At 45.9% G+C, this 62,610-nt stretch overlaps 1 long non-coding RNA gene across 1 annotated transcript; it reads left to right on the top strand.

Annotated features, from left to right (window-relative positions):
• Positions 1-2,889: 2,889 nt before the first annotated feature.
• LOC137532006 (uncharacterized) lies at positions 2,890-37,400 on the top strand. The gene is made up of 4 exons (XR_011023840.1): positions 2,890-3,023; positions 16,977-17,077; positions 27,372-27,483; positions 36,379-37,400. It is a non-coding gene; the product is annotated as an uncharacterized lncRNA (long non-coding RNA).
• Positions 37,401-62,610: the final 25,210 nt, after the last annotated feature.

Raw genomic sequence — 62,610 nt, 5'->3', positions numbered from 1 at the left:
CCCATGATCTCCCTTTCCCAGGTGACTCTCTATGATTAGAGTGCCCTCTCTCATGTAACCTGACGGCACTGTAGTCAAGGAGACAGGGAAGGTGGAGATGGTGGATCACCGCGGTACCCTGGAGAGCTAAGTAACTTATCTCCTATGCTACTCTGAAGGGGGTAAAGGAAGGTTCCACCTGGCAACCTATACACCCATGGGCGTAGCAATCACCCCTGTGACCCCTGCCGTTGCAGGGGGGGGGGCAGAGGCTTTGGGGGACCCTCCTCCTCCCTCTGCTCAACTGCAAGTGCAGCCAATTAGCAAAGAGACCTCCCCATTTACTCACAAAAACTATGTGCAGAAGCATGTGTAATTTGTTCCAAGCTTCCAGAGGCTGCTTTACAATAGAACACTCTATTCTGCCATTGGCTGGCTCCCGATCACGTGTGGTTCAGGGAAGGGACAAAGGGGGCCCCATGCTATCAATTTTGCCTCTAGGTAAGCCCCTCCCTGCTCCTCAGTGGACCCGCCATGGATCCCCTTTATCGCCGCCAGCCACTCACACTGGGCTTTCCTTGGCTACAGGCGCCATAGCAGCCGTTATGGCTGTGATCCGATTCCTTATGCCACTGGCTTAAAGAGAAACTCCGATCAAGAATTGAACTTTATCCCAATCAGTAGCTGATACCCTTTTTACATGAGAAATCTATTCTTTTTAACAAACAGACCATCAGGGGGCGCTGTATGGCTGATGTTGTGGTGAAACCCCTCCCACAAGAAACTCTGAGGACCGTGGTACTCCTGGCAGTTTTCCTGTCTGGAAACCTTGCTGCATTGTGGGAAATAGCTGTTTACAGCTGTTTCCAACTGCCAAAGAACCATGCAGCAGCTATATCACCTGCCAACCGTAAAAATGTCACCATGTAATAAATGTCAGAATGTAAATCAGGGATTTAAAAGTTTTTACAATGGGCAAACACTAAATCATTTATACATACTGTAATTATTGTAAAAATGAAGCACTTTTTTTTATTAAATTATTTTCACTGGAGTTCCTCTTTAAAACAGCCTACACACCATGGGTGTAGCAACAGCCCCTGCAACCCCTGTGATTGCAGGGGGGCACAGGAGCTTTGGGGGCCCCTCCTCCTCCATACTGCATGCAGAGTAGCACAGAAAATAGAAAATCTCCGTGCATTACAGCAGCTGCCCTTCAAGGAGCTCCCGATCACATGACTTGCATCGGTCATGTGATAGGGAACTGTTAATGGCAGCAGAGAGAGTGTGCTGTGATGCATGGAGGAGACCAATGCACTGGAAGCAGGTAATGTTTTTTAATGTCCTGCACTACTCTGCATGGCGGGAGGGGGTGGCAGGGATGTTTGTCTACCCTCTGCCTGCCTGGTCCCTGGTGGGGGGGGGGGGCATGGGCCATGGCCTTAAGGGGCCCCATGCAGTCTTTTTTTTGCAGGGAGCCCCCATATATGGTAGTTACGCCCCTGCTACACACTTGACAGCTCAGCTGACTCACTACTAGCTCCTATGAATTGGGACTTATGGTAGTAAGCGGCGACATGCTGCAAGATTTCGAGCCAACGTGGGTGATCGGGTGTGCAGCAGTAAAGGCGTGAGATATTGGGATAAGTCAGTGATGGCTAACCTTGGCACTCCAGCTGTGGTGGAAATACATGTCCCATGAGGCATTGCAATACTCTGACAGCTCTAAGCATATCTTGGGGAGGCAGAGGCATGATGGGATTTGTAGTTTTGTCACAGCTGGAGTGCCAAGGTTAGCCATCACTGCAATACACCCTCTGCGCTGTTTCATCTAATATGAATGTGCCCCCCACTCATTCATTTAATACTTTACCCATCAGCCATGGTCCCCATGCATTGTCCACATTGCCGCTGGGCTTCCCGTAAAGCATGCGGTCAGTGCTTGATGTCACACACGCGCCCCATGCTTAACGTCGGAAGCCCATCCACAATGTGGAAGATGCATGGGGACCACAGCAGGAGACAGCAGACGAGTAAAGTATTAAAGCAACTATCCGGGTATCTCCCAGTTCCGTATTTGAGCAGTCCTAAGTGGGAGGACTCGGCTCCTGAAGACTTCTGAAGTCCCCCATGGCGGGGGAACCAGTGCTGCGCCAAGGGCACCAGGAGAGGAGAGGAAAGGCTCATTAAGACCCAGAGCCTTTCCTCTCCTTAGGTAAGTATCTTTTTTTTTTTTTTTTTAAATGAATCCCATTAGCTTTAAAAAATGTCATTCATTTTACCTCTCAGTGGTTTTAATGTTGTGGTTGATTGATCAATGTCTATATTAAACTTTATGTATTTATATAAAAATATGTCTCACAGTCTTTTTGACAAATGCCATTGGGGCAATAAAACCAGTCAATCGCGTCTCCTGTCTGTGGTTTTATTGTTGCGGCTGATCGGTACAAATGATTAATAATAACAATAATTGATAATCCGCTTCTCTGGTGTTGATTGGGAATAAGCCTTCCATGCTGCTCTAACAATGTTTATAAATAAATGATAACGCGAGCGGCAGCATGACTCACACAGAGTCAGTATCTGGAGCAGCTGGGAAGGCAGCACCCAGTTATACTTGGCAAACCTGGGAATATTCTTGTGAGAAAAAAATCACTTTCAGCCATTGGGGAAAAACACCTCCTACGCTCCCTTTTTAATGCCTACGTGTTATTTTCGCTCGCACAGCCTCTGACAGCGCTTCACATGATGTCTCCTGCCTGGCTTTAGCAGCCACCAGCGATCCTCCTTGCTGAAGATGCTCTGGGGATGCTTGTCAGCGTCACCGTTGCCGGGTAACGCTCCCTAACGACGGTGCTTAGCAACAGGGTAGCCGCGGCTCCACCCTCAGGACCAATCGGCTGTCTGGGAAGCGGAGGCAGCGTGCGGCAGCTGCCAGAGTCCGGAGCTGGGGGACGCACGTGCGGGAGCTGCCTTTCTGCTGCGCTGAGAGCAATGAGAGGAGGGCTGCCCGAGGAGGTGACTGCAGGGTGACCGCATTACAGGTACACTTTATGGGGGAAAGGGGACTCTTTTACTTCTGATGGCTCCTTACTTCTCACGTTAGTGATGGGGGTGGTGTGATCTGTGGCTGCTGCTGCAGTGCCCCTTTGCAAAGTCTACATAACTCGGAGTCTGGACAAGCAGAAGTGGGTTAAAGGACCTGCAAAAGTTCTAGACCTGTAGATGGGAAAATCTGAGAAGAAAATGAGTGGGCGACTGCCTGAGGAGGTGATTTCACACAGAGGAAGAGCACTAACTTCTGCCACTTCTACCCTTGTCACCTTCAGATCAGATGCTCTGTCCTGTCCTATGCTCCTGATAGCAGCTAACGTCACCTATGTAGTAATGGCTATGGGGTCTGTTGCCCGTCGAAACGAATGCCTGACTCCCAGGGCTGTTAGTAGCCTTATTGGGGTGGTTGCACTACACTGCATTAGGGTCAGTTTACACTGGCACTCTGCCAGGGTTAAATGATGGCCATGGTGCTTATCCCTTAAAGGAACCCTAAACAGACCTCAAAAATGGAATACTAAACTTACCTCAGGCTTCCTCCAGACCCTTGAGGTCCCTCTGCGTCTTCTGGGTTTCCTCCATTCTCCCGCTGGCGGCTCAATTAGCGGGAGTCCTGCACAACTGTGCACCCGTCTCGATCACATGCCCGTTGCCTTTCCACACATGCTCGGTTCACTCTTACGAGATGCACAATTGCACACAACTCCTGGCTGGGTCGCATAGTAAGTGGAGCCTCCAGTGACAGAACAGAGGGGCCCCAGAACACGCCGAGGAATCTCACGGGCTACGTAAGTGCAGCATTTCATTTTTGATGTCTGTTCAGGGTCCCTTTAAGCGTCATTTACCGCCATTTGCGCAAACGCCACGCTCAATCCTGATTTTTCCCACCATCTCTTTTAATCCTGGAAACTAAATGTAGCCATCAGGATCGCCTGTGCAATGTGCTTCTGTGTCACCCTGAAGGGGCCAAAAACAGGAAACTCTGCAGATGGGAATTTGAGCGAGACACCACTGGATACCAGTGTGAACCATCCCTAAAGAAAAATAATGAGCAGAGCGGAATGCAATACATTGCACTCTACTCAATGTGTGTAAGACGCTACACACATAATTCTGTTAAAGTGTACCAGAGATAAATAAAGATAAAAGTTTTATACATACCTGGGGCTTCCTCCAGCCCCCTCCGCACCGATCGCTCCCAAGAGAAGTGCGCCCTCTACGTATCTCTCCGGCGGCTGCTGGAGAGATAAGTAAAGAGCACACTTCTCTTGCGTCAGACTGGCCGCGACTGAGGACGGCGGCGTGGGAGCGATCCGTGCTTATGGAGCTGGATGTATAAAACTTTTATTTTTATTTATCACTGGTTTCCTTTAACATGTTTCAGTGCATACGCCCCATAGTGTCTTTTGTGCACAAACTTTTGTAACCCAGTATTTACTCCCGATCAATGAAGGAGCCAATCAAAATGTACCGTCCAGGGCTGGATTTGTACTTTTTTATCGCCCAAGGCCCACTATCACTAGCTGCCCCCAGACAGACAGCATCCTAACCCCCCCCCCCCCCCCCCAACATGGCAGGGATCAGATTGTAGGCTCCTCTGAGGACAGTTAGTGATTAGTGATGGCAAGCGGCACATTCTGTGAGTGACAGGTAGCTCAGAGGTCACTGTCTGTAAGGCCTGGTGCACACCAAAAACCGCTAGCAGATCCGCAAAATGCTAGCAGATTTTGAAACGCTTTTTCTTCTTTTTCTACAGCGTTTCAGCTAGCATTTTGCGGTTTTGTAAAGCGTTTTTGGTGTAGTAGATTTCATGTATTGTTACAGTAAAGCTGTTACTGAACAGCTACTGTAACAAAACCGCCTGGCAAACCGCTCTGAAGGGCCGTTTTTCAGAGCGGTTTGCGTTTTTCCTATACTTAACATTGAGGCAAAAACGCATCCGCAATCCAAAATCTGCAGCAGCCCGGGAGTATGCGTTTATGCAAAACGCCTCCCGCTCTGGTGTGCACCAGCCCATTGAAATACATTACCCTAGCAGATCCGCACCCGCAAGCGGATCGCAAACTGCAGCCGAACCGCTCTGGTGTGCACTAGGCCTAAGAGCCCCTTCATCCCCTGAATGACAGATTCGGCTGTTTGTAGCCGCCCACTGCTATGTGCAAACTCTGTGTAGCAGGACAAATGTTCAGCAGGCTAATGGATCCTGCCCCCAGCCCGCCCCTTGCTTTCCTGGTGCCCTAGGCCATGGCCTTTGTGGCCTTGCTTGAAATCCGGCAGGGATTTGATTGTAGACTCCTCTGAGGATAGTTAGTGATTAGTGATGGCAAGCGGCACATTCTGTGAGTGACAGGTAGCTCAGAGGTCACTGTAAGAGCCCCTTCATCTCCCGAATGACAGATTCGGCTGTTTGTAGCCGCCCACTGCTATGTGCAAACTCTGTGTAGCAGGACGAATGTTCAGCAGGCTAATGGCTCCTGCCCCCAGCCCGCCCCTAGCAATTATATAGATGTGTACAGTAGAGATGGTCAGTGAGATGCAAATAATTATAAATTGCACAAAATTTGATTGGCCGATTTATAGACTGCAATGCAATCACCATTGATTTTGCTTGCAAATAAAAACTGATTTACTAATTTACTGATTTTTTTTTTTGCTTTTCTGACCAATATATCACTAGTTCGGAATTTCCTTTGTAGTGATTAGTAGGGATGGTCAATGAAATGCAATGATTATGCAGTTGATGCAATGATTATGCAGATTTTGTATGCAAATGTATGCAGCTTGAAAATGAACCAATCAAAGTTTACCTCTGCAGGATTTGATTGGTTCATGTTCAAGCTGCATATATTTGCATGCAAAATTTGCATAATGCTGCATCAATTTGAATTTGTTTGCATGTTGTTGACCATCCCTACCTCGCCCTACCCCCGTTTTGGCTATATAAATTATTACCTACTGTACATAAATTGAATTTCCAGGTATCAAGACCCAATATCTAGGCTATCTACAAACATGTAAATATAATTCATGATGCAATAAGTTATAAGTTATCAAATCATGAATACAACATTTATAACCAGGGAATATGCACTGTACAGACCCCAAACACACAGAAACCTTATTGAGTACAGATCTCAAGGAAAATCTTATACCATTTATCTATCACCTGGGTTACTGCCTTTTATTCTCTTAGTGATCTGGAAATGTTGTCAGAATCAAGACAGAACAATTCTGAAACAATTACAATTAGCAGTACAGTAAGCAAAACAATATAGCCTGTCACACCACTGTTATGCTAAACAGAGATTGCCATTTAAGTATTTCAATTACACCCCAATTCTTTCTTCATGAAGCAAACATTGGTGTATGAGAAATTCATAGTGTGTGCTTAGTGTGGTTTTCGAGGCACCCTTACAGCAGGCGGTGCCCTGGGCAGCTGCTTAGCATGCCTATGCCCAAAGAAAGGTCCTGGTGACACTTTTCCTACTCTGTCAGTAGCTTTACCCCCTACAATCTTGATAGTACAACATTGCCACATTTCTTTAATATAAGGGCCAACAGGCTTAGGTCAAATACTTTGACCTAATGGGGACGATGTAGTACCAATCTACGTCCAGCAGGTGGTGCTGCTGCTCTGACTGGGCATAGATTCAGCGTCTCAGTAAACGAAGTGTCCCGCCGCAATCGTGCGCACCCAACAGCTGACATCTCCCCTCAGTGATCAGGAGCCGATGGCGCGTGGCGATTTTGCAGGGATTTGGGGGGCCAGTGATTGAAAATTTAAATAAAGATATTTATACTTACCGGGCGTCCGTATATCCGGCTTTTGCCCATAGCCCTGCCCCTTAGCAGAAGAGGTCACAGGCACTCGTCTTCCTTTAGGGGGCGTGACTATGGACAGAAGCCAGACAACTGGTAAGTATATTAAAGTTTATTGAAAAAAAATGCGAATCACTAATTGGAATCGCTGTACACTTTACTGTACACCACTTCCAAGCATCGCGTGTGTAATCGCACTAGGAATCGCTGCACACAGTCCTGCGGTGATTTTACAGCACTGCAGCAATTCCTAGTGGTTTGACCTCAGGTCAAACCACTAGGAATCACTGCAACGGCTTCCAAGGGGGTGCCTATAGCTGGTTACCTATACTGAGGGCACCTACATCTGATTTCCTATACTGGAGGCACCTATGTCTGGCTACCTATGGGTCCGATGGTCGATGGAGACCTTCTACTGACTTCCTATACCAGGGGCACCTATGCTTGGCAACCTATATTGAGGGCACCTAAACATGAGACCCTATACTGGGGCACCTATACCTGGCTACCTATCTATACTGAGTCTGAGGGCATTTTTTTTTGGGGGGGGGGGGGGAGAGCGCACTGCGGCTATAACGCGTGGTGCAAATTGTCGGTGCTGTACTATCATTCTAAATGGGAGGGGCGGGGGGCGGTTAACTGTCCCACTGGTTGTTTTTATTTAATATTCTAGAAAGGTTCTAGCCTTCATTTAAAGGCTAGAAGTATAATTAATTAAGTATATTCAGGATAATGCACTCTTTCCATCCATTCAAAGGATTGGTAGTCACCACTATTTCACTTTCCTTTCCTCGTTTTTGTATATGCAAAACTTTCAGCAATACCATGGAGTCGTCATATTAGAAATGGGATGGATTGCAGTGCGAAATTTTACTGCTAATGAATTAGTATTGAAAATGAATTTGTGCCCTTTCACACTGAGGCGGTGCGGTAACTTTACTGCAGCGCACCGCAGCGTTATGTTACTCTATGGGGGAGTTCACACTCCCCACGTTGCGGTACACTGTGCCAGAAGTGCCCTATATAACGCACCTACGCTACCGCGCGACTCCTGCGGTGATCTGCGTTGGACCGGAAGTCATGTAAATCTATAGTAACATGCATACTTCTAAAAAAAAAAACCACTGCAGTTATCTGCGTCGCGCATGCACAGAAGCGTATTTTAGAAATCAACTTCCACGCACGTCATCGATTGCTGAATAGGAAGTGAGCGTCACTTCCTGTTTGGCCCGGACGCCAGACGGGGATTATCGCGTACTAACGCAATAATCCCGGAATGCCTGTTTTTGCCAGTCCAGTGTGGTCGCTGCACTGTAATGCACCGCACCGCCAAACTACAGCGTGAAGCCGGCCTAACACCAGATCTTCCTTAGGGCAGCTAAGTGCTCATGGAGCACAGTTAGAGACTCTGCGACCTGGGACCAGGGCCGGCCTTAGGTTTCACAGCGCCCTGAGCGAAACCTGATTTTTGTGCCCCCTTCATCCACTTTGCACGTGTGCACGCACACACACACACACAGACACATATGCATGCACACACATACAGGCCCATATGCAATTCACCTTTTCTCTGGAGATATCTCCTAGGACAGTGGTTCCCAACCTTTTTGACGTAGTGACACATCACACCAAATGCTCAGATCTCCATGACACATCACATATGTATAATAGAAAAATACTAATAATAACCACGAATATATAGATTAGCTGAATGGATATATGCAATTTTTGTTTAACACACTTCTGCACGTTTTCTCACAAGCTGTTTCACAGACAGGATGCGCGTTCATCTGCGTTACAACACACACGCCACAGTAGCCAAATGATAACGCACACACAATTTGCAAAATTAGGCTCCAGATTAAGTTTTTTTTCCTGCATGTAAAAAAACGCATTAAATGAGCCCATTGACGGTTGAAAGTTCAGTGAATTGTGAAGGCCTTAGGCCACATACACACATCAGACCATAGTCTTTTGAAAATGAAAGATCACAGACCAATTTTACCCCCTTCCATGTAGTATGAGAGCCATACCTACACACTCTATTCTATGGAGCTGAACTCCCCATCAGACAGAAATCTTTGCAAGATGCTGCACACACAGATGCTGTACGCATTCAAAAGATCAGTATCTGCAAAAGATCTGTTCCTGCAAAAGATCCGCTCCTGCAAAATGCATTCATAGTCTATGATATCTGCAGATCATCATACACACCTTGTTTAACAGACATTCATCTGCAGATCAGATCCACCAGGATGGATTTTCAGATCTGCAGATGATTGTCTGATCTGCAGATGAATGTCAGTTAAACAAGGTGTGTATGATGATCTGCAGATCTCATAGACTATGAAGGCAATTTGCAGGAACGGATCTTTGGCAGGAACTGATCTTTTGCAGATACTGATCTTTTGTGTCTGTACAGCATCTGTGTGTGCAGCATCTTGCAAAGATTTTTTTCTGATGGGGAGTTCAGCTCCATAGAATAGACTGTGTAGAGTATGGCTCTCATACTACATGAAGGGTGGTAAGATTGGTCTGTGATCTTTCATTTTCCAAAGACTATAGTCTGATGTGTGTATGAACCTTTAGGGTCCTGGTACGATGGCACGACTAGTGGGGTTAGTTTGCTGGGTGGGAGATACTGTAAGGGCCTGGGCACACTCTAGCCAGGAGATGGGGATAAGTAGACAATGCCATTTGTGCCCTGGCTGAGATGACATTAGGTATATGGAGTTCTCTTAAAGGACATCCAAGGTGAAAATAATCTGAAGGGAAAAACAATTGTATTTGTCCTCCTTCTCCTAAACATGACTTTTTTTCTAAAAGATATCCCAGTTTTATTTTATATTTAAATCTAGTTTTTAAGTTTTTACTGTTTCATTGTCTCCGCTCAATGACACATCCATTGAAGTATGCCAGAGCTCACATTTATGAACTATTGACCTTTTTTTATTTCTTTCCTGCTCTCAGAAGCCATTTACTGACAGGAAAGTTGGCAAACAATCTCTTGGTTGACAATTCGGGGAATGATGCTGTACAGATGCATCCCGAGCCTTGAGGCTAGCGATGTGTTCTGTTGCTATGGAGGCAGGGAACGATAGGCAAACAACAGAGCGGCATTGATCGGTTGGCGGGGGTGGAAATAGCATTGAGATCAGTAATGCTCTGGCATTGGGGGGTTGTTAAAGACCCAACTGAACGTATCCTAACACCTCCCGATACCGAAGAAGTATCGATCATCTGCCGCTGTACACTCAGAACGATCATCTGCTGAAATGGTTATTACTGCCTGTTTCAGCCAACAGTTATCACATGTGTGTACGTAGCTTGAATGTGCATGTGAGACTCATTTCTCTTACCCTACGCACAGTCCTTGCCTTTAAAGGACCACTGTCGCGAAAATCATAACATTTTAAATATAAATAAACACATACATATAAGAAGTAAGTTTCTTCCAGAGTAAAATGAACCATCCATTTATTTTCTCCTATGTTGCTGTCACTTACAATAAGTAGTAGAAATGTGACAGAAACAACATATTTTGGACTAGCCCATCTCCTGATGGGAGTTCTCATGTGTTTTTTTTTTTTTTTTCAAATGCACTTAGTGGTTGGCAGTTGCTCCATCCAACTGCCCAAAAAGTGTACTGTGAGCACAGAGGGTGACCAGCATCTTTGTATAAATCTTTTTCAGGGAGTGACTTGATAAAAAATAAAGGCCATGCTGAGAATCCCCCATGAGGAGATGAGCTAGTCCAAAATCTGTTGGTAACGTCAGATTTCTACTACCTATTGTAAGTGACAGCAACATAGGAGAAAATAAATGTGTGGTTCATTTTAGACTGCATTTCCACTTGTGCGGTGCGAATCGGCGCGGTAAAAATTTGCATGCGGATGTGAATTTCGCATGCGGGTGTAAGCGAATTCGCATGAATGACGCTGTATGCGAATTTAACCATGGCAGTGCCTGTGTGCTCTTCTATTGATTCCAATGCGAATTCGCATGAAAATTCGCATACACCCGCATAGCGGTATGCGAATTCTGATGGCTCTGCCATGCGAATTTTTACCACGGACGAAAACGCCCAGAAATCCAGACAAGTGGAAACAGTCCCGTCCACTTGTATTGGCTATGCGAATTCGCATGCACGCAAACGCATGCGAATTCGCGATAGTGGAAACGGGCCCTAACTGTGGAAGAAACGTACTTCTTATACGTATATGTTTATTTATATTTAAAATTTTATGATTACACTTTGGGGCAGTTGGATGGAGCAACTGCCATTCACTAAGTGCTTTTGAAAATAAAGCAAACCATGAGAACCCCTCATGAGGAGACGGGCTAGTCCAAAATATGTTGGTTCTGTAAGATTTCTACTACTTACTGTAAGTGACAGCAACATAGGAGAAAAGTAATTTATGCCTCATTTTACTCTGGAAGAAATGTACTTCTTATTTGTATTTGTTTACATATATTTTACATTTTAAGGTTTTCGCAACAGTGGTCCTTTAAAGTAGTAAAAAAAAAAAAAAAAGAAAGCAGTATTTTGATTGGCTGCCTTGGACTACAGAGTTCTGCAGGTATCTTGCTCTACATAAATAGTGCTGTGTGATTGGTTGCGGTCATGTATCGTGATAGTGGGCATGGCAGTATACAAAAAATGTAAACAAAAATGTGTTACATGACTATACAGTCATTATCACGATGCTGACAGATTATGAGCAACGATTGGGAATGGGTACACACATATGCAAACAGCCAAATAATCGTAGATTTTGCAAGATATCGTTAGATTGCTGGCCGCTCTGCACGGAAGAGACACTTGTCTTTGTGAAAAACCCATGCGTTTTTGTACATGCAATTTTTCACACACTCTGCACGTTGCACTTGCTTTATCCCACAGTAATTGGGCAGTACGGTTGGCTTCCCTCAATATTGGCCCTAGACTACGATACATACACTACATGATAAATACAGTGCATAAACGTATGACTATGGTAGGGATTAGATTGTGAGCTCTTCTGAAGGACAGTTAGTGACAATATATTCTGTACAGCACTGTGGAAGATGTTGGTGCTATATAAATACTAAATAATAATAATAATAGTTGATACTTCTTAAGGGAAAAAGCAAGCGATGTGTGATATTATGATACGAAAAGTACCTACGTTTATTCCTCCATGTGAACATTGCATTCAGCTGAACCACCCCATTGACCAACATTGTTTTTTTTCTGTTGTAGTGTGAGTTTGCATGCAAAAAAAGTGTGTGTTTCTAGCCTGTACACTCCTCAGACGGAAATTGTTCTAAACGACTGTTGACCAATGAACGATCAGTGAAGGTTAACAATGTCAAACGACCGAACTGTATACACCCATGAACAATTCAAAAAAGATCGAATTGGCTGATAATGCGGAAGTAACGTCTGAGGTGCAATTAACTTAAGCGATCGATATCAGTATGAACATGAGCGATTATGAACGATCGACTGTGGCATGTGCTGTACAAACTCTTTTGAATGAACGATGGTTGGTCAAAAAATCCAACAGGATGGATCATGACCGTCTCCAGATATCGGTTGTTTGCTTCCGTTGTTGAGGGTCAGTCGGTCACGTCTTGTCTACGATGATTGGTCGATTTACTAGGATTCTGAGCGATTGTTCTCTATTGTGTGAACATAGCTTTAGGCTTTCTCTAGTTCAGGGGTGTCAATCTCAAATACAAAGTGGGCCAGAATAGAACACTGGGACCTAGTCGCGGACCAACCTCAATGTCTACTGGCCACCTCTTTGGTGTCTAATGGCTCCCCTGCAACCCTTATACAGTTCCCTGGGGTCTAGTGTTCCACCTCTCTCCCCTATACAGTTCCCCAGTATCTAGTGGCCCCCACACTCCCTTATACAGTTCCCTAGTGTTTAGTGCTGTCCCCCTACCTCCCCCATATGACTTTCCTGCTGATCTAGGGCTTCACCTCCAATATAGCTTCCCTGGTGGTCTAGACTAGAGTGTGCCAAACATAATGCAAAGTGGGGAAACCACTTGGGGACCAAATTTAATGGCTCTGAGGGCCAGATTTGGCCCACGGGACGGAGTTTGACATGTATGCTCTAGTTGGATGACATCAGTCATCTGTTAGCAGGACTTGTCTTGTGTTTTTTTGTATAGCGCTTTTCACCTTTCGGACTCTAAGCACTTGATTAGGTCCCTTTTATTCTTGTCATGGTGAGCTTCTGTGCAATTTGGAACAATCGAACCGCTCCGAAGCCGAAAAGTCAGACTTCCAGTGCACTTCCGGGATTACTGTGGAGGTTGAGCGGTAATGTACTGCATCTTCTGTGTTACCTGGAGCACTTTATGTTACACCAAAAACGCCTTGCCAATGAAAGTGAGTGGTGGTGAACACACTAGTGCGATTGCGATTAGGGGTAATTGCAACCGCAGGACATGCAGCATTATGTGCTCACTGCTGTGTATAGTAACTCTGCAGAATCGCGTTGAAAAACGATTTTGCAGCGATTTGATGGGCCAATGATTGGAAATTTAAATACACATATTTATACTTATACTTAAATATAATTTATACTTAATACTTAAACCGTGTTTCTGGTTTCTGTTTGTAGCCCCTAAGCAGAATAGGTCACATTCACTTCTCTGATTGGTCCTAGAAACGCAGATATGACCTCTTCCTTTAGGGGGTGTGGCTACAGACAAAAGTCGGACACTTGGAAAGTATAATAAAGTTTTTTGAAAAAAAAAAAAAAAAAAGTGAATCGCTAATTGGAAGCACTGTGTATGTTGATATCACATTGAGGGCTGAAACCCACTAGAGTGATTTTTTGATCGTTTTGGGAGTTATTCAAAACGCTAGCGGTTTCCCTAAATGCTCAGCTAATGTTAATGGATGGGCCAAATTCCACTGGAGCAATTGCGAATAACAAAATTGCAATCACAGAACATTTTGGGAGCGTTTGCGTTTCAATGTAAAGTATATAAACACTGGCGTAATTGCTCATAAATCGCTACACATAACGATTTGAGTGTGATTTTAAATGACTATAAACTGTACACAAATGATGATACATTGAAAGGACCAATCAGAATTAAAATCGCTAATCGCAAATTGCTACACAATCGCTGGCAAAAAGCTTACACTTTTTAAAAACGCTCCCAAAATCGACGGAAAATGCTCATAAAATCGCTTACATAACACTAATGAAAAACACTAGCGATTGCGCTAGCGATTTGCAATTTGTAGTGGGTTCCAGGCCCCAACTGTGAACAGGGCTGGATTTACCATAAGGCACTGTAGGCACGAGCCTACAGGCGCCTGATGATGTCACTTTCTAGCCCCCTCTTTGGTCTGCTCCTGCCCCCGTGTCACTTCCTAGCGCCCTCGCTGGTCTGCTCCTGCCCCCGTGTCCCCTCCACTCCCCTGTGTGTAAAATAATTAGCAGCATAGCGGCTCACCTGACCTCACAAGCAATTCCAGTGACGATCAGCAGACCTCTCATCTTCCTTGCAGCTCCCCCTAGTGAAGGCTTCTGCTGATGACGCAATCAGCAGAAGCCTTCACTAGAGGGAGCCACACTGGAAGATGAGAGGTCTGCTGATTGTGGCCTAGTGCACACCGAGCGGTTTTTGGAGCGATCCGCCGGCCGCATCCGCCTGGAAAAACGCTTGGCTAATGTATTGCAATGGGATGGTGCACACCGGCGGTTTGAGGTTTTTGCCAAGCCGCAAGCGCGCCTCCTGCTGCGCGTTTGCGGTTTTCGGAAGCGTTTCGTCCTCAATGTAAAGTATAGGAAAAACGCAAACCGCTCTGAAAAACGCTACTTCAGAGCGGTTTGCCAGGCATTTTTGTTACAGAAGCTGTTCAGTAACAGCTTTTACTGTAACAATATGTGTAATCTGCTACACAAAAACGCACCCAAAACCGCTAGGTATGTTTAGATAACCTCTCTAAACATACCTAGAATCGCTCTGAAATCAGCTCCCAAAACCGCTAGCGTATTGCGGATCTGCTAGCGGTTTTGGTGTGCACTGGGCCTGTCTCTGGAATCGTTTGTGAGGTGAGCCGCTGTGCTGCTAAGTATTCTACACACAGGGGAATGGAGAAGACCAGCAGGGAACAGAGGACCACACAGGAGGACAAGGAAGGGTGTCACGGTTGGTCAGCGGTTCATATCGGCGGGCGATAGTAAGTTGGGGACTCCGTGTCTTTGGAATATAAGATGCAGGGACTTTTTGGGGGGAGAAAAAGTGCATAAATATGGTAATAAAAAAAAAGTTAAATTGTATCTGCAGTCGGGTTGCAATTCGTGTTTCATGGGCCAGATTTGCTTAGTAAACTCCACTACAGTTCACTTCCTCTCCTCTCAGCAGGTGGGTGTGGCATTGTTGTAGATGATATATTGAACCATATCTAAGCTTAAAAGTTCACTTGTTTGTAATGTAGTTTACATTGTGTCCCTATTGCATACTGCAAGCAACTTTAGTTTTTTTTAAAGAGTGGAGGGGGGGTAACAATTGACTTATCTGGATGTTTTGGGGTTGTGGAAAGAAATAAGAGTGGCAGGAAGAAGTCCACACGAAGGTGGCAGGAACATACAAACTCCATGCAGATAGTGTCCTGGCCCATGAGACCACAGTGCTGCAAAAAGAAAGTACTCTCCACATCGCCGCTGTTCCACCCACACAGCTTCTCGTTTTATTTACACAGTAAGGTGTTACATTCAAACCACAATAGATATTTTTTCCCCCAGCAGTTGAATATCTTTTTATCATGCAGACTAAAGACAGGTTTATCTGAACGCCAGCATTTGCACAGCTGTCAGACAATTCCGTTCACACTGCGGTTGCTAACGTAAGTTAATGGATGGCGATGACTGCATGCTTGTTATGCAATAAAAGCTCTGTGTATATAGAGAAAGTGTATGTACATAATGCAGTGTCTGTGTCACTTGAGACATGGCAAAGCATCTTGGGTAAGGATTATGGTGAAACGGGGAAAAAAAATGGTGTCGCCGTAGGCTCCCCTTATAAAAGCTGGGATTTTAAAACTGTCAGACCAGTTTTACACCTGGCTGGTGTGTCTGCGGTGCCATGCCCCGCCCCCGTCGCATTTCTCAAACAATCAATCGCAGCAACGTGCGCTGACAGGGTTATATGCACTTCTGGACAGGAAGTATGTCACTGGGATTCCCGACATATTCCATTGGAATGCGCATGCGTGATGCAGACAACCTTTTTAAAAGGTTTGCATCGCCCATTGACTTACATTACTTGCAACGCCACAGAAGTCTGGTGGCAATGTCGACTTAGCGGCGGTGGATCGCCACTTCCTGGGCAATGCAACGCGGGAAGTGTGCTAGGTCCTATTTCCTTGTATTGTCGTTGCGTTGCCCTGCGGTAAAAAAGGGTAGCACAACCTGCACTTGCAAGACAAGTGTAAGGCTTGGTTCCGCCTATACATGCTGCAGAAATGCGTATAGTGTGCGGTAGACAGCACTTCTACCGCACCCATCATATGCGCTGCACAGCAGTGTGATGCATTTTTTGGGAATCACAGTGCTGACCCATTCACTGTAGTGAATGGGATCAGCAGCGCAGCGCATAGTGGCACAGATGGCGTGCAATTGTACGCGTTACGTTCTGATCGCATGGCCATCTGCGCTAATTGATGTGAACGAGGCCTAAAAGGGGCCTCGAAGATATCAATAGTTTATAGACACAAACTTTTTTTTTTTTGTGGTTTCAATTAAATAGTTTAATAAATAGCCCACTTTCACGCCAGTGTTTTGTTGTTTTATTTTTTACGAGATGCTGTTGACAGAGGTGACAGTAATTTCCATATAGAGAACTGAATCCACTGAAGGGATGTATTTCTGAGCCTGAGTTGTGGGCGTGGGAAACTAAAGACAATTAAAGTTGTTTGTACAGTGTTAATTCTCCTCCATGCAACCGTAGTACAGTCATTATAACTAGACAACACGGCAGGCAGGAATTGTCCTCAGCTCATTACTGTTATCGTCGAGTCACATGGGGGGGTTGTTGCATCACCATTTTCCTATTTGGTTTAATATAGTAGTAGGTGAGCGCTCACATTACCTCCTTCTTATTTTCAGCAGGTGAGCTTTTAAAGAAATGCTTACGGAACGATGCGGATGGCTGAGAACGTTCGCTGAGGGTTTCTGCCACAAGCTGCCGACCGATTTGTGACTTCCAGGTGAGTTACAAGCTAGGATGAAGAGGAGAAGGATGCTGAGGCTGCAGTAACCCATAGCAACCAGATACATCAAGAGTTTATTGTTATGAGTGCAGAAAACATTCTAGATATGGCATCTTTCTTCCCACACATATAGAACATCTTTAATGGATACATGAAGTGGGTGAGATATGGAGGCTGCCATATTTATTTACTTTTAGGCCTCTTTCACAGTGGGACGTTGCGTTTGATGCGACATTAAGGTCGCATAATGTGCCCCCAATGCAACGCATTGAAAGACTATAACATGGACGTTATTTAGCCCTGCGTTTGGTGCGCCGTTTTCGTCGCACAGTGATGGAATGAAAACGGCGTTACATTAAAAAAAAACTAAAAAACTTACTGAGCATGTGCAACACACATAACGCAGCAAATGTATTGCTAAACGCACAGCATGCAGCACTGTCTAAATATTGCTACACGTTACAACGCAACGTGTGCACTGTGAATGTTGCACAGACTTTCTATTGCTGTGCGTTAGTCCACGTTAGAATATTTTCTAACATGCGACTTTAACGTCGCACTGTGAAAGAGGCCTTAAACAATAACAGCTGCCTGGCGGGCCTGCTGGTCTTTGGCTGCACTATTTTCGGAATCACACACCTGAAACTAAGCATGCTGCTTATCCAGTCAGGCTTTTTTCAGAAACCCCTAATCTGCATGCTTGTTTAGGGTCAGTGCCTCAGGCTAGGGGCACACTTGCCAAAAATCGCAAGCATTTTCCGCAGCGTGAAAACACATAATGCTCACCATTTCACTATTGCAGTGCACTGGCAGCAATGCACGTTTTTCGTCGTGGGGGGTGGAGCAGACGCTTACTTTTTATCACACAACGCGTGAGATTCCCCTTTGCTGACAATCTGCTGTTCTCCGCTGGCAGATGGCCAAGAATGCAGATTCGTCAGTGGGAAAATGTGGCCATTTTTTCCTGCAAGTGTGACCCTACCCTAAAAGTATTATGGTGCCCATACACGGTACAATAAAAACTGAAATGTTACTGTTTATTCGACCAAAACGATCGAATCGAATGAAAGTCAAAAAGAAATTTTTTTTATTAAAAAAAAAAAAAGTGATTATCCCATTTTTTCAATAAAAATCTGATCGGACACTGTGGAAAAATCTTTCTATTCGATTTAACGGAGTAATCGAACTAAATTATCTAATCGATAGCATAGGTTTTCCGCATAGCAGAAAGTGCATGCACAATCTCATATAATGTTAGTCTCAAGGTACCCATACACGGTACAATAAAATCGTTCGATTTTCCCGTTTTCCCAACCAAAACGATCAAATCGAATGAAATATGAAAATCATTTTTTTTTGGGATCAAGAAAAACGGATGATTATCCCGTTATTTCTATAAAAATCCGATCAGACATGTTGGAAAAATCTTTATATTCCATCTAACGGAATAATCAAACTAAATTATCTAATTGCAAAAAATGAAAAATTATAGAATGCATGGGCACCCTCAAGGTACAATTTTTCTAGATAAAAAAAAAAACAGAATTTTTCAACTTTCATTTGATTCGATCATTTTGGTCGAAAAAACGGTAAAATCGAATGTTTATATTGTATTGTTTATGGGTACCATAAGGGCCACACAAAGATCACATTCAGATGTGTATTCCAATGAGATTTTATGTGCATTTTAAAATTGCACAGAAAATTCCTTCTTTTTGCATACTGTATGCAAAATGCATGTGATTTGCAAAAAGTGCTTTCGCATGGGAAATTGAAAACGCATTTTTGAAAAAAAAAGTGAAAAAAGGATTTCATAACGTATTTTTTCATTCTTTAATTATTAAAAACGAAAATGTTTCAAAAAAGCAGTAAAAACGCCAATGGAAAAACAGCAGAAACGCACACAACTGTGCTCCCAGCCAGGATCAGCAGGACATTTAAGCAATTTGTTTTGTTTTAAATGAGAAAAATATGTCAGCCTCCCTATTACATATAAACAAAAGTTTGCTTTCTTAAAGAGACTCCGTAACAAAAATTTCATCCGGTTTTCTACCATCCTACAAGTTCCAAAACCTATTCTAATGTGCTCTGGCTTACTGCAGCACTTTCTACTATCACCATCTCTGTAATAAATCAGCTTATTTTTTACCCTGTCGGACTTGTCACCCTGTGTCTGGAAGGCTGCCAAGTTCTTCAGTGTTGTGGTTCTGCTATGCACGCCCCCTCCAGGCCCCCTCTATTCACACTGCCTGTGTGTTATTTAGATTAAGGCAGCTTCTCTCTCCTTTCTTATCTTTTACAAGCTGGATAAATCGTCATCTGAGATAGCTGGGCTTTCACATACTGAGGAATTACAAACACAGGCAGAGCTGTTTGCTGGAAGAATCAGCCTGACACTTCAGTGCATGAGAGTTGCAGGGGGAAATAAACATACAAATGATCTCTTGAGATTCAAAAGGAAGGCTGTATACAGCCTGCTTGTGTATGGATGTATTTTCTATGTGTGGACATACTGTACATCAACCTACTTCCTGTTTTGGTGGCCATTTTGTTTGTTTATAAACAAACTTTTTAAAACTTTTTTTAACCACTTTTAATGGGGCGGGGAGCAGCGAAATTGTGACAGAGGGGAATAGGAGATGTCCCCTAACGCACTGGTATGTTTACTTTTGTGCGATTTTAACAATACAGATTCTCTTTAAAATAGAAAGAATTTGCTATAATTCAGGTTGGAGTGAGTTTGAGATGTCTCCCAGTGCATCACTGCTGAATATATGCAAATTAACCATTGTACCCATAGAAGCTAAACACACCTCCAGAACCGCTGGAATGCAATGATGTGTCAGCTTGTTAATTTGTACAGAGCCATAATAATCCAACATGCAGACTGTTTCGGATTGTTTGATCCTCATCAGTGCATGGCATGGATTAATTTGGCTCTATCTATTACATGGGGCCCTTTTCCATTCTATCCAGAATTCACATGCAGAAAAAATCTGGACAGCAGTGTTACATTTGTTTGGATGCTGCATCCCTTTTTCGTGTGCGTTTTCGCATTTGCATTTTTGTGCATTTTCAAGTGTGTTTTCGTGCATGACAACATAAACAAAAAAGTTTAAAAATATATACAGTGGTTTGCAAAAGTATTCGGCCCCCTTGAAGTTTTCCACATTTTGTCACATTACTGCCACAAACATGAATCAATTTTATTGGAAATCCACGTGAAAGACCAATACAAAGTGGTGTACACATGAGAAGTGGAACGAAAATCATGCATAATTCCAAACATTTTTTACAAATAAATAACTGCAAAGTGGGGGGTGCGTAATTATTCAGCCCCCTTTGGTCTGAGTGCAGTCAGTTGCCCATAGACATTGCCTGATGAGTGCTAATGATTAAATAGAGTGCCCCTGTGTGTAATCTAATGTCAGTACAAATACAGCTGCTCTGTGATGGCCCCAGAGGTTGTCTAAGAGAATATTGGGAGCAACAACATCATGAAGTCCAAAGAACACACCAGACAGGTCAGGGATAAAGTAATTGAGACATTTAAAGCAGGCTTAGGCTACAAAAAGATTTCCAAAGCCTTGAACATCCCAAGGAGCACTGTTCATTCAGAAATGGAAGGAGTATGGCACAACTGTAAACCTACCAAGACATGGCCGTCCACCTAAACTCACAGGCCGAACAAGGAGAGCGCTGATCAGAAATGCAGTCAAGAGGCCCATGGTTACTCTAGACGAGCTGCAGAGCTACAGTTCAGGTGGGGGAATCTGTCCATAGGACAACTATTAGTCGTGCACTGCAAAAAGTTGGCTTTTATGGAAGAGTGACAAGAAGAAAGCCATTGTTAACAGAAACGCATAAGAAGTCCCATTTGTAGTTTGCCACAAGCCATGTGGGGGACACAGCAACCATGTGGAAGAAGGTGCTCTGGTCAGATGAGACCAAAATGGAACTTTTTGGCCAAAATGCAAAACGCTGTGTGTGGCAGAAAACTAACACTGCGCATCACTCTGAACACACCATCCCCACTGTCAAATATGATGGTGGCAGCATCATGCTCTGGGAGTGCTTCTCTTCAGCAGGGACAGGGAAGCTGGTCAGAGTTGATGGGAAGATGTATGGAGCCAAATACAGGGCAAACCTGGAAGAAAACCTCTTGGAGTCTGCAAAAGACTTGAGACTGGGGCGGAGGTTCACCTTCCAGCAGGACAACGACCCTAAACATAAAGCCTGGGCAGCAATGGAATGGTTTAAAACAAAACATATCCATGTGTTAGAATGGCCCAGTCAAAGCCCAGATCTAAATCCAATCGAGAATCTGTGGCAAGAGCTGAAAACTGCTGTTAACAAACGCTGTCCATCTACTCTGACTGAGCTGGAGCTGTTTTGCAAAGAAGAATGGGCAAGGATTTCAGTCTCTAGATGTTCAAAGCTGGTAGAGACATATCCTTAAAGGCTGACAGCTGTAATTGCAGCAAAAGGTGGTTCTACAAAGTATTGACTCAGGGGCTGAATAATTACGCACACCCCACTTTGCAGTCATTTATTTGTAAATAACTTTTACAAATTTGTAAAAGACTTGCCGGCGGTCTGCATCGTGCCGGAAGTCATGTAAGGCCCGGTTCACATTAGCAGTTGTTTGCCAAACGGACCGGATGACCTGACCGGATCCGGACCGGATCCGGATCGGAACCGTACGGTTCTGATCCGGATCCGATCCGGTCAGGTTGCATCAGGTGGTAATCAGGATGCGATCCGGATCCGTTTGGCAAAGTTAACGTAAAAAAAAAAAAAAATGTTGGGGTCTGGGAGGTCAGCAGAAGGGGGACCTGTGGAATCAGGCCCTCTGCTGTTTAGCACTCACCTCCACCTCCGACATGCTGCCAACATCCTGCCAACACCTCCAGCTCGTGCTGCTCCACTCCAAAATGCTTGCCCATGTGTCCCCAGCCAATATCGCCGCAAAAATCCGCATAGGAAGTGGGGTAGAACATCCGGATTTCTCAGCCAGTGTGTTGTGCGGCCTCCGGTTCCCATTTGTTTGTATTGGCCGGATGGTGCAGTCCGGCTCCGCCCCGGATACGGCTGCCGGAGGGGCCGGATGAAAAAATAGCGCATGTTGGAACGGAGGCCGGAGTCCGGATCCGGGCCGGATCCGGTCCGGCTCCGGTTCTGCAGAACGGACCCATGTGAACGGACGCATAGGCTTTAATTGCTTTGCCGTGCGTCCGTTCCGTCCGTTCTGCAGGCGGTGCGGCTCCGGCACGGCGATTCCGGAGGGCCACCGCAAGTGTGAACCGGGCCTTAGTCTATCGTAACACGTCTACTTTAAAAAAAACACCTCAATTAACTGCGTTGTGCATGCGCGAAAGCTTATTTTAGGGATACCCTTCCGTGCACGTCATCGATTGCCGAACAGGAAGTGGCTGTGACTTCCTGCTTGGCCGGATGCCAGATGCCATTGCTATGCGGTATTCCCCCAAAGGCCTGTTTCTGTGTGCAGTGTGAAACTGGCCTCAGGGTTAAGATGCAATTCAGCTGCCAGCTATTGTTAGCGGACAAAATACACTGTTTTTTTTTTTTTCATAATTTGGGTTCCGTCTTTTGTCGACACCCAAATTGCCGTAATTCACATTACAGTCTATTGCAGCGCCCTTTTTTTTTACCGGTCTCAAATATACCATGTATTTACACACGAATAACATGAAGTGAGTTTTCTCTCTTTAGGTTTGCTTGAAGTTGGCATTGGTAGACTAATGAGGACCTCTAGTGGCAAGCTAATAAAATGACATCCACTTAGATTTCTTAGGAAAATTTTGACCAACATAGATTTACTCTACAGAAATATATGTATTCATTTAAGCAAATTTCATTTGTTTTTAAATATTTCCATTCATCTTTAAATGTTCAAAACTGGCAGTAAGCTCAAATTGTAATTCTTTGACACCTATTCTCCTTTAAATACAGACCACCCAAATTATTATCTTTATATTCATCCAGCTATGGATTTTCATAATTGAGGGTGAGCTTATACCGCAATTCTTAAAACCGTAGCAGCTTTGCTCTTTGGAGTACAGACCACCCAGAAATATTCATTGCAGATAAGCGCACAGAGGCGGAATCGTGGTTAGGGCTTGTTCACTCTATGAGCGCTTTTCGTTTTTTAAAAGCGCTTGAGCAATGATTTTCAATACTAGTCTTCTCACATAAGCAATGAGCTTTCTTTCCAACTGTAAACGCGGGTCCTGCACCATTTCCTGAGCGTTTGCGATTCAATGCAAGGCATAGGAAAATTGCTAAGCGTTGAAAAAGCGATTTTGAATGTGCTTTTCTTCCAAAATTACTTTACATATTCAGTTCCAGGTCACAGAGTTCATGTCCTGATTGTCTGCAGGAAGAAAACTCCAATCGCCAAACAAAAGCGCTCACAAAAGCCCTTACAAAAATTGCAAATTGCTCACAAAGCGCTGGGAAGATTGCTTTAAAAATCGCTCACAAAAGCGCTCAGTGCTTGCGATTGCGCTTTATAATATGCGCTGCGTAATATGTTGGCACTTTATAAATACAATAAATAATAATAATAATGTGAACTAGGCCTTACTCAGTTTCAGCAGCTGGCATTGACTTTCCCATATGGAGGTTTCTGCCAGGTATATTCAGGACTATGGGCACAGATGGATAACTACACTGGTACCTCCTCTGTAATGAATGCTTTTCTGTATAAACAGATGTTACTCCTCCCTCTCACGCCCCCCACCTTTCCATTCTCTCTTGGTAATCTAACTAATAGTTATTGTCTCACAGAATCCCTGCCACTAGCTCCTTTATATCTTCTACTACTACCATACTGAAGGCATAAACAGGAGCAGAAGTCATGGATACAGCCTCATGAGAAAACATATGTAGACTTTATTATGCAAATAAATTAATTGGCTGCCAATTAATCAGAGGATCAAATTCAAGTCCTTAACATTAAAGGTCCGTATACACATCGGACTGGAGGCAACGATGGATCCGTCGTTGCCTCCCGCTGGGTGGGCGTTCCAACGACAGTCCGGCGTGTGTACGCACTGTCGGCGGACTGATACGGCTGTTTCTGAGCGATCCGCCGGGCGCTGTCAGAAGATGGAGCACAAAATACTCTAACACACTGTAATTCGGCTGCCAGCAATAGCTGGAAGCAGAAATTACGTCTTTCCCCCACTATCCATGGCGGCCTGGAGGGGGAATAGTAATTTGCGCAGCGGGGACCTGTGCAGGAGCAGGGTGAGCCGTTTATCGGCTTTAACCTGCGCCCAAATCTCGCTGCAGCTGAATCATAGGTATGTGATCTTACCTCAGTGTAATGCTGGTTAGCCAGGGGTGTATCTGGGTCATATAGCGCCTATGGTAAACACAGAAATTGGGCCCCCCTCCCCAGTCAGAGCCCAATTCCCCTCTAAGAACAGCATCCGTCCTTGTGTACATGTATTATGGTTGCCCGTGTTTTTTGGCTTAGAATGTTGCTGAAGTTACTTTTCTTGGAATATCTCTTCTTATTCCCTCTCTGTCCTCTTTGTTAAGAATAAGCCAAGTGCGCCCTACATACATAAGTAGCCATGTTTCCCAGATGACAGAATTAATGTGATCTGATGTCTGAGTGACGGGGAGGTATGGGGCAGGCAAGGAGGAGCAGCACAGGGGCAGGCATGGGGAGGCAGCACAGGAGTAAGTATGGCGGCGCAGCACAGGACCAGGCATGGCGCCCTTGGTGCTTTGGCGCCCATGGCACGAGCCATGCCTGTACCCCTCTAGATACGCCTCTGTGGTTAGCCCGTATGGGTTTATCAGCTCCCAGGCTTTGTCCCTTGAAGCCAGAGACCAAGCTCTGGGCAAGGGGTTTCCTTTGTTTCTCTCCTCTCACATCTGCAAACCGTTTTCCACCTTCCAGCATGAGCGTTACCTGCACTCTGCACCCAGCTGTGTAAGGTAAAACACCATATTATAGCACAAACAGTTTGTTTGTGATAGAATAGGCAAACAGTTTGTCTGTGGTATAATACGGTGTTTTACAATACATGGCTTCCCAGTATATTGTTGCTTGTATGGTCTTGCACCTGACCCCTGCCAACTCCTTTATACTCCACCAGCTAGCGAGCACCTGCAGAGTGCAGGAAGCGTTCATGCTGGAGGACAGTTTGCACACCAGTTCCTCCAAAAAGGGAAGATACTCTTACTATTGGCGCCCACTGCAGCCACTGAGCACCTACATAGTGCAGAACGCTGGTGACTGTATGACGAGTGGCGCTATCCACAGCTGTGAGAGGAGAGGAAAGAAGGAATCCCGGCTGCCACGAGCCTGGTCCCCGACTCAAAGGGACAAAGCCTGCGAGCTGGTACAACCATACGGGCTAACCAGCACTACAACAGCACGGCAGGCTGGCCACATTTCACAATTCACAAACTGAGTGCGCTTTCTTCTACCTTGTCTCCATATATTAAACAACTGTCCTCCCACTAAGTATGAGCCCACAACAAAGCATTATGAAATAAGTGAACGGGAAAAATAGAATAATACAAAATGGGGAAAGAGGGAGGGAGCTACTCCAAAGTTCAGAACTCTGTGCCTTTGTATAGATGTGAAAGTAGAGGGAAAAACAACAACAATACATTGCAAAGTGAAAAGTTAAAAAACAGAAGATAGATCAAGAAATGATGGATACCATGTAATTCGTTCATGTTTGAGCCTGCAGGTAATCATCTTTTCTGCTGGTAGACAAGAAAAAAAAAGACAGCACCAATTGCCAATATCTATAGACACACCCACTAACAATGTAATAGGCTAAAAGATTGTTTTTAAAATATTTATATGCACAGAGGGAGATATTCCTTGCTTGGCAGTTGTAAAAAGCCATGATTCCCAACAGTGCAATGAGGTTCACAGATAGGAAACCATCAGGGCCATGGCCCTGACATGGGAGAGGTTTACGGGTAACTACCACTTCTCAGCTACCACAATAGCTCCTCCTCCTGCAGTATCTCCCAGCAACAGCATCTTCTGGAAGGTGAGGAGAATCCTCAACCTGAAATACAAAAAAGGAACAGCCAGAAGACAGCACAATGCCTTATCACACCAGAATATGGAATTTAGGTCCACAGCACCCCCATGTGTACTGCAGGCTTTCCATTTCCTTCAAATACGTTTGTAGCCATTTTTCACAAATAAAAGGAACTGCATGCTATTTTCCATTAGAACCCAATGAACCATACATACCACTGCTTTTGTGTTTGTGAGAAAAAGCACCGTTGCATATGTTTTTGTGAGAAAAACGTGGTTCAGTGCAAAGGCAACTGTTATTGTGATCCAGCGAGTTTTTTTGGAACAATATTTTATTGGCACAGTAACCATACACATATTACAACATTTGGTCATATAAATGCATTACAACCAGTTCCATGCCATTTTGAAAAATAAACAGCTTAGTAGTTGAATAGTTAATAGTTGAAAGTTGACTGCAGTTAGTGAAAATCATCACAGCAGATTATTAACGTTTGAACTTAACTACCTGCGGACCAGGCGAGTATAAATCTACGGCGGGCAGGGGGCGCTGCGGTCCTGACCTGACGTAAACTCTACGTCCCATTGACCGCGTGCCCCCGCACGTCCCCGCCGCTCGGTCCGCTCTGCCCCCGCCGTAACGTGATGCCCTGCCGCCTCTATGACGGCAGAGCGCTGTGCGCCGGTCCGGAGCCATTCCCATTGGCTTACATGGAATGACAGGTTCAGGAGCCAATGAAAGCGGCTCCTGCCCGGCGCACAGCGCTCTGCCGTCATAGCGACGGCAGAGAGAGCAGCCTGCGGCGGGGACAGAGCGGCGTATCCGGCGGGAGCGACGGTAACTTGCGGCGATTCGTCGGGAAGCGGCGGTTTGCTGGACCAGCACCCTCTGGACCTTAAGGGGGCAGAGGTTGCTGGTCCAGAAAGGGTTAATTAAAAAAAAGAAAAAGTAAAAAAAAAGAAAAAGTAAACAAACATAATTAGAACGTTCATTTCCATAGTGCAACATTTCTCATAATATAATACAAGTTCCTGTTCCTATGTTCAGGGCTGTAGTGTAAACATTCTATCTATCCGTACTGATCTGGCTAACCGTTCCCACTCAATTTTTGGACGTACCTTAGCCATCCTTCCCATTTTTTAAGAAATGTATTGTTTCCCTTGTGAAAGAGCAAATTGTTTTCGTTATTACCACATATCAATACATTGCACAGATTACAGGTTATCATCCGTGTTTTCAACCCACAGGTCTATCAAAAGAAAGACAAATCCATTAACAACGTCGAAAGTAGCTTACTTTAAGAGGAAATATGCAGAAGAAGAAAATTTACATCAGGATTACCAGGGGTGTTTTCCAAAAGTGAGTATGGAAGGTAGCATCACAGATGCCTGGACAAGCCAATTCCAGTGTGAGGACATGCTGCCTGAAAAATAATAATTAACAAAGAATAGCCATATTTAAAGTGGATCCGAGATAAACTTTTACTCATTGCATAATTGTGTTCCTTTCATGTAGTTTATAGGGCATTCCTCAAGCCAAATACTTTTTTGTTTTGTTTTAATACTCTAATTCCCTTTAAACCTAACACTAGTGTTGGGCGAACAGTGTTCGCCACTGTTCGGGTTCTGCAGAACATCACCCTGTTCGGGTGATGTTCGAGTTCGGCCGAACACCTGGTGGTGTTCGGCCAAACTGTTCGGGTTCGCCCGAACGGCTCAATGCCTGGCCGAACAGGGCCCCTGGGGCCCTGTTCGGCCGAATACGGCCCCCCTATGGGGTCGCAGGCATAAGGGGGGAGCATGCCCCGATCGCGGGGGGGGGGGGTCGGAAATTCCCAGTACCCCCTCCGCTAGCGCTCCCCCCTCTGCCCGCTTCCCCATACAAAAGTTTAAGGAAAGTAAAATAGTACCGGTGGTAGTGGCTGGCAGTGGCACTGTGAAGTGAGTGAGGAGGAGTCCGGAGAGTGACGCGTTGAGGGAGGCCGGGCAGCGGGCGGTTCAGCGGTAGTACCCTTGTGGTACTTCCGCCCTTTCTCTGACCTCACGTCCTCTGCGTGATGACGCATTCGAGGGTACGCGTGACGCGTACCCTCGTATGCAGAGGACGTGAGGTCAGAGAAAGGGCGGAAGTACCACAAGGGTACTACCGCTGAACCGCCCGCTGCCCGGCCTCCCTCAACGCGTCACTCTCCGGACTCCTCCTCCTGACTCACTTCACAGTGCCACTGCCAGCCACTACCACCGGTATTATTTTACTTTCCTTAAACTTTTGTATGGGGAAGCGGGCAGAGGGGGGGAGCGCTAGCGGAGGGGGTGGGGGGAATTTCCGACCCCCCCCCCCCCCGCGATCGGGGCATGCCCCCCCCTTATGCCTGCAACCCCATAGGGCCCCCAAAAGCGGGATGTTCGGGGAGTTCGGGGTTCGGCCCGAACATGCCGAACATCGCGGCCATGTTCGGCAAACGTTCCCGAACCCGAACATCCAGGTGTTCGCCCAACACTACTAAACACCTCGCCCACAGCTCCTTTTGTGCCTTAGCACTGTAGCAAAGGTTTATGGGAGCTCATTCTGGGCAGGAGGAGGTTACTAGCCAGAGATTTCAGAGGCAGAGGGGAGGAGGGAGGAGGAGAGGGGAGTGAAGTTTTCACAGGCTGAGGGCTGGGGCCACAGATCAGCTTGCCTGTGTGTAATGTGACAAACAGAACATGGCTGCTCTCATTGTATCACAGGAATAAATAATCATAAACTGTTGAAGCTGTTTGCAGCTAGATTTGCTGTGTAAACGATCTAAACTTTAGATAAGATATATAGACAAGTTACTTGTTATAGTTAGTTTTTCGTCTCGGATCCGCTTTAAAGTGTACCAGAGACATTATATGTAGCAACTTTCATACTCATCTGGTTCTTCCCCCAGCCAGAGCTGGCCTTGGGCTCCATCACTGTCTTCCTTGGGACTCTCCATTGCTCCGCTGGGTCCCCTGGTATATTTCCCAGTCGCAATTAAGCATGCATGCTCAGCCCAGCCACGTGTGCACAGCTGTCGCGTTCCCATGGTGAGAAGCGTGCTCCGACATGGGCCATGGGAGCGTGACGGGCGCACGGCCAGACCATGCATGCAGGATGAAGGATATCTGGCTGCGACTGGAAATTGTACGAGGACAAAGCAGAGAAATGGAGAGGCCCAGGAAGACGGCGACATGGGGCTGGAGGAAGGCTGGCATGGGGCTGGAGGAAGCCCAAGGTTAGTAAAAAAAAAGCTGCTACATGTAAGGTCTCTGGATTTCTTTAAAGCAAACCTGAAGTGGAAATAAATTGATGAGATGAGAATCACTACATCTATTAGTGCCATTAACCCAGGGCCAGATTTGTACTCTTTACCACCCTAGGCCACTGTGACCACCAGCCCCCCCCCCCCAGTATAGGTAGCAAGGTAACGAGATAACCCCTCCCCCTTCCCTCTAGTATAGGTAGCCTGTTGACCTCCCTAGTATAGGTAGCCAGATGACTCCTCCCAGCTTTCCCTCTAATATTCGTAGCCAGATGACTCCTCCCCCTTTCCCTCCAGTATAGGTAGCCAAATGACTCCCTTAATCCCCCCCCCCCCCCTTTCAGTATAGGTAGCCAGTTCGCCTTCAAACCAAAGCAGCCATCAGTGTAACTCATTTCTCCGCTCATCTCCAGTGCAGAAGCTTCCACTTCCTTTCCATCTCCAATGCTGCCCAAATCCATAGCCACCGGCCACAATGCAAACGTGCACAGAGAGCAAGGTGGCTGCTGTACAGGCAGATAGCAGCAGAGTACCATGGTTAGGCACTCTCCTGATCTTCCTGCATTGCAGCATTTACAAGCTACACCAGTTTAGCCTGTTGCTTTGGTGCTATTCCTCCCGTGGTGCCCTAGGCCATGGCCTAGGCGGCCTTGGCCTAAATGCGGCCCTGCATTAAAGCGGAATATAACCCTGCATTTCAACTTTGCTCTAAAACATTATTTACAGCATATTACAGTGGTGTGAAAAACTCTTTGCCCCCTTCCTGATTTCTTATTCTTTTGCATGTTTGTCACACTTAAATGATTCTGCTCATCAAAACCCGTTAACTATTAGTCAAAGATAACCTAATTGAACACAAAATGCAGTTTTAAATTATGTTTCTTATTATTTAGTGAGAAAAAAAACTCCAAATCTACATGACCCTGTGTGAAAAAGTGATTGCCCCCCTTGTTAAAAAATAACTTAAAGGTGGTTTATTACACCTGAGTTCAATTTCTGTAGTCACCCCCAGGCCTGATTATTGTCACACCTGTTTCAATCAAGAAATCACTTAAATAGGAGCTATCTGACACAGAGAAGTAGACCAAAAGCACCTCAAAAGCTAGACATCATGCCAAGATCCAAAGAAATTCAGGAACAAATGAGAACAAAAGTACTGTAATTGAAATCTATCAGTCTGGTAAAGGCTATAAAGCCATTTCTAAAGCTTTGGGACTCCAGCGAACCACAGTGAGAGCCATTATCCACAAATGGCAAACACATGGAACAGTGATGAACCTTCCCAGGAGTGGCCGGCCGACCAAAATTACCCCAAGAGCTCAGAAAAAACTCATCCGAGAGGCCACAAAAGACCCCAGGACAACATCTAAAGAACTACAGGCCTCACTTGCCTCAATTGTTTCATCAAAAACCGTTAACTATTAGTCAAAGATAACATAATTGAACACAAAATGCAGTTTTAAATGATGGTTTGTATTATTTAGTGAGAAAAAAAACTCCAAATCTACATGACCCTGTGTGAAAAAGTGATTGCCCCCCTTGTTAAAAAATAACTTAAAGGTGGTTTATTACACCCGAGTTCAATTTCTGTAGTCACCCCTAGGCCTGATTATTGTCACACCTGTTTCAATCAAGAAATCACTTAAAGAGACTCCGTAACAAAAATTGCATCCTGTTTTTTATCATCCTACAAGTTCCAAAAGCTATTCTAATCTGTTCTGGCTTACTGCAGCACTTTCTGCTATCACCATCTCTGTAATAAATCAACTTATCTCTCTCTTGTCAGACTTGTCAGCCTGTGTCTGGAAGGCTGCCAAGTTCTTCAGTGTTGTGGTTCTGTGATGCATCTCCCCCATCCAGGCCCCTCTCTGCACACTGCCTGTGTATTATTTAGGATTAGAGCAGCTTCTCTCTTCTCTCTTATCTTTTACAAGCTGGATAAATCATCCTCTGAGCTGGCTGGGCTTTCACATAGTGAAGAAATACAGACAAGGGCAAAGCTGTTTGCAGGAAGAAACGAGCAGCCTGAAACTTCAGTGCATGAGAACTGCAGGGGGAAAGAAACACACAAATGATCTCTTGAGACTCAAAAGGAAGGCTGTATACAGCCTGCTTGTGTATGGATGTATTTTCTATGTGTGGACATACTGTACATCAACCTACTTCCTGTTTTGGTGGCCATTTTGTTTGTTTATAAACAAACTTTTTAAAACTGTTTTTAACCACTTTTAATGCGGCAAAGAGCGGCAAAATTGTGACAGAGGGTAATAGGAGATGTCCCCTAACGCACTGGTATGTTTACTTTTGTGCGATTTTAACAATACAGATTCTCTTTAAATAGGAGCTATCTGACACAGAGAAGTAGACCAAAAGCACCTCAAAAGCTAGACATCATGACAAGATCCAAAGAAATTCAGGAACAAATGAGAACAAAAGTACTGTAATTGAAATCTATCAGTCTGGTAAAGGCTATAAAGCCATTTCTAAAGCTTTGGGACTCCAGCGAACCACAGTGAGAGCCATTATCCACAAATGGCAAACACATGGAACAGTGATGAACCTTCCCAGGAGTGGCCGGCCGACCAAAATTACCCCAAGAGCTCAGAGAAAACTCATCCGAGAGGCCACAAAAGACCCCAGGACAACATCTAAAGAACTACAGGCCTCACTTGCCTCAATTAAGGTCAGTGTTCACGACTCCACCGCAAGAAAGAGACTGGGCAAAAACGGTCTGCATGGAAGATATCCAAGGCGCAAACCACTTTTAAGCAAAAAGAACAATAAGGCTCGTCTCAATTTTGCTAAAAAAAACAATGATTGCCAAGACTTTTGGGAAAATACGGTGCGTGTCCCGTTACATCTGGCGTAGAAGTAACACAGCATTTCAGCAGAAGAACATCATACCAACAGTAAAATATGGTGGTGGTAGTGTGATTGTCTGGGGTTGTTTTGCTGCTTCAGGACCTGGAAGGCATGCTGTGATAGATGGAACCATGAATTCTACTGTCTGCCAAAAAATCCTGAAGGAGAATGTCCGGCCATCTGTTCGTCAACTCAAGCTGAGACGATCTTGGGTGCTGCAGCAGGACAATGACCCAAAACACACCAGCAAATTCACCTCCGAATGGCTGAAGAAAAACAAAATGAAGACTTTGGAGAGGCCTAGTCAAAGTCCTGACCTGAATCCTATTGAGATGTTGTGGCATGACCTTAAAAAGGCGGTTCATGCTAGAAAACCCTCAAGTAAAGCTGAATTACAACAATTCTGCAAAGATGAGTGGGCCAAAATTCCTCCAGAGCACTGTAAAAGACTCGTTGCAAGTTATCGCAAATGCTTGATTGCAGTTATTACTGCTAAGGGTGGCCCAACCAGTTATTAGGTTCAGGGGGCAATTTCTTTTTCACACAGGGCCATGTAGGTTTTGAGGTTTTTTTCTCACTAAATAATAAAAAACATCATTTAAAACTGCATTTTGTGTTCAATTATGTTATCTTTGACTAATAGTTAACGGTTTTTGATGAGCAGAAACATTTAAGTGTGACAAACATGCCAAAGAATAAGAAATCAGGAAGGGGGCAAATAGTTTTTCACACCACTGTATATGCAACCAGCATTTTTTTTTTTTACTAGACCAGCATTGGAAGGGTTACACACAGAGCTTTAAAGTTCGTGGAGAGAACTGCTGAAGTTTAGATAGATACATTTAACCTTCCTGGCGGTAAGCCCGAGCTGAGCTCGGGCTATGCCGCGCAGGAAGATATCTCAGCCCCTGGTGGGGCGATTTCCTCCATTCAAAATGCTGTACGCGCAGCTAGCACTTTGCTAGCCGCGTGTACAGCTTGATCGCCGCCACTCTGCGGCGATCGCCTGTACGCAGCGGCGCAAGAGGGCCCCCCCGCCAGAGCCCTGCACTGCCCGGACCAATGAGTTCCGGGCAGCGCTATGGGCTGGATCGGAGGTGTCTGACGTCAAGACATCCATGACGTCATTCCGATCGTCGCCATGGCGACAGGAGAAGCCAAACAGGGGAGCGCGTTATATACGCATTCCCCTGTTTGCTATTGATGCCGCCAAAGATCGCACTAGAGGGACACATGCGCCCTCCAGTGGTGTTTCATGTAGCTACCACTCTGGTAGCTTTACATGAAACACAACAAAAAATTTAAAAAAAAAAAAAAGGATTTGGCAAAAAAAATTAACCGCCAGGGAGGTTAAGTAAACAAAATGTAGCAAGCGATGAATGTTACACACTCTTTGGCTGTCCTCCAGCACCTGCACAGTCAGAGAGAGTGAGTCACATTCCACAGTTGTTACATTTTGTTTAGTTAAATGTATCTATCTAAACTTCGGATGCTGCAGGAGTTCTCTCCAGGAACGTTAAAGCTGTGTGTGTAACCCTTCCAATGCTGGTCTAGTAAAAAAAAAATGCTGGTTGCATATAATATGCTGTAAATAATGTTTTAGACTAGAGCAAAGTTGAAATGCAGGGTTATATTCCGCTTTAAACTCACATAACACTTTTGTTAGTATGCACAATAACAGTAGATATTTGCAGTGGTGTATTATTTGATTCTTTCAGCAGGCTGAAAGCCTTTTCTAGAGAATGTAAGAAAGATGAAATAACTTGACAAAAGCCAATGTATAAAACTGCACTGTAAGTACTATTACTGGAAAGGAAATCTTAGGGCTATTTCACATCAAGAGCGCGTAAGAGCTTTTCTGATTGCCAGCACTTTCCAGTGTTTTGAAAAGTGACTGGACAATGAAATCCTACGGGCTATCCTGTCTGGAGCCCACTGGAGTGATTTCAGCTGCTCTTTGGGTTCGCTAATGATCCCAAAAACTGCTACGCAGATGAAAGTGGATTGAGGTGAAACCCACAACCGTGATTGCAATTTGACCAAATTAGATTGTACAGTGCTTCCAATCACGCACCACAAAAAGTGTTCCAGGAAATGCTGCACAAAGCCCTTGTGTGATTGCAAGCCCAAAAGTGATGTCTGTTATGTCCTCCTCCTCTCATTCTCACATAAAATACTTCTGTAGACTTTCCCCACTTCTCTGGCTCTGGAACTCCCTTCTACAATCTGTTAAGACACTCACCTACAATTATGCAATCAGACCCCACCAACAGAGAGCTCTGTTGGTGGGGAGAAAAGGGGTGGGGGGAACCACTAGTGTGCTGTGTTGTGCGGCCCTGCCTTAAAGCTGCAGTGACCTATTTTGAACAAAATAACCTGGTCTTTAGGGGGGTTTAGAACTGTGGTCCTGAAGTGGTTAAAGGGCCACTATCATGAAAAAAGTGTAACATTTTAAATTCATGCAAACCCATAAATAAAAAGTACATTTATTCCAGAGTAAAATGTTTTATAAATTACTTTTCTCCTATGTTGCTGCCGCTTACAGTAGGTAGTAGGGGTGTGATGGAACTGACAGATTATAGAGTCTATCTCCTCATGATTCTGTTTTCTCAGGGTTTTCCTTATTTTCAAAAGCACTTAGTGAATGGCAGTTTCTCAGTCCAACTGCCAGAATAGTGTGCAAATGGGGTGGGGGCGGGGCATCTTTGTAGTGCTTTTGTAAAGAACAAATTAAGTACTGAGAATCCCCATGGGGATATGGACTAGTCAAAAACCTGTGTTCCATAAGATTTTTACTACCTACTGTAAGTGACTGCAACATAGGAGAAAAGTAAATTTATAGCTCATTTTACTCTGGAAGAAACATATTTCATATTTGTATGTGTTCACATGGATTTTTAATTTTAAAATGTTTTGTGATAGTGGCCCTTTAACTAGCTGTCCACCTCCACTGTGTACATGTCTACCCCTGCCTCGTACATATTAATTTGCTACAGTCAACTGCCAAGCTGAAAGAATGCTCACCCTGCGCCTGTTGAAAGGCCGTGGTAGTAATGCTATTCCCCCTCTGAGTTGTAGCAACTCGGTGGGGGACATCTAATTTGGGCACTGGCTATCGCCGGCAGACAATTTACCTCATTCTTTTTATAATTAAGCTCCGGTAATTGACGGAGCCCAAATTAGTCACTGAGAGCCGCTATAGCCATAATTCACATTATGGCCTATGGCGGCACCCAAATCATCGGCGCAGCTCTGCACTGAAATAAGCTGCCTCGCCTCTCTCTACGTGTTGTTCTACCCCTTTAGCCCTTAGACTGTGTGTGTGTGTATGTGTGTATATATTCAATAAAGTTGCCTGAAAAAAAGGGTGGAAGGGATTTCTGCTAGTAGAATTACTAAAATTAGCGATATTCTGCAGTTGGATTCAGATAGTAAAATCACCCTCCCTCTACTGATGCCTAACCCTAAGCCCCCCCCCCCCCCCCCCCGCCCCGGTGGTGCCTAAAACCTAAGACTTCTCCCCGGTGGTGCCTAACACCTAAGACTCCCCTCCCCCCCTGGTGGTGCCTAAAACCTAAGACTCTCCCTGTTGGTGCCTAACCCCAAGACCCCCACAGGGTGGTGCCTAAAACCTAAGTCTCCCCCTGGAGGTGCCTAAACATAAAACTCTCTCCTGGTGGTGCCTACCCCTAAGTCCTCCCCAGGGGTGCTTAACCCTAACCCCCTAAACCTTAACCCCCCCCCCTCTACCGTAAAGCCGGGATATGCGGCAAAAGTTAAATTTGGGTGTCTGGAGGTGCCCGACTACCTGCAAGCAGGGTAAATTTCGGTACCCGTAATGCAGTGCCGCAATTTGCATTTCTGCAAACCCGTACATTTCTGCAAACCCGTAAATTTCGGGTGCCGAAATTTACCCTGCTGCCGGTAATCAGGCACCCAATTTTAACTTCTTTGCTGCACTCTAAAAGCAGAGGTTTGTGGCAAAAATGGTAAATTCCGGCACTCTCAGGCGCCTGATATCAGCCGTGCCCATGCGCCCAAATTTTATAACTGTCTGTATTTTGTACTACTGGCAGTATATAAATACAAAATAATCATAACTTGCTTGTGGTGTACATTTGCAGCACCTGATATTACCTGAAGACCGGACCTGCATTCTTAAACTGTCCCTCGAGAAGCTCAGATTCTTGGACGACCCTGAGATCTATCTGCGGAGATCCGTGCTGATCAACAACTTGCTCAGGAAGATTCACCTGGAGTCTGACAAAGAAAACTATGACAGCTACAAGGGGATTAGCGGAGCCAAAAACTCTTACATGGACACTCGAAAACGGATGAAACTCATGGTGAAAGGTTGTTATTCTCAATCTCTGTACTACGAGGAGCTGCGGTCGTATCATATTGTGCCTTACGCTGCCGAAGACGTCCTCTACCAGATGGGCTATTCTGGCAGTCACATGGCACAGAACTCTCAGCTGCTGATTTATCGGATGAAAGAGTGATCGCCAACTCAGTTGCGCTCTCGTCCGAGGCCACGATGCCAGCGGAATCCAGCGGCAATGTGATAAAATCATGGCTCTGCTTGCAAGTAACGTTTTCTTTGCAGATGAAACGGTGACGGGTGAAATAGTCGCGTAAAGCAGATCAGTTGGTTGAATTATTATATGCGTGATTATACAAATGGCGTAGCCGTTCATCACATGTATGCATAGGATGCAGCTATGTCTGTCGCTGTTTAAAAAAACTCACAAGGTGACGCTAGGTATTGTACAAACGGTTCTTGCGTTTTTTAGATATCATTGCCAGTGGATCTTTGTTTACTATTAGACATCATCAAATTGTGCGCAAAATACATTTTAGCTTACTTTGGAGCAAAATGAGGGTAGATTTGTCACCTGCCTGCCAATTCTTTCCAAGCCATTTTCTGAAACTTAAAGGGCTTGTGTACATGGGAGTTAGTAGTTTGCTTCTGTTGTGATTCTAAAGCGCTTTAGATGGATCTTAAAACGTAATGCTTCGATTTTGAATGAGACATTAGAGGAGCAGAGTAAAAGTGTAAACTTGCATTTGTGCTTGCTTTCGACAAGCTTTACATTGCAGTTTTCTAAATGCATCCTGTCCTCTTATTCTGCATTGGAAGTGCTTTGCTGATTGTATTGAAATGAATGGGGGCTGTGACAAATTATTGTTCCTACTTAAATGAAACCATATTTGAATGCAAATGAAATGCTATCGAGATCTTTACAAATATGTATTTGGATGCAATGGAAAATGTCCAGTGTCCATGAATGTGAGTCTTAAAGGATACCCGAAGTGACATGTGACATGATGAGATAGACATGTGTATGTACAGTGCCTATCACACAAATAACTGCTGTGTTCCTTTTTTCTTTCTCTTCCTGAAAGAGTTAAATATCAGGTATGCAAGTGGCTGACTCAGTCCTGACTCAGACAGGAAGTGACTACAGTGTTACCCTCACTGATAAGAAATTCCATTTATAAAACACTTTCCTAGCAGAAAATGGCTTCTGGAAAGGAAAGATAAAAAGGGGAATTTCTTATCAGTGAGGGTCACACTGTAGTCACTTCCTGTCTGAGTCAGGACTGAGTCAGCCACTTACATACCTGATATTTAACTCTTTCAGGCAGAGAAAGAAAAAAAATGAACACAGCCTAGTTATTTGTGTGCTAGGCACTGTACATACACATGTCTATCTCATCATGTCACATGTCACCTCGGGTATCCTTTAAGAAAACCTAAACTGAAAGGAATTTGGAATGGATGAAGCCATTTATAACTCTGCTTTGGCATTACTAATTGCCTGGTTGCTATGCCCAGTCTCTATTTCTTAATTTCTGAACCTTTGATCCAAAAGGAATATGCATATCAGGTGTGATTCCACGGGCTACATGTCTGGCTTCAGAAGTGTCTCAATCACATGCCTAGAACAGAGTATCAACAAAATAGCCAGGCTTTATTTTTTCTTTTTTTTAAAGTAAATAAAGCAGCCTCCATATTTCTCTTATAGTTTAGATCTCCTTAAAAGTGTACCTGAGCCTATGCTCAGGTACCAAATCACCTACTTACCTATGTAGAGGGAAGCCTTTTGGATCCTATACAGGTGTCCAACAGCATCCTCCAGTCCACCGTTGCCACTCTCGGACCCTCTAAAGATAACTGACAATAGGTTGTTAATCTGATTGGGCTGCACTCCTCTTCAAGCACAAGCGCAGCTGTAGTGCACCTGTGTGAGTATGGCCACACCTGCGCAGGAAGCTGAAGCCGCTCGTGCATGACTGGCTTTGTGCTACTGGTCGGGCAAGACGGTGCCACAGCAGCTCGTGCCAGAAGAGGAGCATGGCCCCAATCAGCTAGAGTGTCCCGGGCAGTGGTGGAGGACCAGAGGACAGTGTGGGAAGCCTCCTGGAGGATCTAGGATTCCCTCTCCTTAGGTAAGTATGTGTTTCTGAGGTTCAGGTTCTCTTTAAGTAGACTTTATGGGTGGCATATTCTAATTTATTTGTAATGCAGCACGATTGTCACTTTGGTCCGGGCTTCACTCCGAAGAACTTGGTTTATCAAACATGCAGCATGGGAAATCTGCCTGTTTAGATCTCTAAATCACTACAGAAGGAAGCCAGGATTACAATGTCAGCCCTAGCGCTTTCATCTTTGAAAATACATGCTGGGTAGCTCCTGTATTTCTGTCTTTATAGACTTCCTTTAGTTAGGGAACCAAAAATGGATATCAAGCCTGTATGGATACTGGAAGACATATTTACCCACACACTTTTTAAAATCCTTAGGTATCTATGAAAGGAATGTTGTCCCCAGATAGTTCTGGGATAGTTCCACAAGCACACACACTAAGGCCATGGTTTCCAGTCCTTATGAGCATTTTGGCATAGATGTGGACTTTAAAGTGAACCTCACTGTTCATTTAGTAAACAACGCTTCAGCATATAGTCAGTACCATTAGGCGTTCTATGTGATGGGTACTTAACCGTTGTGCTCTGCTGTTGTGTTCCATGGATCATCTGGCAATCTCCAAGCCTAAGCCTAAGGTTATGGTTTGTGGATTTGCTAAGCCAAATCCACTCCTCTGTGACCAGAATGGAGCCCATGGATTTTTAATTTGTAGACCACATGTTATACTGGAGGGGAGTGGTACTCTGCACATAGGTAGGAAGGGCAGGGTTGGATGGTCTGTGTCAGGGCAATACTGAAGCCGGAACTAAACCACTGCCAGTGCCACGCCAGAACATTGTAAAGTTTTGGTTGTCTACTGTTAAAGTTTCTCACTAAAATTGCAAAAATCACAAATAGGACATTATTACTGCCATGTCAGAAATGCCACCAACTAATATGCACTACAGGCACAGAGAAGCAGATGACTCATCCTGCAGTACACATAGCTCCATCTCCACTGATGGTGTAATTTCTGTGGTGGCTCCATGGGGGAGGGAGCATGTCTGTCATTGAGGTGTGGCTGATACCAGAGCTGTCCCTTGCTATCCCAAGTCCATTCTACACATGGCAGTTGCATTTGGTACTTCATTACAGTGGCATATTTCTGCCACAATACTTTCAGATAGTTCCATGGCTTCTAGGGATGGTTGTTGTGGCCCTGATACCTGCAACCAAGAAGAACCCTTGGGTTTTAACTATTTTTAAATGGACATGACAGTCAAATCTCTGGGAAAAGCTTTGACTGAACTCCCAATCAGGATGCCAGAGATTTAAGAAGACAACAGTGGCTGATCCTTCAAGTATCCTCCCAGACAGACTACTGCTACTCCAATGATATAAATTATAATTGAAACCATCAGTAGAGAAGAAGTGAGGTGCATATTTCAGCTCTCAGTCTCAGTAGTGTCTGGTTCCTGTGGTAAATGTTGCATGGTAGAGATGTTGCTAGGGTGCTCTGTGCAGGTGTTAACCTGTGTCACATGATCCTTAGTAGAATTATGTAGGATAATTACCGGTCTGATGTTCAAAGACACACAGGTTCTCCAAGACTAAAGACAATGGGACATCTAAGGTATCTAGTACACTTTCAAGGTTTGTCACCCAAACTGATAAGTGCTATACAGACTTCCACCCGAGCAGTGTGCGCCGGGCGGATCGCTGGTAACCAGACTTATCTCCCGAACGATAGTCTGTACACACGCCGGATTTCATGCGGAAACGTGCGAACGACGGAACGTTCAAACGACCCGTCGTTCGCGCAAATCCGACGTGTGTATGGGCCTTACTGCTCTATGGAGGGTGGGAAGGATGGATGGGTAAGGGGGCGCTGTGGCTGCTTTCGGCACGGAAATAGACGGAAATACCCGATCTCCGTCGGGTCCGCTCTACTGCGCAGGCGCCGGAAACTTGCACCTGCGCAGTAGAGCAAACCCGACGGCAATCAGGTATTTCCGCCTACTTCGGAGCCGACAGCCGTCAGAGCGCCTGCGCAGGAGCCGGGAAGGTAAATATTGTTGTCACCGCTGCACGGAGGGCTGCAGCGAGACCCCTGAGGGACGGAGGACGGCGTGGGAAGCCTCATTAGAATCCGGAGGCTTCCCCCACCCGAGGTGAGTACCCCCCAGGGGACGTTTTGTCGTTAAAGTTCCTCTTTAAAGCTTGTATATATATATATATCTTCTAGATATATCTATCTATCTATCAAGTTTAGATAGTTTACACAGCAAATCTAGCTGCAAACAGCTTTAATAGATAATGATCATTTCTTCCTGTGATACAATGACAGCAGCCATGTTGTTTGTAAACATTACACAGAGGCAGGCTTATCTGTATCTTGAGCACTCAGCCTGTGAAAAAAACCTAATCCTCCCTCCTCCCCTCTGCCTCTGAAATCAATGGCTAGTAACACCTCCCCCTCCTCCTGCCCAGACTGAGCTCCCATGAGCCCTTGCTACTGCCAAGGCTCTCTGAAAACCTGTGGGCATGGCTTGCTTAGTTTATAGGAAATTAGAGTATTAAAACAAAAACAAAAAAGTATTTGGCTTAAGGAAAACCCTATAAACAATAGGAAAGGAACACAATTATGCAATGAGTAAAAGTTCACCTCGGATCCACTTTAAGTATTGCTGAAGGACATCTCATGGGCATAGTAAAATGATGAGAGTAAAAACAATGACATGATATCACATGCAAAAGGATATTAATCTGCATGGTTGATGACATCATAGGTCTGATTTACCTAGATTCTCCAGACTTGAAGCCTGCTGGAGAACTTAAATCATACTCCAAACCCGGCCTGGATTTGTTTAAAATACTTTATTAGAAGCAAAAAAATGGTAACCTTGCATGCTGATAATGAAAAAGGTTAGTGAGCTGTGGGATCACATGACTTTTCAGTAAGTCCAAGCAAGGTCTGTAGGATGACTTAGGTTCTCCAAAGATCTCTAGCACCGAGGAACTTCAGGAAATCAAGCCACATGTGACTGAGATGATAGAGGGTAATGCTGGAAGAGTGAAGTTGTAGTAGAGACTATGGGTGGTTGCTACATTCTAGATAGACACACTGGTTGTGTTTGAGGACAGAGTTTTAGGACAGAGTTGCTGAGTCTGAGGGACATCAGAAACTGCAGGAGCTCAACGGCACCCTGCAAAGCATGGATTTCACTGGAGCACAGGCTAACTGTTTACTACCTATTCTAAGCTAGATCATGTTGTGTATGTATGTTATAATATGACTTTATTTTCTTTTCTGCTAAAGAAAAAAACAAAAGATATTTTTGTAAAAAAGAAAATATTTCGAGAAAGTGTGTCTTTAAAATATTGATACTTATGAATCTATGTGTACATGGTGAATTTTAATATAGTCTAAGACCAGAGGTGTCTTAATTGAACTGTGGCCATTATGATGTGTTTCTTTCATTTCTAAAGGAAATTGACATACATTTTTTTTTTCAAGCACATTTTTAAATCAGTTGTATGAACTGAAGATCTGTAAAGAAGTGAATATTTGCCAAAGGAGATATACAAAGATGACCAAAGAACATGTGAAGAGGTTACAAACTTAAGTATGAAACTTAAATTTCATCTATGGTCTAAACATTAAACATAGCATAAAGCTAATATAAAAAATACATACTGTATATACTCGCGTACCCCCCCCCCCCCAACTTTTACCCCAGAAAACAGGAAAAAAAATGATTGACTCGCGTATAAGCCGGGGTTAGGAAATGCGGCGGCTCCTGTCTACACGGGGTTGGTTGTTGCATTTCATTTGGGGGGTAATTGTATACTTTCATCTTGTGTCTGCACCCTGCGCACAGAATTTCCATCCACACCACACTATCTTAACAGAAACATACAATAAATACATAAATAGTGTACACCTGTAGAGAGATGCAGAAAAAGGTATACCCCATATATATACTGTATGTACAAAGTGCAATAGGACATGCAGATTCCCTTTAAGAATCTGGGCCAAGGAAAGCATACTATAGATAACAAGTGGTAGATAACTAGATAGATCCTGTGGAGGGAATCGTTGATTGCAGTGGTGAAGACTTGCGGGGGCTGTACAGTGACTGGCACACAGTGGAGCTACCTGCACTGTAGGTGGCAGAAGTGGAGCGTAACAGCTAATCTGCAGGCAGATGCCCGGGTTACTGTATGGCAGGAGGGGTCTGATGGCGAATGCTGCAGGAGCGATCAGAAGCCTGGGGGAGAGCAGAGTTGGATGGATGGATGGCTGGCCACAATCATAGCAGGAGGCGGACCATTCCCCTATACACATAATCTCTCATTTGGTTGGCCAGAACCATAGAGGAGCGCTCTTCCGTGCACACAATCTGCGCTTCCCGCACATGATTTCGCCCTTCCTGTCCTGAAGCATGAGATTGTGTGCACGGAGGAGCACTCCTCTATGATTCTGGCCAACCAAACGCGAAATTATGCGTACAGGGGAGCGCTTCTGCTATGATTGTGGCCAACCGTCCATCCATCCAGCTCTGCTCTCCCCCGGACCCCTGATTGCTCCTGCAGAATTCTCCCCCAGGTATCGGTTGTCTCCTGCAATACAGTAATCCAGGCATTCACCTGCAGATTAGCTGTTGCGCTCCCCTTCGGCTACCCACAGTGCAGTTGGCTCCACTGTGTTCCAGTCACTGCACAGCCCACAAGCCTTCACTGCTGCGCTTTCTGATCCCCTCCGTTAGTCAGCCTGGTCACCTCCTCACCACAGACACCAAATTAGTAAGTTGGTGACTCGCGTATAGGCCGTTGAAAAATTCGGCCTATATGCGAGTATATATACTGTATATTAGCAAAAATAAATACTAATTATATAGCAAAGTATGTATTTCCTATGTGCAATATAAGTGAACATGCATGCCGACTTTTTGAGATCAGAAAGAGGGGCATTTAAGCCATACCCTTAATCACACCCCTAGTCATGCATACTATAAAGATTTCAAGAGAAAAATATGTTGTTTTATAATTCAAACCACACTAGTTCTTTCTATCCTGGTTCATGTTCCTTCATATTAACATTTGAAAATCTGAAATATATCAATTTAATGGATGGGAACAACATTTAAAGTTAATTAAATATTTTTTTCAGTAGAAAAATATATACCAGTATATTTACATAAATCTGTACATCAGTCCTGAAAGAGGGACACATTAGGGAGAAAGAGGGACAGAAGGATTTGGTTACCGAAGAGGACAGTTTGTTCTTAAATTTTATAAAAATCACACATAGCATTGCATTAATAAGAGCTTTTCAAATCACTAGCACTAAAAAAGCTCTTGCAGTGTGAACTAGGCCCAACACAAACTTTCCAGGGTGAGCTGGTCACTCTTCTAATTTATGTTTCTGAGTTTCTCCCCTCTCTGACCGCCCATATCCCAGCCGGAGACACCGTCTGTGCAGAGAGAGAAATGGAGCAGCCTGGTGCAGCAGGAGGAGGAGTGTGCAGAGCTAGGCAACATTTACAGAGGGACGGAGGGAGATGTGACCACCCCCCCCCCCCCCCACACACACACACACCTTGCTACAGTGGGGGAAATACACAGGAGAGTGTGTCAGAAAATGTGTTAAGAAATGTTTAAAGCGGACCGGAACTTAGAACTACACAACAACATAATAACCTAATTTCTTTGTTACAGCTGATACAAATCGTGCAATACATCTGCACTGTTTCTACTCCCTGCTTTCATGGAAGTAGACATATTGTTAACATCCTGTGCTCTCAATTGAGCTTATCTGCCGTGGCAGTCATGTGACACAGGGGAGAGATCAAATTACAACTTGTGGTTAGACACAGATGAGGGGGGAGTTAGACAGGCTAAACTCTCTAAGTACATACAGGGTGCATTTCTCTATGTTTTCCTTCTGTCCTGTGCAAGAGTTCAGGACCACTTTAAAGTGATCCCGGGCTGAAGCTTGGGATCAAAAACAGATACTTACCTTGAAGCGGATCCGAGATGAAAAACTAACTATAACAAGTAACTTGTCTATATATCTTATCTAAAGTTTAGATAGTTTACACAGCAAATCTAGCTGCAAACAGCTTCAACAGAATATGATTATTTCTTCCTGTGATACAATGACAGCAGCCATGTTCTGTTTGTCACATTACACACCGGCAAGCTGATCAGTATCTCCAGTCATCAGCCTGTGAAAACTTCACCCCCTCTCCTCCCCTCTCCTCTCTGTCTCTGAAATCCTTAGCTAGTTACCTCCTCCTCCTGCCCAGACTGAGCTCCCATAAGCCCTTGCTACTAAGGCTTAGAAGACCAAGGCACTCTGGAGAAGCTGGGGGCGAGGCTTGTTTAGTTTATAGGGAATTTGAGTATTAAAAAAAAAAAACTATATAAAAGGAACAAAATTATGCAATGAGTAAAAGTTTATCTCAGATCCATTTTAAGAGAGGGAAGTCTCAGGATCCTATTGAGGCTCCCCTCGCTACTCTGTTGTCCCCCTTCGCTAAGCGTGGCTCCCATCCAGATCAGGGCCCCGCCTCTCCTCTGTTAGGAACGCGGCCATGTAAAGCCACCTGTGCGCAGTAGCACGGAGCTGCTTGTACACGAGCGGCTCCGGCTTACTGCGCATACGCTGGCAGGTCCGTGCGGCCACGTTACAGGGAGAGGAGCCTTGTCGTTAATCTTTTGGGGGAAAAGGGGGCCCATTTAGTGACGAGGGACATCAGAATACAGAGGGAAGCCTCAATAGAATACTGAGGCTTCCCTCTTTTTGGGTATCTGATTTTGTACCCGAGCTTTGGCTCAGGTACACTTTAAAGTAAGTAAGCTCCTACATAGCAACAGATGCAAACTGTACAGTAGTAGTGTTGTCCGGATCATGAACGATTCGGATCTTTGATTCGAATCTATTTTATGAGTCGATCATCCGAATCATCAAAATGAACGATTCGGATCGCAAAAGGGGCGGGGCCAGGAGCGACACGCCCCCTCTCAGCGGGCAGCGGGGTCCTGGAAGCAGGGATCGCTCTGTTGGATGGGAGCCAGCCTTGCAGGGACAGGTAGATGAGAGAGAGGGGACATGGGTGCCACTGCCAGATATGTGTAGAGCACACATACTGGCTGCAATGTGCTGCTCGTTATAGGCTGTCTGTTCCGTAGTTGTGCACAGTGATCACATTGGAAACTTTTGGCTCAGCTCAGCACAGTAACTTTGCAGACACTGTGATTGAAAGGCAATATAGTCCTCCTGCACTCGGCACTAAACAGCTGCACTACACTTCTGGGAATGCTTTCTTTCACTGTGCGACCTTTTCTTTCAAAGTGTACAGATGAACATATAGGTGAAATATATGTAAAGCATATGACTTCAGCATGTGGGTATTACGTGCAAACATTTCTGCTCTCTGCTCGTCCCTCCTCCCTTCTCTGTCCACTCCCTGCCCTCTGTCCATCTTCTCCCCTTCTCTGTGTGTCCACTCCCTCCACAGACCTGTCCTGCTGTTCATTTCACCCCCGAATGCTTCCGGTAGTAAAATGATCCGAGATTTGGATCAAAGATCCGGATCTCTTCAATGATCCGATTCGAATCATCCGGATCATTGAAAAGATCCGAACTTCCCATCTCTATACAGTAGCGAAATCTGATGTCCATTCCCCCCTCCATTGAGCCACGCATGCGCTGTAAGTGAGCTGCACATGCACAGTACTTTTTATGCTGGTGGTTGACCCGCTGGCTGCGCTGCGCATGTGCAGGATGCATGAGGCTGATGCAGGCGGACACAGAAATCACGGGATTTTATTATATATAAGATTGACACATTTTCGTTTGATTTAACAAATTATTTTGGTAATAACCTGTCAGATCTCATCGTGGGGACAATTGTCGTAGTTAATAATGGGAGAAAAACAATCAAATCACGATCACATTTTTCAGTGGAAAAAAGCCCTTATAGAAAGCAAGCAGTTCTCACAGTTTTATGGTTCCATAGTGACATCTAGAGTTTAGTTTTGAGAATGCAGCAATGAGGATATTCTAAGGAGGTAGCCTTGCTTTACACTCAAAGGCCCAGTGCACACCAAAAACCTCTAGCAGATCTGCAAAACGCTAGAGATTTTTGAAGCAGATTTCAGATCGATTCTAGGCATGTTTAGAGACGTTTTCAGGGGCGTAGCTAGAAACCCTGGGGCCCCATAGCAAAGTTTTGGTTGCCCCCCCCTAAAAAAATTATAAGGTACCTTAGTGTGCAGATTATACTATAACTACCTACTACTACACTCGCAGTGGCGGCGGGGCAGAGAGAAGAGGCGCACACAAGACTAAGGCTCCATTTACACTTAATCAGTTTTTCTTTTCCATAGCAGTGCATTATGAAAAATCTTTAAATTAAAGAGACTCAGAGCTGAGTCAACTGCAGTTTTTTTACTTACCCGGGGCTTCCTCCAGCCCCATAAGCATGGATGTGTCCCTCGCCGTCCTCCATTCAGCCCTCCGTTCAGCCGCAGTCGACCCCGGGACGCGGCTCAGTCGGACTCAGTCTGACTGAGTGACATCAGCCGGGGCCTTCTGCGCTGTCCACTGCTGACATCACTGAGCCGCTTACCGGGGAAGATTGTGGATGAACGGAGGACTGCGGGAGGACGGCAAGGAACACATCCATTTTTATGGGGCTGGAGGAAGCCCCGGGTAAGAAAAAAACAGCAGGAAGACTCAGCTCTGAGTCTCTTTAAAAGGCATATAGCGTGAACTGAGCTATTGGGAAACATGGGCATTACTTTGAAAATCAGGACACTGCAGGGAGGGGAACACAGGACACTGCTGGGAGGGGGACACTGCAGGGAGGGGGGCACTGGACACTGCAGGAAGGGGGACGCAGGACACCGCTAAGAGGGGGACACTGGACACTGCAGGGAGGGGGACGCAGGATACCGCTAAGAGGGGGACACTAGACACTGCAGGGAGGGGGACGCAGGATACTGCAGGGAGGGGGCCGCAGGATACTGCTGGGAGGGGACGCAGGACACTGCAGGGAGGGGGCCGCAGGATACTGCTGGGAGGGGACGCAGGACACTGCAGGGAGGGGGCCGCACAATACTGCTGGGAGGGGGACGCAGGACACTTCAGGGAGGGGGCCGCAGGATACTGCAGGGAGGGGGACGCAGGATACTGCTGGGAGGGGGACGCAGGGCACTGCTGGGAGGGGGACGCAGGATACTGCTGGGAGGGGGACGCAGGACACTGCAGGAAGGGGGCTGCAGGATACTGCTGGGAGGGGGACGCAGGACACTGCAGGGAGGGGGACGCAGGACACTGCAGGGAGGGGGACGCAGGATACTGCAGGGAGGGGGACGCATGACACTGCAGGGAGGGGGCTGCACGATACTGCTGGGAGGGGGACGCAGGACACTGCAGGGAGGGGGCCGCAGGATACTGCAGGGAGGGGGACGCAGGACACTGCAGGGAGGGGGACGCAGGATACTGCTGGGAGGGGGACGCAGGACACTGCAGGGAGGGGGACGCAGGATACTGCAGGGAGGGGGCCGCAGGACACTGCTGGGAGGGGGACGCAGCAGTATCCTGCGTCACACCGATGGGCAGGGCCAGATTTAGGCCATGGCCTAGGTGGCCTTGGCCTAAATCCGGCACCACAGGAGCAAGAGCACCAAAGCAGCCGGCTAAACTGGTGCAAGCTTGCAAATGCTGCAATGCAGGGAGATCAGGTAAGCGACTGACCGCGGTACTCTGCTGCTAGCTGCCTTTTCAGCAGCCACCTTGCTCTCTGCGCACATTTGCATTGTGGCTGACTGCTATAGACTTGGGCAGCATTGAAGACGGAAAGGAAGTGGAAACTTCTGCACAGGAGATGAGAGGAGAATGAGTGACACTGATGGCTGCTGCAGTGTGAAGGCGAGCTGGCTTCCTATACTGAAGAGGGTGGGGGGAAGGAGGGAATAAGAGAGTCATCTGGCTACCTGTACCGTAGGGAAAGGGGGAGAGGTCATCAGGTGACCTATACTAGAGGGAGGGAGGAGGGGTAATCTGGCTACCTATGCTGGAGGGAAGGGGTAGTGGTCATCTGGCTAGCCATACTAGAGTGAAGGGGGGAGGGGTCATCTCGCTACCTATACTGAAGGGGGTGGCTGGTGACAGTGGCCTTGGGCAGAAAAAAGTACAAAACCGGCCGTGCCGATGGGCATGAACACGGTGGCTCCCCCAGGACCGCCTAACGCTGATCGGCGTAGTCCAGGGGGAGTGTTTTGCGCAGTCGACCCCGGGACGCGGCTCAGTCGGACTCAGTCTGACTGAGTGACATCAGCCGGGGCCTTCTGCGCTGTCCACTGCTGACATCACTGAGCCGCTTACCGGGGAAGATTGTGGATGAACGGAGGACTGCGGGAGGACGGCAAGGAACACATCCATTTTTATGGGGCTGGAGGAAGCCCCGGGTAAGAAAAAAACAGCAGGAAGACTCAGCTCTGAGTCTCTTTAAAAGGCATATAGCGTGAACTGAGCTATTGGGAAACATGGGCATTACTTTGAAAATCAGGACACTGCAGGGAGGGGAACACAGGACACTGCTGGGAGGGGGACACTGCAGGGAGGGGGGCACTGGACACTGCAGGAAGGGGGATGCAGAACACCGCTAAGAGGGGGACACTGGACACTGCAGGGAGGGGGACGCAGGATACCGCTAAGAGGGGGACACTAGACACTGCAGGGAGGGGGACGCAGGATACTGCAGGGAGGGGGCCGCAGGATACTGCTGGGAGGGGACGCAGGACACTGCAGGGAGGGGGCCGCAGGATACTGCTGGGAGGGGACGCAGGACACTGCAGGGAGGGGGCCGCACAATACTGCTGGGAGGGGGACGCAGGACACTTCAGGGAGGGGGCCGCAGGATACTGCAGGGAGGGGGACGCAGGATACTGCTGGGAGGGGGACGCAGGGCACTGCTGGGAGGGGGACGCAGGATACTGCTGGGAGGGGGACGCAGGACACTGCAGGAAGGGGGCTGCAGGATACTGCTGGGAGGGGGACGCAGGACACTGCAGGGAGGGGGACGCAGGACACTGCAGGGAGGGGGACGCAGGATACTGCAGGGAGGGGGACGCATGACACTGCAGGGAGGGGGCTGCACGATACTGCTGGGAGGGGGACGCAGGACACTGCAGGGAGGGGGCCGCAGGATACTGCAGGGAGGGGGACGCAGGACACTGCAGGGAGGGGGACGCAGGATACTGCTGGGAGGGGGACGCAGGACACTGCAGGGAGGGGGACGCAGGATACTGCAGGGAGGGGGCCGCAGGATACTGCAGGGAGGGGGACGCAGGACACTGCAGGGAGGGGGACGCAGGATACTGCTGGGAGGGGGACGCAGGACACTGCAGGGAGGGGGACGCAGGATACTGCAGGGAGGGGGACGCAGGACACTGCAGGGAGGGGGACGCAGGATACTGCTGGGAGGGGGGACGCAGGATACTGCTGGGAGGGAGACACTGGACACTGCAGGGAGGGGGCCACAGGATACTGCTGGGAGGGGGATGCAGGACACTGCTGGGAGGGGGACGCAGCAGTATCCTGCGTCACACCGATGGGCAGGGCCAGATTTAGGCCATGGCCTAGGTGGCCTTGGCCTAAATCCGGCACCACAGGAGCAAGAGCACCAAAGCAGCCGGCTAAACTGGTGCAAGCTTGCAAATGCTGCAATGCAGGGAGATCAGGTAAGCGACTGACCGCGGTACTCTGCTGCTAGCTGCCTTTTCAGCAGCCACCTTGCTCTCTGCGCACATTTGCATTGTGGCTGACTGCTATAGACTTGGGCAGCATTGAAGACGGAAAGGAAGTGGAAACTTCTGCACAGGAGATGAGAGGAGAATGAGTGACACTGATGGCTGCTGCAGTGTGAAGGCGAGCTGGCTTCCTATACTGAAGAGGGTGGGGGGAAGGAGGGAATAAGAGAGTCATCTGGCTACCTGTACCGTAGGGAAAGGGGGAGAGGTCATCAGGTGACCTATACTAGAGGGAGGGAGGAGGGGTAATCTGGCTACCTATGCTGGAGGGAAGGGGTAGTGGTCATCTGGCTAGCCATACTAGAGTGAAGGGGGGAGGGGTCATCTCGCTACCTATACTGAAGGGGGTGGCTGGTGACAGTGGCCTTGGGCAGAAAAAAGTACAAAACCGGCCGTGCCGATGGGCATGAACACGGTGGCTCCCCCAGGACCGCCTAACGCTGATCGGCGTAGTCCAGGGGGAGTGTTTTGCAGGGGATCGCGCACGCATCCCCGCTTGGATGACGGAGCTCCGCTCCGCCTTCAGTCTCCCAGCAACGATCGCTGCTAGGAGACTGTTAGACGGCGAAACCACTGTCTTTTATGCCTGTACAGCGCTACGATCTAAGGCAGTGCTGTACTGGGGATAGCCGTGTGACACCGCTGTCCCCTCCATTGGCTCAGGCGTGATCCGCTGTCATAGGCTCAGTGATTGGCTGGCGGGGGGAGGGAGGGAAAAAAAAACACACACACACACAAATGTATTACAAAAATAAACAAATATTTATAAAAAAATAAATAAACATCTGGGGGTGACCAGACCCTACCAACAGAAAGCTCTGTTGGTTGGGAGAAAAGGGGGGAATCATTTGTGTGTTGAGTTGTGTGGCCCTGCAGTGAGGCCTTAAAGCTGCAGTAGCCAATTTAGCTAAAAATGGCCTGGTCTTTAGGGGGGTTTAACACTGCGGTCCTCAAGTGGTTAAAATGTATTTACTAGTTTCCTGTAATAAGACTTTTAATGTATTTAGTTTATTTCTTAAAACATTTTTTTAAAAAATCTACGGTCAAACTGGTGCTTTTCACTTTTTCAGCTAGTTACCAGGTCCCACCTAAGATTTTTATCATCCCTCACAGTCCAAACTCATCTTTCCACAATTTTATGGCCATCACATGCATCATTTATCAGAGGCACAGGCTTCAAGTGATGAGCAGGTAGAGACCGGGATGTCTCTTTCCCTAATGTCTCTACCCTACTACCCTCTGGATTGTAAGCTCACAAGGCCAGGGACCTCCTCCTAGTGTCTCTTATTCTGCTGTAATTTATCATATGTTACTTGCTGGTCCAGAACCAGAACAAGGTCCTCCAGCACCCAAGGCTGAGACACCAAAGTTCGCCCCTCCATCCCTCCCAGCCCAGCTGTCACACACTGATTGCTATTAAACTTATGCCCCATACTCACAGGCAACATTTCTGGCCTGTCGCTAGCACACGGGAGCGTGTGCGCGACAGGCCGGCGACAGCTCATCGCCAGGTCCCTGCCAGGTCCCTCCGCATACACACGGCGGAGGGACCTGGCAACTGACGCGAAGGAAGCTGTCGCTGAAGTTCCTCCCCCCGCCGGAAGCTCAGGGTATTCCCTGCTGGTTGCTGTCGCTAGTCCGCATACTCACCCGGACTAGCGACAGTTGCGGCGGAGTTGCGGACGCAACTGTCGCCGGGCGATTGACCGCGGCAATCGCCTGGCGACAGCAGCGCCGAGCGATGGTTCGGGGTGCGCACCCATACAACGCCTCATACTCACGGGCAACCTGTCGCCGCAACACGCGCGTGCCGCGTGTTGCGGCGAAAATTGAAGCCCGTGAGTATGGGCCATAAGCGGCGCTCCAGGGCCCCCAACACCATAATCTCTAGGTATCTGGCTTGCAGTCACTGCTATGTATCCTCTTTTCTTATTTCTCTCTCAAACACAATAGAGGAATGATAGCTGAGTGAGTTGTGTGCCCCCTCCTACACTGCACCCTGAGGCTGGAGCCTCTCTCGCCTCTGCCTCGGCCCTGTGCTGGTCTGCCTACTAAGTTATACAACAATTGCAGTATTGCATATTGAAATCAATAATTTTTATTGATGTGCTGCAGCAAAAATAAATAAACAGAAAAAAAACATTTCACAGTATCGTAAGATAAGCATAGTTACAGAGAGCCAGACAATACAGGTCAATACAACGGTCAGACAAGGCACGTTGAACAGTAAAATGTTGCATAAGGCCTGGTTCACACTGGACAACAAAGGCCTGTTTAGCAGACCGTAACTGAGCGGTCCTTAATGGAGGTGAAGAGATCCTATGTTGAACAAGAGGATCCGTTCCCATTGATCCGTACCACGGAACGAACCGCAAGTTTGGATCTGCAGTGATTTTTTTCCAGATCAATGGATGCATCGCATTGACCATGTGCTGACAAAATGGAGGGTCAGGGATGGAAAACGGATGCCTTTAAAGAGGAACTTTAGTGAAAAGGGGAAACATATAAATCAATACATTGCAAAGTGAGAAGTTAAAAAATAGGAGAGATCAGGAAATTATTGATGTATAATTTGTCCACATTGTTTGATCCACAATCAGCCTGCAGGTCATCATCTTTACTGCAGGCATACAAGGAAAAAAACAAACAGCACCAACTGCCATTATTTATAACCACACCCACTAATGTTGCAGTAGGCTAAAAGGTAGTGTTTTTTTTTTATAGATATACATATGCAGAGAGGTAGATATAGGTTGTTTGGCAGTTGGAAACAGCTGTTATTTCCCACAATGCAACAAGGCTCACAGGCAGGAAACGGTCAAGACCTAGGTCCTGACATCACACTGTGGGAGGGGTTTCACCACAATATTAGCCATACAGACCCCTGATGTTCTCTTCGAGAAAAGGTAAGGATTTCTCATGGGAAAGGGTGTATCAGATACTGACTGGGATGATGTTCAATTCTTGGTTACAGTTCCTCTTTAAAAAAAAATTGTTCCATGGATAAGTTTTTACACTGTTCAGTTTTCCATCCGTACCAATGTGAATTGGGCCTAATGCTGACCTGAGAATCATGCAGTATTGCATATTGCTCTATTCCATTTTCTGCTACTTTGATGATTAATACAAAGTTTTGCAAAATGAATCCTATGCTGCAAAAATGCACACCTGTTATTGTAATACTGGATTTTAAAGCAGCATATGGCACCACGGAGGCATTCAGTATAAGTAGCACACTAACAGTACTAAATATTACCAGAAGGTGGCGCACACTACTCAAAACTAAGTGGCAAAATCATTAATCCAGGAAGCAGCAATCCCTGGCAGATAAAGATGGTTTCTAATTTTCAACCACAGTGAAATTATTCCTGACATAGCTAAAAATATAGGAGTAAAAAGAGCACAGAAGTACCTGCCTCAGCAAAGTGCAAATGTCAGTTTTAACATTTAAAGTGAAATTTATCTTTCTTCAAGATAAAAGAATTCTCAGATGAACTCTATTTAGTTTCAGTGTTTCCAGAAGATATGGGCGAGCCACACCTTACTGCAATGACTCAACTACAGTTCAGATTAGTACATTAGTAATGAGATTTCCTGGTCTGTGCTGCAGACTACTTATGCAGAATAATTTTGTGGGCAGTCTGTGCTCCGCACTTGCAGGAAGTAATGTGAAGCCCTTGCAGATCGGAGACCTCTGGTGGTGAATGGAGGTAATTATAGCTGCCGCTGCTGCTGACACTTAGATGCAGGAGGTGGAGCGCAGAGGTGAGAGCCCGAGGTGAGGGGGAGGACTGTCCCCTCTCCACACCGACGTGCTACCAAGCTCTCCCCTCATCCTGCCCCCCCAAAACAGCCATGAGCAGGCCCCAGGGTGGGGGCTGCTCAAATTCTTGCAGGGGGGCCTGGGGACTTCTAGTTACGCCCCTGATTATCCGCTTTTCTTAATAAAGAATATTGGGGCTACACAACACAATTTTGATGGATTTCCTTACAACCTTGACAGCAAAGTTATGCGCGGAGCACAGACTGCCCACAGACGCCGTCTTTTACTTCTGGATTAGCGTCTGGCATCATAGAGGGACTGAACCAGAGGTGCCCCTGCTGCAATGGAGCAGCAGTAGCTGTTGGATGGATGGACGGAGCCGACATCCAGTGAGGCCAAAGGTGTCCCGATCCATGTGGTGTCTTCCGACCTCAGTGGAGTCCCGACCTCCTGGGTAGCAGTGGTGGACTCCACACGGCCTGTACCTGCACAGACAATTGACCCAGGCAGCGGCAAGGTGGTTAAAAAATCCAGGTCCCGAACTACCCTGAGCCCACACCAGAATCCCAGGCTACACCGGACCACACTGCAACCCTTCAGGGGGTGAAACTAGGTGAATTGGTAGGTAAAAGAGAAGAAAAACAAGAAAAAGCCAGAATCCTGTGATCATGGCTGCCAATGAAGGCGCCAACTTCCTAAACGGCAATTTAACAAATACTAACTGAATACCATTTTGAAAGTGACAGGTGCTTCTTAACCATTTATGCCTCCTGGACGTAGCAGCTATGTCCAGGAGGCCATGTGCGCCCCCGCGCCCGATTGTGAGCGGGCACGCGTGCTCCCAGCCCGCGGTTTGTTAGGGAATCAGTGAATCGGGCCATGGTGCCCGATCACTAATTCCTCTCCCCCGTAGAAAAAGCGAGAGCTTCTCTCGGAAGCTTCGCTTTTTCTGCTTCCTACGCCTCCCTACGTCCCTCTAAGCGTACATGTTACGCTTAGAGTGACGTCATGTAAACAAACTCATGGCTGCCATCTTGTGGCCAAAAAGTAAAACTACATCCACATGTGAAAAAAAAAACATAAAAATCAACACACATGTACCTAAAAAAAAAAAAAACATTATTTCCATCTCACCCTCCCAAAAATACCCAAATAAAATGTTTAAGAAAAAAAAAAGTTACAATAGAAAAAAACACGTAAATATTTACCTAAGGGTCTAAACTTTTTAAATATCAATTTAAAGATGAAATATTTCTATATTTGTTTTTATTATAAGCTTGTAAATAGTGATGAATGCAAAACGGAAAAAAATGCACCTTTATTTCCAAACAAAATATTGTCGCCATACATTGTGATAGGGACATAATTTAAACTGTGTAATAACCGGGACAAATGGGCAAATACAATACGTGAGTTTTAATTATGGAGGAATGTATTATTTTAAAACTATAATGGCTGAAAACTGAGAAATAATGAATTTTTTCTGTTTTTTTTCTTATTCTTCCTGTTAAATTGCATTTACAGTAAAGTGGCTCTTAGCAAATTGTACCACCCAAAAAAAGCCTAATTGGTGGCGGAAAAAACAAGATATAGATCAGTTCATTGTGATAAGTAGTGATAAAGTTATAGGCTAATGAAAGGGAGGTGAACATTGCTCGGATGCATAAAGTTAAAATGACTGAAGGCTGAAGTGGTTAAAGAGGAACTGTCGCGAAAATCTTAAAATTTAAAACACATACAAATAAGAAGTACATTTCTTCCTGAGTAAAATGAGCCATAAATTACTTTTCTCCTAAGCTGCTGTCACTTACAGTAAGTAGTAGAAATCTGACATTACCGACGCATACGTTAAAAAAGGGCGCCGGGAAAAAAGGACGCAGGGTTTTAAACGATAAGCATGAATAACGTTTAAAAAAAATTGTGCTATATTTCGTTTAAAAATAATGTTTTATAAAGTTATAAATCAATAAATAATGTGTATGAAATCGGGAATTGTAAAAACGTTAATCTTCCCTGTTTAAAAAGTGAAATGTATAATAACGTTTTATAAAAGATTAATAAGAATTTTACTAAAACTATACCTAACCCTACTCTCACACAGAACCCTCCCTGTACCTACCCCTAACCCCTAGCCCTTCCTGGTGGTGCCTAAACCTAACCACCCCCCTGGAGGTGCCTAACCCTAAGACCTCCCTGGTGGTGCCTAAACCTAAGACCCCCCTGGTGGTGCCAAAACCTAAGACCCCCCTGTGGGAAGCAGGAAATTTGGGCGCATGAGGCAGGTGGACAAAAAGGCCGCCGCCATTCACTCCCATAATAAATATCGTTTAATGGGCGCCCAACAGGAAAAAAGGGCGCCGGAGAAAAATAACGTTTTAAAAGCGGCGCCCGGAGACTTTTAATGTTTTATAACTGCTTCTCATGATTACACATTATTTAATGATTTATAATTTTTTACACATTATTTTTAAACGAAAAACAGCACAATATTTTTTAAAACGTTATTAATGATTATCACAGGGGGTCTTAGGTTTAGGCACCACCAGGAGGGTCTTAGGTTTAGGCACCACCAGGGGGGTCTTAGGTTTAGGCACCACCAGGGGGGTCTTAGGTTTAGGCACCACCAGGGGGGGTCTTAGGTTTAGGCACCACCAGGGGGGTCTTAGGTTTAGGCACCACCAGGAGGGTCTTAGGTTTAGGCACCACCAGGGGGGTCTTAGGTTTAGGCACCACCAGGGGGGGTCTTAGGTTTAGGCACCACCAGGGGGGTCTAGGGGTTAGGGATAGGTACAGGGAGGGTTCTGTGTGAGAGTAGGGTTAGGTATAGCTTTAGTAACATTCTTATTAATGTTTTATAAAACGTTATTATAAATTTCACTTTTTAAAACGGAAGATTAACGTTTTTACAATTGCCGATTTCATACACATTATTTAATGATTTATAACTTTATAAAACATTATATTTAAACGAAATATAGCACAATTTTTTTTAAAACGTTATTCATGCTTATCGTTTAAAACCGTGCACCCTTTTTTCCCAACGCCCTTTTTTAACGTACGCCCCCCTGTAATAAGCATTAATAACGTTTTAAAAAAATATTGTGCTGTTTTTCGTTTAAAAATAATGTTTTAAAAAATTATAAATCATCAAATAATGTGTAATCATGAGAAGCAGTTATAAAACATTAAAAGTCTCCGGGCGCCGCTTGTAAAACGTTATTTTTCTCTGGCGCCCTTTTTTCCTGTTGGACGCCCATTAAACGATATTTATTATGGGAGTGAATGGCGGCGCCCTTTTTGTCCACCTTCCTCATGCGCCCAAATTTCCTGCCTCCATTACCGACAGGTTTTGGGTTGGTTCATCTCTCCACGGGGGATTCTCAGCATGGCCATTATTCTCTATAAAGAGTCAAGACATTCCCTGAAAAAGATTTATACAAAGATACTGGCCAGCCTCCCTGCTCGCTGTACACTTTTGTGGCAGTTGGATGGAGCAACTGCCATTCACTAAGTGCTTTTAAAAATAAAGAAAACCCTGAGAACCCCCCCCATGAGAAGCTAGGCTAGTCCAAAACCTGTCGGTAATGTCAGATTTCTACTACTTACTGTAAGTGACAGCAACATAGGAGAAAAGTAATTTATGGCTCATTTTACTCAGGAAAAAATTGACTTCTTATTTTTATGTGTTTACAAGTATTTTACATGTTATGATTTTTGTGACAGAGGTCCTTTAAGCGTCTCTGAACTCAGAACTGCCTTTCTGCTCTAAAAGATAAGCAACATCATAATAACCTTTAAAGAAAAAACATTTTATATAGCTGATGCAGATCCTGCAATAAATATGCATTGTGTCTACTTCCTGCTTTCACGGAAGCAGACATAGGGTTAACATTCTGTGTTTACAAATTAGCTGCTCTCCTGAGGCATACAGTTGACAGAGCTTAGTGATCAAATTGCAGTAGTGATTGGTCACAGATGAGGAGGAGTTAGACAGGCTAAACTCTCTAAATACGTACAGGGTGCATTTCTCGATGTTTTTCTTTTGTCCTGTGCAAGAGTTCATGTCCACTTTAAGTAGCTATACGTTTTTAATATTTTATTGCAAACTTGAATTGTACAAGGCCCCATATACAATACACATTATAACACGTGGTGGAGTAAGCTAGGATTTTATACTTTAAGGCTGCTTTCACAGTAAGACGTTACAGGCGCACGTTAGTGCAGCCTGTAACGCTCCCCAACGCACAGCAATGTAACTGCAATGGGCTGTTCACAGTGCCCACGTTGCGTTACATTGTAACGCTGCACGTCAATCTTATAGTGCAGCATGCTATAGCGTTAGAGCGGCTTTGCCGCGTTAGCCTGCTTGCACAGGCGCAGTGATTAGCCACATGGCTAATTAATATTCACTGCACTGTGCTGACTTCACTGGCGGGACCACGTGATGCGGAGTGTTCCGCTCACGTGGTCTCCACCAGCGCATGCGTACTATAGTACGCATCACGGACGCATCAAAGAGCCGCTTAACGCGGCTCTTTGCTAACGTCCTCTGCCACCACCACCATGCGTTGCGTTAGGTGCACGTTATGCAACCTTAACGTAGCACCTAACGCAACGTCTTAGTGTGTAAGTAGCCTAAATGCACTGTCCTTTCCTATAGAATAAATTCCATTGCTGTAGCCACTTTTGATTGATATTCATATATGGAAGACTCCCCTGTCATCTGCTGAACCAACTAGGGTGACCTCTAATAGAGAATCTAATTTGATCCACTGAAATATGCTTGTTGCTGCAATTTCCAAGCAGAGGAAAGCTGCATTATTTATAACAGCTGAACAATTCCATTATCTTTGCATGAGCCAATCCTGTAGACACCCTGCTCGAAAACACCATGATTCACAAGAGATGTATACATTTACTCCTGTGGGCACCCTGCTACAACACACCGTTCACAAAAGATGCATGCATGCGCTCCTGTGGACACCCTGCTACAACACACCATTCACAAAAGATGTGTGCATGTACTCCTGTGGACACCCTGCTCCAACACACCATTCACAAAAGATGCATGCATGCGCTCCTGTGGACACCCTGCTCCAACACACCATTCACAAAAGATGTATGCATGTGCTCCCGTAGACTCCCTGCTACAACACACCATTAATTAAAGATGTATGCATGTACTCCTGTGGACACCCTGCTACAACACACCATTCACAAAAGATGTACAGTATGCATGTACTCCTGTGGACACCCTGCTACAACACACCATTAATTAAAGATGTATGCATGTACTCCTGTGGACACCTTGCTACAACACACCATTCACAAAAGACGTGTGCATGTACTCCTGTGGACACCCTGCTCCAACACACCATTCACAAAAGATGTACAGTATGCATGTACTCCTGTGGACACCCTGCTACAACACACCATTCACAAAAGATGTGTGCATGTACTCCTGTGGACACCCTGCTCCAACACACCATTCACAAAAGATGCATGCATGCGCTCCTGTGGACTCCCTGCTCCAACACACCATTCACAAAAGATGTGTGCATGTACTCCTGTGGACACCCTGCTCCAACACACCATTCACAAAAGATGCATGCATGCGCTCCTGTGGACTCCCTGCTCCAACACACCATTCACAAAAGATGTATGCATGTACTCCTGTGTGGACACCCTGCTCCAACACACCATTCACAAAAGATGTATGCATGTACTCCTGTGGGCAGCCTGCTCCAACACACCATTCACAAAAGATGCATGCATGTGCTCCTGTGGACACCCTGCTCTAACACACTGATCACCTGTTTATCAGGAAGTAGCGTGTGGCATTTAGAGATTGGACCTCAGCGGTGGAACACAGAGGTATGCCTGTGTTCCTGCAGAGGAGTAGCTATGAGTGGACAAGGGGGCACATATGTCCCTGGGCGCGGCACTGTGAGGGCGCTCAGCACGACCGCTGCACCTCCACGTGCATAAGAGGCGGCTTGCTGGCTGTCCAAAGTGCCCCTGCTTCTCTCTCTCGCTCTGCAGAAACATTAACAGCAGCAGAATAAGGCTATCTAATGGGGGCACATCTGGCTATCTAAACAGGGTGAAGGGGGGCACATCTGGCTAACTAAAGGGGCACACATTTGGCTATTTAAAGGGGGGCACATCTGGCTATCTGAATGGGGTAAGGGGGCACATATAGCTATCTAAATAACTTTTGACTCCACCCATGACCACATTCTGATGTGTGGCCATGCCCATTTTGTCCAGAGGGGGGGTGCAAAAACTGTCTTTGTCCCTGGGCGCAGAAAACCTGAGCTACGACTCTGTGTTGCTGCCACAGCTGCTGCCACCTATTAATGCAGGAGGGGAGCGCACTGAGAGGAGAGCGTGAGGGAGGGGGGGGAGTGCCCCCCCCCCTCGCTGATGTGGGGGCCAATGCTCTCCCCTCATGCTGCGAGACCTCCTTCCCCCAAAACGGCCCTGAGTGGGCCAGAGGCTCTCCCGCGGGTGCAGGGGCTGCAGCCCCTATTGTTAAGCCACTACTCCAACATACCATTCACAAAAGATGTATACATGTACTCCTGTAGACACCCTTCTCCAACACACCGTTTACAAAATCAGAGAAGTAGCTATGGGTGGGCAAGTGGTGACACATGTCCCCAGGCACAGCACTGTAAGGGGGCTCAGCATGGCCGATGCACCTCCACATGCATGGGAGGCGGCTCACTGTCTGCCTGAAGTGCCCCTGTAGATGAGTGCAGAACCGTTAACAGCAGCAGAAAAAGCGGGGCACGTCTAGTTATCTAAAGGGGGGCACATCTGGCTATTTATAGGGGGGCACACCTCACTATCTAAATAGGGAAGGGGGGCAGATCTGGCTATCTAAAGGGGGGCACATCTGGCTATTTATAGGGGGTCACACCTCACTATCTAAATGGGGAAGGGAGGCAGATCTGGCTATCTAAACAGCATTTGTACATTTGACTTCACCTATGACCACGTCCACATTCTGATGTGTGGCCATGCAAAATTTGTCTGAGGGGGGGGACTGTCTTTGTCCCAGGCCGCTGAGAACCCTAGCTGCGCCTCTGCAAAAGATGTATAAATGTACTCCTGTGGACAGCCTGCTCCACCACACTGTTCACAAAAGATGTATGCATGTACTCCTGTGGACAGCCTGCTCTAACACCCGTTTACAAAAGATGCATGCATGTACTCCTGTGGACACCCCGCTCCAACACACCATTTACAAAAGATGTGTGCATGCGCCCCTGTGGAATCTGTGCTGCAACACACCGTTCACAAAAGATGTATACACGTACTCCTGTGGACAGCCTGCTCCAACGCGCCATTCACAAAAGATCTATGCATGTACTCCTGTGGACAGCCTGCTCTAACACACCGTTTACAAAAGATGCGTGCATGTACTCCCATGGATACCCTGCTGCAACACACCATTCACAAAAGATGCATGCATGCACACCTCTGGGCACCCGGCTACAACACACCATTCACAAAAGATGTGTGCATGTACTCCTGTGGACACCCTGCTCCAACATAAAAAGATGCATGCATGTGCTCCTGTGGACACCTTGCTCCAACACACAGTTCACAAAAGATGTGTGCATGTACATTATCACATATATCACTCATCTCTTCAGGGGCCTAGCAATAGGGGGTGCAGAGGTTGCAACCGCATCGGGGCCCTTGGGCCAGAGGAACCCCAAAGGGCACTCCCTCAACTACAGTATTAGTTCTCTATTGGTCCTGTGCTCATAATAATGACTTCTATAGATGCTTTGAATAGTGGTAATCATTAACAAACTGCTTCCCATCTTCATGCACCTCTAACACTGTAGTTGCCATTGGCAGGTTTTGGTGCACCATATCAATTGTTATGTATAGAGTGCTTGGGGGCCCCACTGTAAAACTTGCATCGGGGCCAAACAGCTCCTTAGCTACGCCACTGGATCTCTTTACCAGAGCAAAAACCATTACTATATATGAATGTTGTATGGTATGAAGTCTGTACTTTCTGTATGGAAGAAACATTTTTTGTGAATAGAATCCTATTTCTACATTTGTTACAGTAAGGGCTGGTCCACACAGGCTTCTGGCAGTGTCTCGTTAGTGATACTAGAAGCTTTTCTGCAAACAAGTTTCGCCATTGCTTCTCGGCTTGGCCCCCCCCCCTGGAGGGACATGGAACTGCCGAACATAGCCAATCCTGTAGCCATGTAGCCTCCAAGACAAGATGACGGAATCTACCACAGCATTTACGCTGTTAGCTTCATTTAAGTCATTCATTTGGATGGACAGTGCTTGAAGGACGAATGCTGCAAAAGCAGCAACTAC

The sequence above is a fragment of the Hyperolius riggenbachi genome, chromosome 9 (assembly GCF_040937935.1).
Source record: "Hyperolius riggenbachi isolate aHypRig1 chromosome 9, aHypRig1.pri, whole genome shotgun sequence".
Classification (NCBI taxonomy): domain Eukaryota; kingdom Metazoa; phylum Chordata; class Amphibia; order Anura; family Hyperoliidae; genus Hyperolius; species Hyperolius riggenbachi.
Note: the sequence above shows the minus strand (reverse complement) of the source record. Positions and strands in the feature narration are given on the sequence as shown.